Genomic DNA, 72,089 nt, shown 5'->3' on the forward strand with positions numbered 1-72,089 from the left:
ATAAAAGTAGAATAAACCTAATATATATATATATATATATATATATATATATATATATATATAACAACCTAAATAAAAATTATATATATATATATATATATATTCATTTTAATTTCGAATATATTTAAACTATAAAATTTTACATTAAAATTGGTAAAATTAAATGTAATTTAATATTTTTTTATTTAAATCATTTTATAGGGTGGAAATATTTTACTTAATAAGTAGTTAATAGAGTTAATATTTCATTTAATGTCACATTATATTTATATTAAAGTACAATAATTTAATTATAAATTTTTTTAATTGAGTATGAAACGGATACGGTTTACATATATTTATCTTAATACATAAATCCGTTTTCATTATATCCCATTTACTAAAGTATTTATAATTTATTAAGTAACTTAAAAAATTCATATATATATATATATATATATATATATATATATATATATATATATATATATATTATCTTAGTTTTTAGTTTTGTAATTTTTTTTGGCTACACACTTGTTTATCTACTCTTGTAATTGTTTGCATCGTCTTATATTCACAAACTTCATGTATTTCTTGAAGATATTTTTTCTTCTTATCATAATATTATTCATTTTTCCTTTTGTGTGGTTATATCTAAATAGTGTGTTATCAATTTCAGTGAAAAATAGTTTTTAGTTCTTACATTCGCATATCTTTTCTCCTTTTAATATTTTTTATTGTTATTTTTTTACATGAGAATGTTTAGCTCTTAATTTCAAGTTTAATCAAATAAATCTTTCATTTACCATGTAATGTAAAGAAACGTAATTCTACAATTTTTTCCTTTGTGCGCTATAGTTCCATAGTTATATCTAATCATTTATAGAATATACATTTTCTCATTTTTTTTAATATTTTTATTTTTTTTCATTGTTATCATGTAGGATATAATTATATAGAGACATTTAACTTGTTATAATATAATAATTTAATGTCATTGTAATAAAAAAATTTTATCACCATCCAACATAGATTATAAAAAAATACATTTCATTAGAATTTATAGAAAAAAAAAGTAAAGAAACCTTTAAAATAAAATAAAATTTGAATATTTATTTACTTTCTATAATTAGTTAAAAATATCTTAACTTGTTTCATTAAATATTGAAAAATTAATAGATGTTTTGATTTTCATAAAAAAGATTTGTGTAATTTTGTAACATTTTATATAGTTTTCATTTTATTTAATTGTTATATGATTTTAAATTTATATAATCATATTTTCTCTTTAAATATTTAATATCGAATGACATAGAATACATATTTTGATAGTCAATATTTGATGCTATCATATTTTTTTTATGAATTATATTTATTCTTTTTTAAAAATTAAAAATTAAAATATATCAAAAGTTGGAGAGAAAATGAATTTCAATTTCGCATATAAATTTAAGAACTAAAAATGTATTTATTAGATTTAATTTATTTTCCGTTCATATCTGTGCATTTATCTTCATATATTTATATTCTATTTTTATATTTATATTCCGTTTATATATTGTTTCAAACAATTATATATATGTAAAATTGTACTCTCTTCTGATGGAATAAGAAATACAATTCCTATCCTTTCTTTTCTCATAACATGGTATCAGAAGAAAATTAATTTTTTATCACGTTCTTCCGCAACCAATTCTTTTCCTGTCCAGATCTTCATTTTCTACCTTTCGTTCTTGATTTTTCTGCCTTTTTCTTCTCCTTTTATGGCTACTCCCTCTGTTACTCTCGCATCGTTGCAAGATACAACACATGACTATTACATTCATCCTAATGACAATCCTTCATTGGTGCTTGTTTCCCCGATTCTTGAAGGTCACAATTATCATGGATGGGCTCGCTCGATGTCTATGGCACTACAAATGAAGAATAAATTTGGCTTTGTTGATGGTTCCATTCCTTGTCCAGCTGGTACAGATCCAATGGTTCAAGCATGGAAGCGTTGCAATAATCTAGTTTTATCTTGGATCAATCATTCTGTTTCTCATGAGATTGCTACAAGTATTATTTGGATTGACTCTGCTGCTACGGCATGGAAGGATCTCAAAGATCGTTTCTCCCAAGGTGATTCTGTTCGAATTTCACAATTGCATCAAGATCTTTATTCAATGCATCAATCTGATCTAAGTGTTACTGCATATTACACTAAAATGAAGATTCTCTGGGATGAACTTTGCAATTTTCGCCCTATTCCTGAATGCCAATCTTCTGCTTCTTGTTGTGTTGTTTCTAAGACAATGAAGGAATATCGTGAAAATGATTGTGTTCTTTGTTTTCTTAGAGGCTTGAATGATAATTACTCTGTTGTTCGTTCTCAGATCCTTCTCATGGATCCCTTGCCTTCTTTACCCAAAATTTTTTCGATGATAATTCAACATGAGCGACAATTACAATCAGGAATTCTTTCTCAACCTCCAGTCATGGCGTCACAAGTTTCTCAATCTAAACCTTCTTTTTCTACCTTCAATGGCAGAGGTAAACCCTCTCCTGCCAATGATTATGGTCGGGGAAGATCTTCATATCAAGGTTCTCAGGCTCGTTATCAAGGTTCTCAGGCTCGTTCCTCAGGGGGAAGGTTTGGTACACCTCGACAATGCACTCACTGTGGCAGGACAAACCACACCATTGATACTTGCTTTCTAATACATGGATTACCACCTGATCTCAAATCCAAAAGAGTCCACAATGTTACAACAGATTCTTCTACAGTAGTTCCTTCTTATAATAATTCTCCGGCACAGTCACATTCCGCAATTTTGGGACTTTCTCAAGAGCAAATTCATGGTTTATTGGCACTTCTTCCTCAATCTAATCCCACAATCCCACATTCTACTAATCTAGTGAGCTCTCATAATGCTTCCACTTCTTCCCAGGCTCAAGGTAATATCTATTCCAAATGGATTCTAGACACAGGTGCTACTGATCATATATCTAATTCTTTGTCTCATTTTATTTCTTATCATAGAATCTCACCAATTACAGTATCACTACCCAACAAGAACTCTTCATTTGCTCATTTTTCTGGCACTGTTTCACTTAGCCCACACCTTACTTTACATAATGTCTTGTTTATTCCTAATTTTTCTGTCAATCTTATTTCGGTCACAAAGTTAACTAAATCTTTATCTTGTAAACTTAACATTTCTGAATTTTCCTGTGAAATACAGGACAAGTCAACCCTGCAGATGATTGGCAAAGCTGAAGAAAGAGATGGCTTGTATGTCATGATAGTTCCTGCACCCACACCCCTTGGTTCACCAGCTGCTATTACTTCTGAGAATTCTATTGCTTGTTCTACAATAAGACATAACTCTATAGATATTTGGCACTATAGACTAGGGCATCCTTCTTTTTCTTGTTATACCAAATTACGCAACATGTATGCCACTTTACCCAATACAAAATACACGCATTGTGATACTTGTCATTATTCTAAGCAAAGAAAATTACCTTTTCAATTAAGTACTACTGTTTCAAAAGCTCCTTTTGATTTAATTCATGTTGATATTTGGGGGCCCTATAGTACTTCTTCTGTTGATGGTTTCAAATATTTCTTAACTATAGTGGATGATATGTCTAGATACACATGGATTAAATTAATGACAAGTAAATCAGATACAAGATCACAACTTATTGGCTTTGTTTCTTATATAAAAACACAATTTGGCATTGATGTAAAAGCTGTTAGATCAGATAATGGTAATGAGTTTGCAATGACAGATTTTTATAGACAAAAAGGGATACAACATCAATTATCATGTGTTGAAACACCTCAACAAAATGGAGTCGTTGAGAGAAAACATCAACACATTCTCAATGTTGCTAGATCTTTAATGTTTCAATCCCATTTGCCCATAATTTTCTGGTCTTTTGCTGTTCGTTATGCTGTGCAACTCATTAATATTTTACCTTCCAAAGTTTTGACATATTTTTCTCCATCTCAGCTGTTACACAATGTTAAACCTGACATTACTTACTTACGAGTTTTTGGCTCACTTTGCTATGCTTCAACTCTTCAAACTCATAGAACAAAATTTCAACCTCGTGCAAGAAAATGTGTTTTACTGGGTTTTAAAACAGGAGTGAAAGGCTACCTTTTGTTAGATTTCAATTCTAGGGAAATTTTTCTATCAAGGAATGTAGTATTTTATGAAAATATATTTCCTTTTCTTACTAGTGACAAGCACTCACCTATTAATACACAAAATTCCTTGGATTTTGTCACCAAAATTATTTCACCTCCATCACCTCTTTTCTCAGAAGTTACTGATCAACCCTCTTTACCACTTACATCTCCTCCTTCTATTGTTTCCGACCCTGTTATTTTCTCTTCTCAGCCTGTTTCTGTTGAACCTGTCACTGCTACTCCACAAAGGAAATCAATTAGGCCAAAACATACACCATCTTATCTGCAGGACTATCATTGCAACATGTCATCTACTTCTTCCGCCACTCAGTCATCCACAGGTACCTTATATCCTATCTCTTCATATCTATCATATGATGCATTATCATCTCTTCATAAATCATATGTCCTTAATCTTTCCCAAGTTAGTGAACCTAAAACCTATAACCAAGCCATCAAACATGATTGTTGGAGAAATGCCATGGATCAAGAAATTGCAGCTTTAGAAAATACCAAAACTTGGGTTTTGACTGATCTACCTAATGGAAAGCAACCTATCGGATGTAAATGGGTATACAAAATAAAGAGGCATGCTGATGGGAGTATTGAACGATACAAGGCAAGGCTTGTAGCCAAAGGCTACACACAACAACAAGGTTTAGATTACTTTGAGACTTTTTCACCTGTTGTCAAACTCACAACAGTAAGATTGGTTCTAGCTTTAGCAGCTTCCAAACATTGGTATTTACATCAACTAGATGTAACTAATGCCTTTTTACATGGGGATCTAGATGAAGAAGTATACATGTCTCTTCCTCTTGGTTATAAATCTGAAAAACCAGGACAAGTTTGCAAGTTGTTGAAGTCTTTATATGGACTCAAACAAGCCTCTAGACAATGGAATTACAAGTTGACAACTACTTTACTTTCTTTGGGCTACACACAATCAAAATCAGATTATTCACTTTTTGTCAAAAGTGATTCTGCTCATATTACCATCTTACTTGTTTATGTAGATGATATAGTTTTGGCAGGTGATGACATCCAGGAAATCCAAACTGTGAAGGCTCTATTGAATGCAAAGTTCAAGATTAAAGACTTAGGCCAACTCAAGTATTTTCTGGGCTTAGAAATTGCAAGATCTCAACAGGGCATTAATTTGTCACAAAGGAAGTATGCTCTAGAGTTACTAGAAGATGCAGGATTGTTGGGGTGTCAACCTGTTTCTACTCCTATACAGCCAGGCACAAAATTTTCCAAGACAGAAGGGAAACCCTATTCAGATGTGCAGGCCTATAGAAGACTTCTTGGCAGGTTACTATATCTAACCAACACAAGACCAGATTTATGTTTCGCTGTTAGTACTCTCAGTCAATTTCTTTCCAATCCTTTGGAAGATCACTATGCAGCAGCAATAAGAATCCTGAGATATATCAAGAACAATCCAGGACAAGGATTATTCTTTCCCTCCAACACAGAACATGCTCTCAAGGCTTTTAGTGATTCTGATTGGGCTGCTTGCCCTAACACTAGAAGGTCTGTGACTGGTTTTAATGTGTTCTATGGTGCATCATTAATTAGCTAGAAATCCAAGAAGCAAGGTACTATATCTAGATCATCAACCGAAGCAGAATATAGAGCTTTAGCTTCCACAACATGTGAAATTCAATGGCTTCTGTATTTGCTCCATGATTTGAAACAACCTCTACCACAACCAGTTTCTCTGTTTTGTGACAATCAATCTGCTATACAAATTGCACAAAATCCAGCCATGCATGAAAGAACAAAGCATATTGAAATTGATTGTCATCTCATAAGAGATAAAGTTCAAGCTGGTGTAATTAAGCTCCTGTCCATTCCTACTTCAGCACAACTTGCAGACATTCATACTAAAGCTTTGCATCCAGCACAATTTCAATCTTTGTTGTCCAAGCTGAGCATTAAGGATATATATGCTGCAGCTTGAGGGGGGATATTAGATTTAATTTATTTTCCGTTCATATCTGTGCATTTATCTTCATATATTTATATTCTATTTTTATATTTATATTCCGTTTATATATTGTTTCAAACAATTATATATATGTAAAATTGTACTCTCTTCTGATGGAATAAGAAATACAATTCCTATCCTTTCTTTTCTCATAACAGTATTTAATCTGTAAAATGTTTGCTAATGAAAATGTTAACATTTTCCAATTTAATTTAAGTATATGTTGACCTTTTATTAAAGGTTTTTATTTCAATATGATAACTTCCTTTCATATTTAAATTAGGTTTAAGTATTTATACATTTTGATATTTTCAATTTAATATTGAGATTTTAAAATTTTTGTATCCTAATATAAGTATTTTATTATTTGATAGTTTTTCAATAAAATTGTTATTCATATGTTCTCATTTTCATTTCACCCACCAATTCGTTTTTTTTTTCTCTTTGAAATTCCTTCAAACTTTTTATAAACTCAAAATTTAGAAGAAGAAAAAGGAATTAATCGGCGAGTTAAAGAAAAAAGAAAAGAAAATTAATCAATAAGTCAAAAACGACAAGATAAAAATAATAATTATGTTATCTCAATTGATAGAAATATTAAATATTAGAATATTTGTGTTGAATATACTTAAAAACATAATCGTTTTATGTTAAATCAAATAGAAAAAATATGTACTAAGTACAAAATACAAATAAGAAATAATAACAAATAAACTATAAATAAAAGATAAAAGTAGGATAAATCTAATATATCTAACAACTTAAATAAAAATAATATATATATATATATTAAACTTCTTTGATAAATATTATTAATAAACATAATTAAAAATATCAAAATTTAAAAGATAAAAAAAATTAATTAAATTTCATTTTTTTTTCTATTTTCATAATTAAATTTAGAAAATGACTAAATTAAAAAGTGTAATAAAACAATTTTTTATCCATTTCATATGAAATATAAATTGCAATTTTATATTTTAGGAAATATAAAGCAAATTGAAAAACACAAGGTTCAAAAATATTATTTTGTTCATTTTAAATTACAAATATATTTAAACTATAAAATTTTACATTAAAATTGGTAAAATTAAATGTAATTTAATATTTTTTTTATTTAAAGGGGTGGAAATATTTTAATTAATGAGTAGTTAATAGAGTTAATATTTCATTCAATGTCACATTATATTTATATTAAAGTTTAGTAATTTAATTATAAATACAATATATCTAATACTCCTTCTCAAGTTTGTGCATACTAATAATGTATCAAGTTTTCTACTAATATAATCAATACACTTAGTGAAAATATGGTTTTGCACTGAAGTGAAACCAAATGATTAATGATTTGCGAATACGACATAAAAGAAGAAATATCAACCCAGAAGACTCCTTTGAGCAACAAATATACTACAAGTCTCTTCTTGCAAATCGTCATTTAAGGAATGGAGTGTTGGACATCATTTTACTTAATGAGTACTTAATAGAGTTAATATTTCATTCAATGTGACATTATATCTATATTAAATTTCAATAATTTAATTATAAATTTCTTTAATTGAGTATGAAACGGTTTACAAATATTTATCTCAATACATTAATCTGTTCTCATTATATCCTCGTTTTAATTACTAAAGTGATTATAATTTAGTAACTAACCTAGAATATATATATATATATATATATGGGTTTGCTAACGTGCGTACACCTGTTTTTCAGTTGGTACATTTTAGCAATGTGTATCGGATTTTAGTAGACAAAAATACCTTTATATATATGATGGATTCTAAGTTTTAAGGTTAAGGGTATTTTAATAATTTTCATTCTTAAACCTTTAAAAAAAAAATCCCAAACCCTTCCTCATCTCTCTCATTCCTCTGAATCCTTTCTCTTTCATCTCTCTCACTCCAACATTTTCTCTGTCATCCCTACTGTAGCTTTAATTCAAAAAAATCAGAAACATTTGCCTTTAAACAATTTGCCTTTGTAAAGAGTTGAGTCATTGACATATTCACCTTCAAGCAAAGGTTCATTCGAGATCTCTTCAATTTCACCATCTTCACTAACCTCTCTAATTTCATCATCTGCATATGTTGAATCATCATCTCTAAAAAAACCCTACAGGCCAATTACCAATTCTTTTGGATGTCATTATGCTTGTGAAAATTAGATAAAATATATACGACAAAAATTATAAAATGAAAACTCATTATAAAGTCATTTTTTGTAAGAAATTGTTTAACGAGTGTTTTTGATTTTTTCCAGGCCAATTACCAATTCCTTTGATGTCATTATGCTTGTGAAAATTAGATAAGACAAAAATTATAAAATAAAAATTCATTATAAAATCATTTTTTGTAAGAAATTGTTTAACATCGAGTATTTCTGATTTTTTCCAAGTCAATTACCAATTCCTTTATGCTTGTGAAAATTGGATAAAATTAGATATGACAAAAATTATAAGATGAAAACTCATTATAAAATCATTTTTTTGTAAGATTGTTTAACGACAAGTGTTTTTGATTTTTTCAATTGGGGCTAAAGTAAGGATAATAGAGAAAAGATTGGAGTGAGAAAGATGAAAGAGAAAGGTTCAGAGGAATTTTTGAATTTTTCAATTGGGACTACAGTAGGATGATAGAGAAAAGATTGGAGTGAGAAAGATGAAAGAGAAAGGGTTGAGAGGAATGAGAGAGGTGAGTAAGGGTTTGGGGTTTTTTTTTTTTTTTTTAGTTTTGAGAATGAAAATTATTAAAATACCCTTAACCTTAAAACTTAGAATCCATGATATATAAGGATATTTTTGTCTACTAAAACCCGGTACACATTGATAAAACGTACCAACTGAAAAATAGGCGTACGCGCGTTAGCAAACCCCATATATATATATATATATATATATATATATATATATATATATATATATATATATATATATATATATATATATATATATATATATATATATATATATATATAGGATTTGCTAACTTGCGTACGCGTGATTGACATATTTTAGTAATGTGTATTGGGTTTTAGTATACAAAAATACCCTAATATATCATGGATTCTAAGTTATAAGATTAAGAGTATTTTAATAATTTTCATTCTAAAAATAAAAAGAAACCCCTAAACCCTTGCTCACCTCTCTCATTCCTCTCAACCCTTTTTCTTTCATTTCTCTCACTACAACATTTTCTGTCTTCCCTATGCTAGTCCCAATTGAAAAAAAATCAGAAACACTCGCGTAACTCTAATATACCTTCCTCACTTATCCAATTTGTTTTTGTGATTTGTGAAGTTAAAGATTTTATTTATCATTACATTCTTCTAACTTTATTTTTAATTGGCTAAACTGGTTTGATTTTGATCTTGGTTTATTGACGATGGTGTACCTGCAGGGGGAGTTTGTAACACAACAAAATTCTAAAATTTAAAAACGAAATTTAATAATAATCAGAAGGTAAAATATATAACACATCCCTCGAATCAAAAATCAACATCAACATCATCAATTATTTTGTTATTAAACTAGAAAACAAATGAACAAATAGAGAAGGAGCAACAAATTGTAGTGTCACGAGTTGTTGTGTGTGGGTGAGGAAAAATATGAAGATGAGAGAGAAACAAAGTAGTGGGTAAGTGAAGAAGGTAGATTAGGATTAGGCGAGTGTTTCTGATTTTTTTCAATTGGGACCGGTGTAGAGATGACCGAGAAAATGTTGGAGTGAGAGAGATGAAAGAGAAAAAGTTGAGAGGAATGAGAGAGGCGAGCATTGGTTTTTTTTTTAGTTTTGAGAATGAAAATAATTAAAATACCCTTAACCTTATAACTTAGAATCCGTGATATATTAAAGTATTTTTTGTCTACTAAAATCCGATACACATTGTTGCTAAAATGTACCAACTAAAAAAACAGGCATATGCAAGTTAACAAGCCCTTATATATATATATATATATATATATATATATATATATATATATATATATATATATATATATATATATATATATATTATTCTCTTAGCTTTTTGTTTGGTAATTATTTTTTCGCTTACACACTTTTTTATCTACTCGTCTAATTGTTTGGATTGTTTTATATTCACAAAGTTCATTTACTTCTTGAAGATATTTTTTTTCTTATCATAACATTTTAGTGTGCATTTTTCTTTTTTGCGGTTATATTTAAATGGTGTGTTATCAATTTGAGTAAATCAAATAGTTTTTAGTTCTTACATTTGTTTATCTCTTCTCCTTTTAATGTTCTTTTATTGTTATTTTTTTACATGAGAATGTTTATCTCTTAATTTCAAGTTTAATCAAATATATCTTTAATTTACTATGTGTTTCGGTATAATAGTTGAGGCCGAGATGTAAATCTGATGAGTCACTTCTTCTCCTTCTAACAGTGTAACTATCTTCACGTCTTCCTCCTATGTAGAACTCTTTTGGGAATGTGAAAGACGTTCCAGAATCTGATCATAAATGACTTTTTCATCATCATCAAGAAGAAAATGGAAGGTTTCCCAGATAGCAAGGAATGCTAATCCTACAGGTTGGATTAGTGATGAAGACATTCGACGGAAGCTTTTTAGTCTAAGGAAGATTAAAACTGTGGTTTCTCATAGATATCTGAAACTGGTGAGGGTGTTCTACTCTAACTTAAAGATGAGTGATGAAACATTTTGTTCCATAGTCAAGCGGGTTGATATAATGGTTTATGTCAGAATCGGCTGCAGCGAAATTGTTAGCGTGGAATAACAAACCAAGAGGGTTTTTAATACGAACGTGTGCCTTTTAATTTCTACTCAATTAAACTTACCAAGCAAATAATAAAGACAAATAAAGAGAGTAAGGTTGAGAGAAATTTGCACAGATGATTTTATCCTGGTTCGGATCTTACCAATCCTGTGTCCAGTCGCTTATCTCAAACAAGATAAACCTTTTTCACTAACACAAAACAATTACAAATTACAATCACAAAGAAACACAATTTGTAAAAGTTTAGAAACCACCTCTCTTGATACCACAAGAGATGAACCTACACCTCCTTTGAGTCTTCACAAAGGATGAACACCTCCTCCGAATACTTCACGAAGGATGATTCTCTTCCGAACACCTCCTTAGACACACCAAGGATGAACCGGCTATTTCCTCTGTCACCGTAGCAGCACTTCACCAGCTCCACAGACAAGAGTTTCACAAGCCGAATAAGAGCACACAAGTCTCAATGATTTCTGAGTACTAGAGCACAAGGGAAGAGTTTCTCTAGTTATTCTTGAGAGAAAATGAGAGTCTATTTATAGACTCATCCAAAGGCTCTTCCATTTTTCGTTTTCAGCCTTTCTGATTGTGTTAATCGATTAACTTAAGTGGTTAATCGATTAACTCACCAACGGATAGTCCAACGGCTCTAAAAACGGCTAGTTTTTCAAACGCTCACTTTGTTAATCGATTAACAGCCTCTGCTAATGGATTAACGCTAATCGATTAACCACCCTGGGTAATCGATTAGCCCGTTTTGTTGTGTTTTTCCATTCTTCTCTGGAACAATCGATTTTTGTACTTTGCTAATCGATTAACGCTACAGTAATTTTACAAAACACTTTTCTTTTTCTAATCTAAGTCCTATGCATATTTCTAAGAGTATTACAAAAGCTTTCCATCACAATACAAGTCTTCATAACATCTTGAATCTTGATTTCTCTTGACTTGATTTGGACATCATCAAAACTTCATCTTCATCATTTTGCTAACATTCTCCCCCTTTTTGATGATGATCAAAAACCCCTTTGATTTAAAGCTTTTAGTAATAATCTGGATAAAACACAACTTATGGAAGAAAAAGTGCATTAGTGAATAAACACAAATAAGCAAATAAGCTTTAAACATTTTCTCCCCCTTTTTGATCATAATTAAAAAGTTGTATTTGATGTTCTCCCCCTAAGATAATACTCCCCCTTAATAAAGGCATGTATGCATATGAGCTAAAAATATTTCAAATTTAAAGATTCATTCAAACATACATAATAGGATATTTAAAGCAAATAATTTTAGGATAAAGAGCTTATAAAACATTGTTTAGATCTTCATCTTGAGGATTGTCATCATTCTTCGCTTCATTTGTTGTCTTCTACAAATCTTCATCATTGCCTGCATGTAATTCAACTAACTCAAGAGGTTTTGCCTCAAGGTCTACAATTTCATCAAAAACAACATGCACACATTCTTCTATTTCAAATGTTTTCCGATTGAAAATTATATATGCTTTGTATGTTAGAAGATACCCAAAGAAATAGTTTTATCGGCCTTGGAATAAAATTTTCTTAAATTTTGTTTTAAAGAAATTCTAAATATTAAACAATAGGTACCCAACTACTTGTATGGGTCCTTTGGGTTAGATTTAGAAAAAAGAAATCATTTTACAACCCAAACATATCTACCACTTGGAACACCATAATGCTTAATTTTACATTTATTTGAAGTATGACCCTTTTTCATACAATAAAAGCATGATACAAAGTTTGTGTTCCTATAAGTTGTTCCTTTTTCTACCCATGTTCTACGGGTTCTATTATTATGTTTATTTTTAATTTTAGGAACGTACTTATTTTTAACAACCTTATTTTCATTATTTTTACTACATTCTCCTAAGGTTGTGTGTTCTAGTAGTTTCTTAAAATTTTCACAAGAAGCACATTCATCACTACTAGTAAATTTACCCTTTTCAAAAAATAAAACTTTATTTTTCAAATCTTTATTTTCTTCAAAAATATTTTCAAAATTTAATTTTAAATTTTTATTTTCTTCAGAAATATTTTCAAAATTTAATTTTAAATTTTTGAAATCCTTTTTCAATTTTTTATGAGCTTTATCTAATTTTTCAGATTCTACTATTAAAGCAGCATAAGTTCCATGCAATTCATCTTCACTAATTTGACTATAATTATCAGAATCGCTAGATGTACTTACTTGGCTTCCAGCGTCGTCGTTCACCACTAAACAGATATTTGCTTCTTCATCAGATTCGCTCAAATCGGAAATTGTTTCGTTGTCATCGTCCCATGCGATGTAGGCTTTCTTTTTCTTGAAGTTTTTCTTTTCCTTTAATTCTTCACCTTTCTTTTGATTTGGGCAGTCTGCTTTTAGATGTCCCTTTTCTCCACAGCCGTAGCATCGGTAATTTGAGGAAGATACTGGATTATCATTCTTTTCGTGTTTTAATCTTCCTTTGTCTTTTGATTTCATGAACCTGTTGAGCCTTTTTATCATGAGTCTCAAATTTTCTTCATCTTCTGAATCTTCATCTTCCATTTTGCTTTTGGTCTTTTCTACCTCAGATTTCAAGACTAGACTCTTTTTCTTAGTTTTTGCTTTTGCTTCTTCTTCATCTAGTCTTCCGAGGTCAAGTTCATGCTCTCTCAACTTTCCAAATAATGCCGCCATAGTCATTGTGTTGAGATTTTGTGACTCCGAGATTGCAGTCACCTTTGGTTGCCACGACCTGTCTAAAGACTTCAAGATTTTAATGTTAAGTTCATCGGTATCAAATGACTTACCCAGTCCAATGAGATGATTGACAATGTTGGTGAAGCGTTTTTGAACGTCTGAAATTGTTTCTCCTTGCTTCATCCGAAACATTTCATACTCTTGGATTAAGGAGTTCTTCCTTGCCCTCTTTACATCATCTGTTCCTTCATGCGTCACTCTGAGTACGTCCCACATTTCTTGAGTAGTTTTGCAGACAGAGACCCTGTAGAACTCATCAACAGTCAACGCTGATGCAATGATATTCCGGGCTTTTACGTCATTTTGAGATCTTCTATTTTCTTCAATGGTCGATTGATCACGGGGCTTTGGTTCCTCTGTATTGTCAGTAGGAACAGAAAAGCCAGACGCAATAACATCCCAAATATCACAATTAATAGATTCAATAAATATTTGCATTCTTACCTTCCAAAATGCATAGTTCTCACCTGTGAATAGTGGGGGTCTATTGATTGATGCACCCTCTGCAAAGGTTTGATGTGATCCTGCCATTTGAATGACTATCAAAGCAAGCTCTGATGCCAATTGTTAGAATTGGCTGCAGCGAAATTGTTAGCGTGGAATAACAAACCAAGAGGGTTTTTAATACCAACGTGTGCCTTTTAATTTCTACTCAATTAAACTTACCAAGCAAATAATAAAGACAAATAAAGAGAGTAAGGTTGAGAGAAATTTGCACAGATGATTTTATCCTGGTTCGGATCTTACCAATCCTACGTCCAGTCGCTTATCTCAAACAAGATAAACCTTTTTCACTAACACAAAACAATTACAAATTACAATCACAAAGAAACACAATTTGTAAAAGTTTAGAAACCACCTCTCTTGATACCACAAGAGATGAAGCTACACCTCCTTTGAGTCTTCACAAAGGATGAACACCTCCTCCGAATACTTCACGAAGGATGATTCTCTTCCGAACACCTCCTTAGACACACCAAGGATGAACCGGCTATTTCCTCTGTCACCGTAGCAGCACTTCACTAGCTCCACAGACAAGAGTTTCACAAGCCGAATAAGAGCACACAAGTCTCAATGATTTCTGAGTACGAGAGCACAAGGGAAGAGTTTCTCTAGTTATTCTTGAGAGGAAATGAGAGTCTATTTATAGACTCATCCAAAGGCTCTTCCATTTTTCGTTTTCAGCCTTTCTGACTGTGTTAATCGATTAACTTAAGTGGTTAATCGATTAACTCACCAACGGATAGTCCAACGGCTTTAAAAACGGCTAGTTTTTCAAACGGTCACTTTGTTAATCGATTAACAGCCTCTGCTAATGGATTAACGCTAATCAATTAACCACCCTGGGTAATCGATTAGCCCGTTTTGCTGTGTTTTTCCATTCTTCTCTGGAACAATCGATTTTTGTACTTTGCTAATCGATTAACGCTACAGTAATTTTACAAAACACTTCATCTTCATCATTTTGCTAACAGTTTAGATTGGTCATCAACAAGTCTATCCCATTTTTGAATCTTGGAGTGCAAACAAAACAAATTTGAGAAAAACTAAAGACGATGAGTGGGGTAAATGGTATGCGGTGAAAATAGATTGTATGTCAGAATCGCTAAAAAGATTCTTGGGGCTCAAGTAAATTGAAAGCTGACTGCAACAGAAGAATATGGATTTTCGTTCTTTGATTTTAATTTTGAAATCAGTGGCTTCTTAAGCCATCTTTTGTTTTGCTGGTTGTAATCATCTTTTGTATGTCAGAATCGCTAAAAAGATTCTTGGGGCTCAAGTAAATTGAAAGCTGACTGCAACATAAGAATATGGATTTTCGTTGTTTGATTTTAATTTTGTAATCAGTGGCTTCTTAAGCTATCTTTTGTTTTGCTGGTTGTAATAATCTTTTGTATGTCAGAATCGTTAAAAGGATTCTTGGGGCTCAAGTAAATTGAAAGTTGACACAGTCATTGACAAAAGACTCTAAGAATTGAAAAATCACTGACAAAATGGAAAGGAAGGTGATGTGAACAACCAGAAAGGGATCAACAATAATTCTGCAACACAAGAATATGGATTTTTGTTGTTTGATTTTAATTTTGTAATCAGTGGCTTGTTAGTATTAATAAAATTCTCTTTTGGCAATAACATTAGTGAATGATGATTGAATTGTTTAAATTGATTAAATCACTTGTATCATTGTAATTGAAATTTTTAATGTTACATCATTACATTGAATATAACATTGCACTTTTTTTGTTTTTTTTCTTTTAGAACACCAAGAGTACGTCGATTAGTAAAGCTACTCGACGTAATATTAATAGAAAAGTTATGAAACGAAGAGGTTAACATCATTCTTTAGACTTCGACATATTATTGTTAGCCATATTACTCCCTTTTTATTTCTTTTTCCTTTAAACCAACAATAAACGTCAAATTTTTTGGGCATGTGACGTATTATTCGTTAACCAAACCCAAAGGTCGCTTCCTTTTTTTATTTATCCTTTTTAAATTCAAATAGAACATTCAACTTTATATGGGAAAATGCAGTTGGTTGGGCTTGATAAATGTTGTGTTAGAAACGAAGAGATCGGCGTCAAATACTGATACCACTCGACGTCCAGGTATATGGGAAAGGACTGTTTGCAGGGCATGATAAATGCTACATTAAAACGAAGAGCTACACGTCCAATATTAACACCACTCGATGTTCACGTTATTTGGGAAATACATAGGGACGTCATTTTTCCTTCCGTAATTGACGTAAAATTATTTGAAGGATTTCTAAAAGAAATTCATTATTACATAGGTTATAAATGGAAACGAAACAAAGGAAAAACATAATAACATTAAACATAGGAAAAAAATGAAAATCAAACCACGAAAAGATCCGAAGGATTGTTAAAATGTAGAAGGATTTTTTTGAATGGAGGTTGTAGCATTTTGAAAGGATGCAAACTCCAAATCTTTCAACCTTTTTCTTTGTTAAAATGTAGAAGGATTTTTTTTGAATATAATTTGTTTTAAATTTGTTACCATTGTGGAGCATTGGTGTCTTGAAGTTAATGATTTTGATGATGCTACAAAGTGAAGAATATATGAACTGCTTGTCCATTAAATCTTCAATCTGACTCTTGAGCTCGTCCAACTCAGTTGGGGACATTCGGTATGGTGCAATAGAGACTGGACCGGCTCGTGACACTAGGTCAATAGAGAATTCCACTTCTCTTGGAGGGGGTAATCCTGGGACTTCATCAGGAAACACATCCATAAATTCATTGATGACCGAACGGTTATCAGTCCACTAGCCTTGCACCGAACGTACAAAACGTTCGTCTTCAACGGTTTCCAGATGCGACAATATCAAAAAGCAACTAGCACCCTCCATGATATCTTCCCTCAACTAACTAACCGTTACAGACAACGCTTCCTCTCCATTAGGGAATACTAGCTTCTTCTCACCACAATCTATGAGAATGTGATTGGCAGCCAACCAATCCATTCCTAAAATTACCTCTAAACCTTGAAGAGGTAAGCAAATAAAGTTCACATTAAATCTACGCCCCTCAACCTCAATAGGACATCTAATGCCAACAGTAGACGTCCTAACCTCCCTAGATACTGGGGTAGACACCACCAAATCAAACTGCATCTCACGCTCGGTTAACCCCAATCTCTTAACGCACGCCTTCGAGATGAAGGAATGTGTTGCTCCCGAATCATACAACACGCAACAAGAAACACCACACAATAAGCAAGTAATAATAATGAGGTTACCTGTACTTGCTGCTTCTGCGCCCGTTATAGCATACATGCGACCAATCGCTTGCACTCGACCACCCCTTCCTTGTTGAAATCTTTCAGCGTTCGGTGGCCTCATCAACGCTCGTCTTCCCATATTACATTCACTCTCCAGATGGCCGTTCCTTTTACACCGAACACAAAACTTCCCTCCTACCAACTAAGGACATGACGACTTGTAGTGAGGTCCTCCACAATGAAAACATGCCACTGGGCCTTGTTGTCCAGACTAACTGACAACGCCCGGTGACTGGGAAAGGGACGCACTAGAGTTAGAGGGTAGTGCTGGACGAGCGTAAGGGATTCTCCTCAGATTCACATTGTTCTAAGAAGAGATCGGTCCTCTAGCCGTCTGCTGTTGCTACTTCTTCTGTTGTTCCACCTCCAAAACGTTCTTCTCCATTACCTTGGCTCTCTCCACCATGGCAGGAAAAGACATGATGCACAGACTTGAGATTAGAAGTTTAAGATCACTCCTCAGTCCATTCTCAAACTTTCTGCACTACCACTCCTCGCTCGTAGCCATAGTGTTAAACCGAACCAAGTGTTTAAACTTGCTGGTATATTCCGATACCGACATACCTCCTTGCGTCAACTGAAGAAATTCAACTTCCTTAGCAAAGCGAACGCTACCCGGGAAGTACTCCTCATAGAACTTACTTCTAAAAACTTCCCAAGAAATGGGAGTTTGGTTGTCTGCTAATATCATCTTCATGCTGGTCCACCAATGATTAGCTTCTCCAGTCATCAGATACTTTGTAAACACCAATCAATTGTCGTCCGGAAACCTCTTGGCATTGTAGATCCTCTCCATATCTCTCAGCCACTGGTCGACCTCATCCGGTAGACACTTCCCATTAAACTTTGCAGGATGATGTTGGAGAACACTCTCTAAACTCCACTCGGTATCATGAGTCGCGGTGGAAGTGGACATCCCAGCGATGTTCCTCGTAGTGGATATGATCTCCATCAGTTGCCTTTGGGTCGCTTCTGAGTTTGCTCGTGCAGCTTACAAACTCTGTAAAGCGGCCGTATTCTGTTGTACTAAGGCAGCGTTCTACTGCTAAAGAGCCTCTATCATTGATTCCATCAGTCTAGTGTTGTCGGATGGATTACGCTCAACAGAAATAGGAGGAGGAGGTCTAGGAGCCATCTTCTCTGATTAATAGAGAAAAAGAATCATCAGTTTAATTCAACGAGTCTAACACTCACTTAACGAACACTGAGTATATAGCAAAAGTAGAGTATACTCATAACCTACAGTATGATAAAGGAATAAAACTGCTCTGATACCATTAAATGTAACATCCCAAAAATACAGTATAAAACCATATAAGAGAATCATCACATGTTAACAATACTATAGACCAGTTCTACACAGAACGAGATACGATTATGGCCGAATGACCTTATACAATAACGGGGAATTTAAAACTAACGCTAGCTACTAGTAGACTGAACGGTGTACAAATAAGTTATACCGAATGGTTTTACAAAAGGTAATGCTAACACCAGACCGAACACTCTTCTATAAAGGTTCGGCCTTCACTTCCGCTGCGTCTTCCAGCACTTCTTCAAGCAGCTCTTCTCCTTCTGCTCACATCCACACAGATGATCATTGCAACAGGACAACGACCGGATGCACAATACAAACAAAGATGATAAACAGGGTAAGCTTATGTAATTTAATTTATCCAATCACATCATACAATATTCATAACAAAACCAACAATGACCCCATCATAAATTCATACGTCCATGCATGCAATTAACGACCACATGACTCTGACTGTCCGGACTGTATGAATCCTGTGTAGCTATGACATTCGTGCACCCAGGTGATGTAGTAACTGGGATACCCTCAACAGTTGCCACTCGAGGTTAGTCCGTTCCATCCAAATTAACCATAAGGACTAGGACCTCCTGCCATTCCCACATGTGACTTACTCCTCTCTACATGAGAACGAGTAATCATGGAACATCAGGATGAACGCCAGCTAAGCTTTGCCCACATTCATACTTTACCAATCAATAACCACTTTCTGAGATATTCCTCCTTGAAATACTCGTTCGTAACCAAATATTTTATTCACATCACATTTCCAATTCTCTCATACTTTATCATCCATATATTCAAAGGAAATAATATCATACATTCTTATCATAGCCTAAGTACGACTGGTATAACAAGACCGAGCATTTCTCACCTATTTCAATAACAAGACTCCTAAGAGTTCAAACCGGACGCCACCAAGCCTAGGCCGAGTACTAAGACTCTAGGCCGAACACCTTTTAAAGACCAACACTAACTTATACTAAGTAATAATACTGATGAGAAACTATGAATTAACGAACGCTATCTAGTTTGAATAAAGACTCTGGTTTTAGGCACAATAATACTATATTACAGAAAACAAGACCCAACGCTTGGTTTAAGACCGAGCCCTGTAGAAACCAATAACTATTGAATGAGCGTTGGTCCAAGACCAAATGTTTATCAGGACGAGTGCTACTCAGACTGAACGCTTGATCCAAGACCGATATCTAATAAACTCACATAAACTTGTTTAGGAAGTCTAAAGAAGGACTACACTTAAACCGAACACTCATTATACATATCTATTATTATAACACGAACTCCACTAACGAAATTCCTTGTAGAAGAAGAACTTAATGTAGACGGACGCTTAAAGAGTAACAGAATGGTTAATATGAACTCTAGGTCAAAGTTTAACTAATCCTATATAGTATTACAGGAAGACTCTTATACTCTATCCTCAAAACATGAGAACTAAGGTAAGACCAGGTACTCCCAAGAAAAACTAAACGCTCGCTAATGACGCTCGACCATGCTAATTACCTTTGCTTAGAATACTACGGTTCAAATATTAAACTCTATCCCAACTCAGTTCACAGCTTATATCATACGTTCATCCACACATCCAAACCAGCAGTACAATCATATTTCATACTCATCAAATAATCACACGTATCATGAAAGCATACAAACATTCCACACAACAAGCTAAATTAAATTATATAAGCTTCCCTTACCTCGACACGTAACCGAACGCTTAAACGAATCAGAATAGAGCTTCCCTCTACCAAAGAATTAACATTCGACGACCACGTTTTTAGGAATACTGAACTATAGAGAAAACCATAAACACAGAATACTACCACTCACTCAGGCAACCAAAACTAGAGAGTTACATGCGAGTCTAACCGAACGTGCTAAAAGAAAAGAACTCACCAGCTCAGAATTACAAACTGATCAGTTTAACTGGAAGCTCTTGATGTCGGGAGTGCTCCAACGGTGCCTGAGAGATGATCGGAAGAAGAAATGGTAAGGTTTTCATAGAGAGAAGGAGGAGATTTTAGAGAGAAGAAGGAGAAAATGGTTTCAGCAAGGCGGCGAAGAAGAAAGGCATGCAGAGAAGTGGCACGACATTTGAAATTTGGCCTTAAATACTGTCGTCGCCCAAAACGAACGGCCACTCCCATGCAGCCACCTGTTCTCCACTAACTGAGACGCTCACTCACTTCTTAGCACCTGGATCCCACTAGTTGGGGTTTTGGGTGCGTTTTAATGGAGTCTGACAATTATCGTAAGATATTTTATTTGATATTATTAAATAATTATCTTATTTAACTATATCAATAAATATCAAAAGATAATATTAGTCAAATCTTTTTTTATCTAGCAAATATCTTCTCATATATTTTTAGATATCCATAAAAAATCAAATATATCTTGAAGATATTGGATTATTTAAAAGATAAATAGAAAATATTAAATTATCATAAAGAATATTACAACAACAAATAGCCTAAAACAAAGTCCAATCTAATTTCTATATAAAGAGATTTAGGGAAACACATTAGGTAAGGTGAGGAACCCTTTGGGGTTCAAATTTCGTCCTCTCTCTTTTCTCTCATGTTATCCACCATCTCTTCTTATTCTTTCATTTGATTTCCACATTCCATGGAGTGCTAAGCCCCTTGGGTTGATTCTGCTGTAATTTCTTAATTGGATTCTAAGGTTAGATGAATAAATTTGTTTGTTTTTTTATTCTTGTTGTAATTTATTTTTATCTGTCTTTTGCTTCTTAATCAAGTAAAAATAATGATTTTTACATTATAATAAGTAAGCATGATGTTAAATCTACATAACATATCAATCATATGAGTCCAAGGATTTTTAATTTTAATTGAGAATTTAGTTTGATTCAATTTAGAAATTTTCATGTGATATGGGTCTTGCTATAAATTAAGAATGTACTTTGATTAGTGGTGAAAACTTTAACAATTAATCAAGAATGTACTTTTGTTAATTAGCTTTTTACTTGATATAAAAGATAAAATATAGACATGATTAGACATATTAATATTTAATTGAGAATACACTTTGATTAAATTTAATATGCCTAATCTACAAAGTTCTTACTTTTAATTGAGAATGTACTATAGTTAATAATCAGAATGCCAACAAATTAATTGAGAATTACCTTGATTAATTTGAAAATCTAAGACAATATATAATTGAACAATAATCTTTAGATAAGCAATGATGAATCCTATTTTGAAAAAACAGTGTAATCAACATATTTTCTTTATAGTTGCTTTTGTCTTTTTAAATCTTTTTACCAATTTATTTCTTTTGATCTTTTTTTATTTATTTTTTAATATTTTATTGATCTTCATCATCTTTATCATTTTTATTTTACTAACCCTTTTGTATAGTTTATAAGAACTAATTTGTTAAGAATCAATTCCATGTTCGTTGGGAGATGACTTAAGGTTGACTTTATCCTTTCTATTTAGTTGACTACTATCTTAGCAATACTAAAGTTGCTATAGTTTAATAATATTAATTTTATCGCATCAACGACAACATTATCATCCACCCACTTGTAGCCTTTGCACTCTACCATCATTCTTCATTTTTCCTACTACTTCGGCCTTCTCTATTAGAGCAAGGAAATCTCTAATAGATAAAGGCACCACTAGCTCCTTTTGTTAAGACAATATCGTCTAGAGAGACTAGTCTATCTAGCAACTCATAATCACAAGATATGTATCTTGTTGTGTGCTTGATTGTGGTTGATATAATCAGTATGTATGTATCTTATTGATTATGATTGTTTTATCGGTAACTTATCCCATACACGTTTGTGTTTATGTGTTTGTGAATGAAATTATCACCGATGATCATATAATGTGTTATATGTGAACATATAATGTTACATATGTTTCAGAGGCGTGATTGACTCGAGAGATAAGGAATAACCTTGGGATTCATTTAAAGCTATTTTGTTTTACAAGTTAAGACAATATAATTGGAGTATTTTTTTCATTATTTTATTACTCGAAATAATGTAATTGGTTAAAATTTTCTTTCAGAACACTTTCGCGCTATGATAAATTTAAAATTTTACCGATTTTTAATAATCGGTAATATCTTAGAGATCTGGGTGTTACGGTTTACCACTCCAAAAGTAGTGTATTAAAATTATGCACAAAGAATAATTCTCGTTATTAGATATTATATATATTAAAAGTAATAAATACAATATTTAATAAAGTCATAAATTTTTATTATACATTACTTTAAACTTATGGTGTATTTTTAATTTTTACACATAAAAATATAAAGAATGTTTTAATGATTTTAAATGATTTATCATAAAGATACAATAATCTCAGTCAATATATATACTATCCAATAAATAACATTAATGATTTAGAACACGTTAAACTTCTGAATTGAATATTTTATTTAATTTATAATGTCTTTACCTAAAAAAATTCATTTATTGCATTTATATAAAGTAATAAATATAGCCTTTGGGTCAAAGTTAGAGAATCGTAGATTCAGAAGTAAAAACATTTCATATATTCTTTCTAGCGTTTGTAAGTATCCAAATTATTTTTATATACCGCGTTAATCACACTATGAATGTTTGTGAATATATAATATATAACATTTAAGTTAATAAATTAGATGTTTAATAAATACATAACTCTTTATAACAGTAATTTATAAATGTTTTACAAAAATTAAGGAAATTATTAAATTTTTTCTTTCTAATATAATTACAAATGAGTAATTCGTTACATATTAATTTAGTTTTCTTATATTTCAATGTATCTTTATGCTTTATTACATTTTCTCCTTATTATAATAACTATATGTTTCTCTTTAATATTAATTAAATTAAGGAAACAATTGAAATTAAAATTATGATAGGATAACTTGTTTTTGGATAAAGAATTTTATAATTTTTAAAACATTCAAATAAATTGAATTTAAATTAATTTTATTTTAAACTTTTCATTTCTTAAATGTTTAGAATGGATAAGCCAATTTAAATTTAGTGAAATTTGTTTTTTTATTAATTCAACTATCACTAAATTTAAAAAATTATTTTTGTGAAATCCGAGAAAATGATATTTTAAAAGTGGTGGTAGTCTAAAAATAGTGAGACTTAATTATTTTAATATTAAACGGTTTTATTATAAATAGTTTTGTTATAAACGAGTTTCATTATTTTAAAATGTACCATATCTCTAGAAACTACTTTTCTAGAGTTCTCTACCATCTCTCTAACCTATCTCACTCTTGGATCATCTATTCGACGATTAGAAAGTGCCTAGACGATCCTTGCGTCAAGAGAAACAATCTCTACCGATCAATTTCTTGTTTTGAGCTGGTAAGTCGTTTCCCTTTCTCCTTCGTGCATTCTTGGACTGTGATCATGCAATGATTCTTGTTTGCATGTATCTGGTTGTTTTCTCTTCAATTTCTAGCTAAATTTAGGTTCTAAGGTTGGTTTCCTATCACCAATCGGTGAATTGTAGGTTTTTGTAGAGTTTCCTTTCGACGCAAGCTTCTATTGAAGTTTCTATGAGTTGTGTTGTTGATCAAAGGTAAGGGGAGCTAGATTATTGCTTAATTAGTAGTTTGACATGTAAGTGTGATGAATTCTATGTGGTGGTGTTGATTTAACTGATTTTAGGTTTTTGAGTGTATTAAGTTGCATGAAAATTTGACTGCTTGATTGTGACATTGTGAAATGGTGTTTATGAACTATATTGAATGATGTATAATCTGTAATTGATCATACTAGATACGAGTAATCGATTATGAGAGTGATTAGATAGAGATTTAAGTGAATTATCTTGTTTTAAGTTAACTTGGAGGAAGTGAGGTAGTGAAAATGAGAACTAGGAGTTTAGGGCTCAATTTGTCTGTTAGGATAGTTTGGGTAGGTCAAATGTCACCTCTTTGAGTCACCAAAATGGTCAAAAACATGTTCAAAGTGGTAGATTGTGATTTGAGTCCCTAAGTTGATGAATTTGATGTTCTAGAGTAGGAATTGATCCATAAACACTTTAGAATGATAGTAGGAAGGTTTAGAATCACTGAGTCAAGTCTAATTAAGTGTATAATACAATCTAGGAGTGTTAGAAGTTGAAAAAAATAATTAGAATTGGTAAAGGGTGTCTAAGTTGCATAATTATGCAGAATTACGTTATGCAGATTATGCAGACTCGCTGAGCGAATGGTTCGCATAGCAAATCTGGGAATTGTGCGACTGTTGGTGGTTTGGGATCACTACTAGTTTAATTCGAATAGCGAAAGGTGGCGCATAATGAGTGTCTACGGGGTCTGGGCCACTACCTAGACTTTCGCATAGCGATTTGGCGCGCTATGCGATGGGGTTGAGGTCTGGTACTACTGGAAGTTTATTCGCACATCGAGATTGGGTCGTTGTGCTAGAAACCTCTAGTTTCGCTATGCTAGAGGGTGCGCTGAGCGAATGGTTCAGGTTTTAGTTTATTCTTTAATTCTTTGTTCTAGTTTGATTTAAATGAAATTTTGAGATCCATTGGGAAGCATGTATGAATGTGTATTAAGTTATATGATTGATCATGATCTGAGTTATGTTACAAATGAAAGTACGTGGTTTCAAAGTATGGCTGATGGACGTAATTCCATGATCCTCACGGAGATGTTACATGGTGGTGTCCTGTGTAAGTTTAGAATGATTGCAGGAAGCTCAGTCTTGTGGGTTATTCTGAAACTCCAATCGCGTTTCACTCTCACTAGAGAAGATTGATCCATGTCATGAGGAGTAGCAGGAGGTCCTAGTCTTGGGTGCTTCCAGTATGATCCAAGGTGAGTGATAACGAACTAACCTCCACTACAAGAAAAATCGCAGTTACATACGGTCAAAATCCGTATATAACCTCCAAAATCCGTATATAAAATGATATTACATACGGATTATATACGGACAAAAATCTGTATATAAAAGAAGCGTAGCTAAGTTATATACGGATATATCCGTATATAATTTACATACGAAAAAATCCGTATATAATTTATATACGGAAAATCCGTATATAAAATCTGTATATAATTATATACGGAAAAATCCGTATATAAAATCCGTATATAATTATATACGGAAAAATCCGTATATAATTTATGATTTTATAAAAAAAAAATAGTTCATTCTGCATCTGTATTGGATGTGAAAGTAGTTGATTCTCCATCCACTACTCACGGTTTGCTTGGCAAAAATGCATAGCCACATTGATGAAATGAACTCACGGCATATGAGAGAATCAAATTCTGAATTTTATCAAGGAAAGATGCTTCATGGCCCACATAGGAGAGAAGTACATTTTAATTATTTTTTGAAGCTCACCACTCACGGTTTTCTCATTTGGTTTTGGCATCACCCACGAAAGAAAAAAAAACAAATACAAGGGGCCACCACTTTCACGGTTTTGGCTTGCTAACAACTCACGTCCACATGGATCTCCAAAATGCAACCAAACATCATTTTTAAATGGAAAGAAGGGCCACCTAAATGAAGCAAACACGGCAACCACCACACAAATGGGAATTCTTCTTTCTTTAAACAAAGAGCATGGAGATGTTGCAGCCATTTGCTCACGGGATGGAAAAAAAAGCACCAAAAAAAAACACCACGGCCCCATACAAAAGAAATGGATTCAGATTGGTTTGAAGTGGTGTCACGGTGGCTTTGGTTTTGATTCTTCCATTCATAAAAAACACACACGGCCTTAGTCTTTGAGAAAGAAACCCACGGTTGGAAGGAATTAACCATGTGAAAGGAGAAGAGTGGAAAGCTGAAATATTTTGTTGAAGAAAAGCTGAAGCAGCTGGAAAATTCACGTGCATCACCTTGGTCCATCTTGGAGCATCCAAACACAGCAAGCTTACGTCCAAGTGCAGCTCACGGCTTATGGTTCCATTTGGAGCAACAACCAAGGGGGAAGAAAGGAGAGAAAATTCACGTTCCCAAAAGCAGCAAGCTTACGTCCAGCAGCCACGTTGAGAAGGGAGAAGAGTGCTTGGCTGGAATGTCCACGGTCTTGGTCCAGTTGAAGCTGCAACGTGTAAAGTGGAGATGAGGAGAAGAAGGTGTTGTAACGTCCAGCAAAGTGGAGAAGAGGAAGAAGAGTGCAAACGGATTGAAGAAAAGACAGAGGGGTCCACCCTATTCCTTTCTTCTTAAACTTCCAATACCCGTTACTCTGCTTTCTACCCTCCGACTTTCACCAGCACAATCAAGCATAGCCAAAAAGATATGGAATTCAAATTACAAAAACGATACATCTTGGTTGGACTTATCGTGAAAACAAAATAAACATCTACCTTATACGAAACTTCCTGCTGCAATCTTTCATAATGGTGGAAATTGACCAAAGGTGCACTGTTTACGTCATAAACTACAGAACCACTTCTAATGTGATTGCAATCAAAGCAAGAAAAGCTAACCTCTGCATATACAGCTTCAATGGTTTATTTCAAAACTTACAACGATCACAACATCAATTTTCAAGAATCAATTTTGTATTTTCTTCTTCCTCAAAAACTTATTTAGGGAGAGAGTTTTTTTTATGTCAAATTTTCAATGATCAAAGCAACGAAAGTAACAATTTTCAAAGAATCAAATATTGTTTATTTTCTTCTTTCTCAAAACTGGATGGGTGGTTGAAATACAAACATAAATCTCTGTTAATAACAACATTCTATGAAAATATCCAAAAATGCCACACAACTGAAGTGGTGGTAGTACAACTGACGGCACATGAAGAAAGGATGATGTAAAGAATAAAGAATGAAGAAATAAAAAGCTTCAAGTGGAGAAGTGGGGCATGGAGAATGCATGTTCGAATTTTAATTTGGAGATGGAATGCAGCTGCCACATTTTCTAACACACACGGCCACCACCAAAAAGAGCACTAGCATTAAAAATGAATTTGGAAGCTCACATGGGTTGTACGGAAAGTGAGAAAGAATATGGATTGTGCAGCAAGCACACGACACTTCATATGACTCAATAAAAAATATATATAGAAGTGGAGGTGCATCACGTGAATGATGGGCATTCATTTATTTTTTTAATTCAAAAGTGCACATGGGAGGAGACAAAAACACACGGCTGAAAACAATAAGTGGATGACCCTTTGTGACATGGAAAGCACTATATTATTGGAGAAATGAGAGACTTGATACGTGAAAGAAGAAGGGGGCAGTGTGGAATTAATGGAAAGGAAATGACCTATTTTCTTGGCTGAAATAAAATACATGATGACAAGGAAGCCATCCATATATAGGACATACCAAGGAAGAAAGTGGAGAGCACATATAGAACATCTTCTTTTAAGCATGTAAGTTTCTTTGTTTTGCTCCACCCCACATATTACTCATGCGTAACTTGGATAGAGATGCAGGAGCAATGAAAAATCTTATTCTCTGGTTTTTATTTCATTTCATTACAGGTATATTACAAGATATGAACTAAAATTAGTCATGAAAGAATATCAGATGCAAACATTAATGCAATCATAACTAATAAGTGGTTATAATAAAAAACTGAACAGGACCATTAAGCATTGATGCAAACAGAGCAACCCAATTATCAGACCATTAACCATTGATGCAAACAGAGCAACCCAATTTTCACTACTTACAAGAGAATATGGTCTTAGAAATCCTCTGACAGCACCAATCACCAATTGCTTGAAATACCCATAATCTCCACTAAGTTGTACATGATCAAGTTGTAGGAGTCTTAGTCTCTTCATTTTCTTGAAAGAACGAGCTTCCAAGCAATCTCTAATGCTGGAATGCAGTTTCAGGGACAATCCTTCGATAGCTCTTATCCCCTGTGATGAATATAGGAAAGATAAATAATTGTTGATTATTGATGCTTAACGTTTAGTTTAACAAGTTAACACAGTATTCTCTTTCACAACCTTAACTTATGCTTCATTCACTCTCAAACCAAAGAAAGTACAAAGGACCCAACCAGTGATACCTGCAGTTACGGCGAAAGCATGGCTCCAGCTGGACAACGCATCTTTCAGTTGTTCTCCTGAATAGCATTTGTGTGCAATTTCTTCCAAACCATGAGAATCCAGGAATACTCCAAAAACGGAGAGGATTCGACGCGAAGAACCCTAAAACCCTAGGTTGACGAAGGAAACCTAAATCGAAGAATCAATCGATGGAAAGGCTTTTAATCGATAGAAAAGAGGATTTAATCGGTTGAAAATGAAGAAAATGGTGAAAAGAGGTTGGAGCCCTAACTAGAGATGTAGATCGACTGAATCGGTAGGACAAACGTTCGATGGTTGCAAAAGCCACACGCACGCACTGATGAAAACGAAGAAAAAGCTCGAAGGAGGGCCCAAGAAGTTCACGTCTTATTGAAGGAGAAGCATGAAGAGGAGTAAAGATGGGGAAGAAGCTTAGAGAATAGAGAAAAGTGAAGAAGGTTAAGGAAAGACGGTTCGAGGAAAGAGTCTGAAACTTTGATTTTTTTTAAATAATGATTTTCTAAAATCCGTATATAAAATCCGTATGTAATATTTGAATTATATACAGATTACAATCCGTATATAAATATTTGTATGTAAATGTAATATTTCTTGTAGTGCTCGTGAGTGTGGTAAGGTGAAACCCATTGACAATGACTTTGCAAAGCATTAGAGGCCACCACGAGTGCACGACCCGCCATACCTCGACAATCAGTCTAAGTCCGGACAATCGGTTTAGGTCTTTGCATGTTAAGATGTTTGGATTGGATTAAATTAGACATGATTATTATATGAAATCCTTTAAACTTATTATGATGTATTGTTTTCTATCTAGCTTACCCTTGTTTTTCTATGTCTTTCTTTGTATGTTGTTTCTCTATTGTGATGATCACCTAATGGTGTGAGCTTAGGGATTCACCTTTTCATTTGTTCCAACTAGAGATGAGGGAAGAAACAAATGAGTTCTTAGATAGATCTACAAAAGTAGATCTCTTCTTTGAGCGAGGTTTGTTTTATCTAGTGGTTCTTTTAGCATTTATGTAACATTCCATTTTTGGTAGTTTTATACTATTACAATGGGGATGTTACAATTTTAATCAGTATTAATAACTTTTATAATGAATCTTGATTTCTCTAATTGTTTTGTTAAAGTTATTTCATTTTTTTATTTTTTATATTTGAAAAACTTTTTCTCAATATATGTAAACAAGAATATTGTCAACTTATGAAATATGATGAAACATGTAAACAATATATCACTAGTTAGGGATAACGTCCAGCCAAATAAGCCAATCCAAGTTTAGGTTGAGTTGAATCACTTTAGGATTAGTTTGATCCATGTGGGTTAAGGTCTAAGTTAAATGGAGCTGACCGAGTCTAGGTCGAGCTAACTTAGCCTAGGTCAGGGTCAAGTCACGCTAAGTTCGCCTAGGCCAAGGTCAAGTCGAGTGAGTTCAGGTTTATGTTGAGTTGAGTCAATTCGATTATAGGATAAACCAAGTCTCGATCTGAGCTCTATTAAGGCAAAATCGTCTATACAAACAAACGATATCATGTTTTGAAGTTTAACCAAATAACATTAAAACGAGTTAATAATAAGAAAACATCCTTGGGCGAAAACACAAGACTTAAAGCCTAAACTCCAAACAAACAAAAAGTAGAACCTAGACCCCAAACATAGAAAACACTTAGGTCCTAGGAAATAGAAAAACACTTAGTCTATACTAGCCAGACGCATGACTAGAAGATGTCTTATCTAAAGGCATCCAAGAAAGATATGAGCTAAACGTTCACCGCTTAAAATACCTAAAGTAGGTATTTGGCTTCTAGCGAAAACAAAAACATGTAAAGACAATGTCTTTGACTAAAACATTAAAAGACATAATTGTTAAAAATAAAAGAAAGCCTAAACAAGCTAAACGCTATCTATCTACAAAGAGACAAAAGCCAAAGAAGTGTTTACTTGGATCAAAACGATACCATGAGCTAAACAAACACCCCACCTCTGATGAAGGATTAAATATATGTTTGGTATATCTAATTAAGAAGCTTAAATGAAAAATACTACCTAATGGTAGGAAATAAAAAAACACTTTGTTGTTCTGAGAAAGCATTAAATGACATTAAATGCTCAAGTTCAAAAGCAACAAAAGTGATAAGAAAAGTTATATTTGTTGCATTCACAATTTACTCTAAATTTCAAGATAAGTTATTCTACACGCATCCATAGTGCTACAAATCTAATATCAAATGTGGACGTTATAGACAAAAGAGATAATGATAGAATGTTCCTCTCTTGAAGCAAAGTCTAAAAAGATGTACAACCTACTTCAAGCAAAGGACTGAAAAAGTATGTTTGCTTTGACAAAGTTGACTTACACAATGACTGCTGTGAAAATAAGTGTAGAAAAAGATAGGCCAATACTTTCAACCAAGAGAGGGGGTAAATTGGTTTGACTTTAAAAATATGTTCTTTCAAAATCTTTTCGAAATCTTTTATGTTTCTTGGAATGCAATATGACAAATATAGTAAATCAACAAATAAAAGAGATAAGGAAAAGAAAGATTAACACACAGATTTATACTAGTTTGGCCAAGCCTACATCCAGTCTTCCTTCAACAACCTTAGTTGAAAGGATTCCACTATATTGATAGAGTTCTTACAAGCAACACATACAAAGAACAATCCTCTTAATGTACTCTCCGTCCTAACTTAATACCAACTATAGCAACCCAGAAAGATCACCCACTTTTTGTCACCTTAGAGCAATCCCAACTCTAATAATACATTGAGAGCAATCCGATCTCTCAATGAGAACAATCACCATTCTCTCCCCCTGGCACAACAACACAGGAACTCAATCTATAGATTGAAAAAGATAAATTTGATCTTCACAGCAAGCACTCCAATAGTGCATATATGATGAACAACCTTTAAGCACACTTCTTGATAGAATCTTGATGTATAAACCCAAATATGATCATTGATTCTTCACGATGATTCTTGGATGCTCTTGTAATCAAAACTCAAACAAAATGTTAGTTATGATAGACAACTATTTATAGTATTTTCAAAATCCTGACAAATTTTAATCGATTACGCTATTAATGTAATTGACTATGTTTTCCTGCTAGTTTAGCAGTTTTTGACATCATTTCAAAATTTGATTTTTAACCGATTATATAATGCATGCAGTTGATTAAACACTTCTTAACAGCCAAAAATAAATGCAATATGACCGTTATAAAAATATTGATTTGATAGAAATTGAATTCATCATTTCAAAATGACTTAACCAATTATACAACTCATGTAATTGGTTGTGTCCAACACTTAAGCAAAATTCAATTTCAAACTTCTTTCAAAACAAATTTTCACTCTTTTGAAAACATTTAATCAGATTTTCACTCTTTTTAAAACATATATTGGCTAACTTTCTTACTTAATCAGTTATACACATTTTATACCAGATTATGTTAGAACAATTTGCCTCCAATAAAGCATACAAGGAATCTGAAACAATTTAACATATTACATGGATTGCTTAATAGATTAAATCATACCACAAATACATTTTCAATCTGTTTAAACATGTAAACTTTTTTCGAATCATTAATACATGTATCAAGCACACACACACATCAATAATATCAAACATTTGTTATGCCATTTTGTGCAAGATAACAATAGAATAGATTCTCAATGTCCATTAACAAAAATGTCCATTATACAATATTCATCATTATGCACATCATCAAAACAAGATATTCAAAGATTCATTCTTAAACAATGAATGTGCATATCACAGATATAATCACATATATAATCACAATGAATATGCATAACATATAGTTCAAGCACAAAAAAATATATAAACAACAATGTTTCTTAATGTGTGCAAGAAACTATAAAAACATTTTTGTTCACATATGGAATATATGAGTTTAGCTTTCACATAACTTCCCCTATCAATAAGAAGAAAGAGAAAACACAAGCATCGAGGATACGAACTACAAACGTAGTCTAAATAAGAAATATTCATGAAGCTTATATATATATAATCTCTCAAGAAAAAATAAAAAAGACAGAATAAAGGATAGCCAAAGAGAACAAAGCTTACAACGACAAATTCATCCTAAAGAGAAAAAACAAAGAAAAGAGAAGAGAAAGAGAAAAGAATACATCTTAGTTGAAAAAGAGAAAAGAAAAGAGAAAGAGATACTCTCAAGCTTAAGCGTCAAATCTCTTACTACTAAAAGATCATAGAGAAAACACATGCGAGTGTTTAGACTACATTGTATTGTAATCAAATCCTCTCGTAGAGAGATTTAGTATAAACTACTCGTAAGTAATCATTGATTTCAATTATGTGGAGAATTAAAACACTTACAACTAAACTCTTTTGAGTTGAGGAATCTAGGCGCGGTAGTCTAGTACTAAGAGTGGTTCAAATACTCAAGGAAATCTTGGCAGGGTGTTGAGTACCAGGAGTGGTGCAAATACTCAAGGAAATCTTGATGGGGTGTTGATACCAAGAGTGGTGTGAATACTGAAATAAAATCACAGTGAGATAGTTGAGTACCAAGAGTGGTGCTAATACACTTTTCTAATCATATGAAGATTATAGTGGAACCCTCTGTGGAGGAGACTGGACGTAGCTCAGTTGGAGCAAACCAGTATAAAATCTCTTGTGTTATTCTCTCTTCTCTTTACTAAATGGTCCTCTTCGAAAACTTGCAATTGAGCTTTATATTTGAAAATATAAGAACTTCAAAGGTAAACAAATCTTTACTTTTAAAGGGAGTTCTTACAAACACTATAGTAGAAATATTATGAATAACACGTCAATCCTATCAATGCATACACTTAGGGTCGGGCGTCTAAACTTTCAAAAGAATATTGCATACGTTAGACAACGTGCTATATTAGAAGAGTTATGAAAAATGTTTTCCCAAAACGCTATTCAAGCCCCCTTCTAGTGTTTTTTAGGTATTTCAAGCTCAAGTTGAGCAGAGTTGGGGCATCCCATATTCAGCTGAGTTAAGGTATGTCCACATTTATTTGGAATCAGAAAACCTCATTTTATACTCAAGATAATTGATTATCAACTTATAATAATTGATTATCAATAATCAATTTTGACTTGCCATAATTGATTATCACGAGAATTTATGAGAATTTTTAAGCAATTATTTTACCGTTGTGCATTCATTAAATGCATAATCAATTACCATAATTGGATAATTGATTATCACACGTTAATTAGTTGACAACGGATTTTTGGAGGTATCCTTGAATGAGATCTCTATAAATTAGATTGAGACTCTCATTCTAAAATACAGAATACAAAGTACGAAATAAGTGTATTTCGGAAAATCTTATCTACAGTGTGCGGTGATAAGTGTTCTAGGGTTTGTTGAACCCTTGTGTTATGGCTTTGAGAACTTGGCGTGTTGGCATAGAGTGAGAACTTTCACAGAGAGTGTGATTGAGTCCTATTGTTGTTGGCATAGAGCGAGAACTTTCACAGGGAGTGTGATTGAGTGTTGTTGTTGTTGCTGAGTTAAAAGTCTATCATCCTTCGTGAAGCATTCAAAGGAGGTGTTCATCCTTTGTGACGATTCAGAGGAGGTGTTCATCCCTTGTGGGTCACAGGGGAAGTAAGTTTCATATCTTAGGGGAACAAGAGAGGTTTTCTACCTTAAACTGTTTTATTTTCTTTGTGATTGTAACAATTTGTTGGTTTGTGCTAGTGAAGCGTTAATTCTTAGTTGAGATTAACAACTAGATGTAGGATCTCTATGATCCGAACCACGATAAAAATTACTTGTGCAATTTTATCTCTTCCTTACTCTTTTAAGTTGTTTAAATTGTTCTAAAGAATTTTTATATTTATTTGAAAAAGTTATTAAAAGAACGATTTGAGATAAGAAACCAATTCACCTCTCTTGGTTTGTTGAATGCGTTAATCATTCTGTTGCGCCACTCTAACATCCATGTGAGGTGAGGTCGAGTCTACTCAAACCTAGATCGAGTTAAATCGATCCAAACCTAGGTCGACCCAAGCTATAAAGACCAAAATATAAATTTAAATATATGAAAATTTTAAAATTCTTAAGTTTTAGGTGAAATTTTAAATTCTTCAATTTTAAAGTTCAATTGTAGAATTTCATTTTTTTTTTCAAAATTCCTTATCCAAATAAGATATTTGAAGCATTTCATATTCTTTAAAAGAAAAAGGTTTAATCATTCATTTGGTGCTTGTTTTTGTCGAAGTGTAAAGTTGGTCCTCCAATTTTTTCATCTCAATTTGGTCTTGACTTGTTTAAAAATGATTGAATTTGATACTTTCCATTAGTATTGTACAAACGGTGTCAAATTCAATGTTGTGTGTCAATTTGTATCTTTTTAATTTTTTATAAATTTTTAATATTTTTAATTATTTATTTATGTTTTTGGAATTTTTTTTACATTTCAATTCAAAGTTGTGTTACGTGGCTATAGCGGTGTGACGTGACAGTGCCATGATATAAAGTCTCAATTTAATTCCTATATTTGTTATTTTATTCAATTTAATCTCAATATTTTCAATATGTCCTTCTTCAAATTAGGACAAATTTTTTTTTGTATAAATTTTCTGTTGCTATTTTTATTAAAATTGACATTTTTATTAAATATTTTTGGAAATACTTTTAAACTAACTTTACAATCTATATAAATTTATTTAAACAAGTTAGATAAAGTTTGATTGTGACTATTAATTCTCAAGTAGGTCTTCATATTTTGATTGGTCTTAATTGGATATACCACATGGCAATATCCTTAATTGGCATGTGACAATTTTTAAAAAGGAAATTAAAAAATATATAAAAAGAAAATTTAAAATTGAAAAACAATTAAAAAAAAGGTTAAAAAAATCACAACACTTGACACATGCCAAGAATGCTAACCTAAACGTAAGATATGAGAAAATATGGCTTTTAAAAATAAAGTAGTTTTGAGACTTTGGATTTTTATTTGGAAATTAGTGTTCTTGAGTGTATATTTTTGTTAGAATATAATTGTTATGTTATTTCTTTATTTTTATATTTTTTCCTAGAGGCAAAAGGGTCTTTTACCTTTATTTAGTTGGTGTAGAAATTAATTAAGGGATGGTTTGGTGTTTAGAAACCCTAGAAACTCTAAATCAAAGTAGATAAAGCCTTCTGATTGCCCAAAGTACGAGGAGACTTACTTTTCTTTGTTTATGGTTGTATGTTATATGTGTTCTTGATTATCCTGATTAGTAATCCTTGTTACCAATAAGAAACATTGATGCTTTGAAGAGATTTTGATGATGATATACTTGAAGACTTGGAGAAACAAATACAATAATTGTTAAAAGCATTCTTTGTAGAAATCATTTGTATAGAATTATTTTTCAAATGTAAGCACTTAGAAGTTTTATAACTTATTTCGTACGGTAATAATCGATTATCATAAAGGATAATCGATTATAACTAGCCAAAGTTAACCTAAACTCTTGAGAGCACAAAATTGGTTCTAAGGAAGTTCTTAAGTTTAAGTCTTAGCTTAATCAAGTGTTAAACTGAATTTTGGTCGAACAAAACCAGAACAAACTAAGTTTCCCCACTAATGAAGTATAGCGACAACCTAGGTATCAATCCTTGGACTCGGTACAATTAAGTTTAAAGTGTAAAGTTAATTCCTGTTATTTTATTTACTACTAACTAAAATACAAGGTAGAGAAATTAAAAATGAAAGAATGAAATTAAACACAATATAAAATCTATAAGAATTTCTAATCTATGAAATAGAGTTGCAGTTTCAAAAATAGAAAACAAGTAATTAGACCAACAAGTTGCAGATAAAAGCTCAAACTAAAATGAAGAACAATTTAGGAAGTAACACCTAAACTACACTACAATTACCAATACCTACATGCATCACTGGTGAACCTATGCTAAACTTTGAAGAAACCAGACATGAAACCAAATTGAACAGAACTTAAAACTCAAGATTGAAAAGCATCATATCAACAAGAATGTAAAGGCTGAAATAGAAGTAAAGCAGATTATAAATTCTAAAATACTCAAAGTAAACAACCAGAACATCAAAACTCAAACTGAACTTCAAGTATCACTATCAAAAGCAAAGAACAAAGGCAAATGTACAATAGATTGAAAGAAAGAGTCTTAATTACTCTTCAAAAAGACATTATGTGAAAGTTAAGCCCTCTTTGGGGTCTTTTTAGTTCATATTTCAGAACTTCAAATTGCAACTCTCATTCAATTATTCAACCAATGCACACTTTCACAAGAACAAAAATACAACACTGAAATTGAACTTAGTTTGACAATTATGAAGCTTAACATCTCTCAAGAAGACCTCTTGAAAATATAGGCCCACCTCGGGGTCCTATTAATTAGGATGTTTTCCTTCAAAATTCTCAAACATAGTCCAATTACAAAATTGAATTCACACATACTAGAAATAATAGAAAGAAAAGAATAAAAACACAACTTTGAATGAATCTTTATGCATTGGACTCATCTCTGAATCGAGAAGACATCTCGAAAACGAATGCTCAATGTGGAGTCATTTAATTCCAAAAAGGAATCACAAAATGTAGAGTTCTAGAGTCCAAATCAATTTATCAAAACAAAACAATTACAAAAATCATAAGCAAAGAACAAAATCAAAACGCAAACAAGAATACGAAATTGAACTTTATTAATACGAAGAAGAAAATTACACACTACCGGAAGTCACCAAGATTCTCGCGGCCTGTTACTCTCGCGATCGTCTCAACAAAATCCAAAAGCCAAGAAATCTACCTCTACTAAAGAGTAAAAATCCTAAACTAAAGAATGTAAAATTGCAGAGTCTGAAAGTGTAAAGCGTGTCATTTTTATTTACAAAAACCCCTTTTATAGGGTCAGAGACAGAAGGAAAGGGGAAACGGGAAACCTTGACAGCTCTTGAAGCTTCTCTTCGACGCTTCCTTCACTTCAATCAGACGGCTAACCTTCTTTGTCCATGTTGATCACCAACCCTCTGATTAACTTAAGCTTCGGTGAGCTTCTTCTTCGGGCAAGATCGCCCTCTAGTCACGTCTTCAGCTACACCGGTCAGGGTCGCGAGCTTCTTCTTCCTTTCTCGTCTCACTTCGCGCTCTCTCTTACTTCTCTTCTCAAGCAAGACCTAACTTTTGGGTGTTTTATGTCCTTCCCCCAAATGCTCGAGAGTTAGCTTTTCTCCCAAAAGAGTTGCACGAGCAAGGACCACCTAGAAAGCTATAGCCAAGCCAAAATGGTATTGTTCCACTGATCACAGGTCCAATTTAACGACCCAAATCACTGTAGTAGACCAAACGGCGACGTCCTACTTAAATAGGCCCAAATCCAGCACTTGCAGCCAACTCTTCTTCAATTAACATTAGAGGCCCAAATAAGTCATTCCAATAGCAGCAACCCAATCTCCACATCCCGAAATCCTACAAAATAAAATGAATTAAAAAGTTAAAACAAAAATTACTAAAAAATATAACCTATTCTAAAAACTATTTTTACTTTGTTTTATAAAATATTTTTCTAAAGAGAATCTAATTATTTAAAAACCTATTTTATTCATCTAAAAAGAGAAAATTAACCAAATTTTTATTTAAAAGCTAGTTTTACCATTTTACACTAAACTATTATATTTCTATAAAATTAAATTCTAAAGAACCATAAGAAAAGACTTTTAACAAAGAAAAATATAAAAATTTAGAGTGTTATCATCCATTATTGAGAAAGGAGAAGCTTGTGTTTATTGTGTCTAAAGGTGCAAGTGATTCTCTACACGTTGATTGAGTTGGTATTCATTTCATCGTGTGTCAAAGGAAGGTGTCTTCTTCTCTTATTGTTTCATCATTTTTATTGTAATCTTAAACTGATTTTTAGTGAAAAGTTAATCATTTTTTATAGTAATTAACGGCTAAACGTAAAATCTTTTGATTCAAACTAGGATAAAATCATTTATGTGATTTTCTCTATCCCTTCATCTCTTTACTTTATTATGCTCAAAGAAAATTTAAAAAGGGAAAACAAAGTTTTTAAAAGAACCAATTCACTCCTCCCCTCTTGGTTATTGTCCATTATCATGCTCCTTAAACATTCCGCTATGTGACACCAATTTCTATAACTTGGATTAGAGCTTCCTTTGATAGTTTTTCAAATTTTACGAAAATTGCCAAACATAATCAAGTTTATGCTAAAGGTGCTTCTATCACTTTTTCAGAAGTGATAGAAGCTTGGTGTGTTTTCCTCATTCACTTTTTTCTTTAGGTCACTAGTGCACAAACATCGTATAACGTCAGCGTTCAACGTCGAACCACTCAATAGCCAACGTTAAAAATCATTAGTGGCATTGTAAATAAATGCAATTATTAAACGTCGTTTAGAATTGTAATTCGACGTAAAACGATATAAAACGTCGAATGCCCGAGCGTTAGATGTCAAAAGGTTAGTGAGTTCAATAAAAATTTGAGTGGGAGATTGAAAATTCATTCACTTTATCTTGGCGCGCGAGACCGTCTTCTTTGCTCAAACTTTTCTCAAACGAAGTTTGACGACCATCACATGTAATATTTCTTTCATTTGAAACAAATGCATGTTAATTTACTACTTTAGGTATGGTTTTCGTTTGTTTTGACCGATTATTTTCGTGTTCTTGTCCTTCATAGGCGTGTTCTACTTTCTCACTCACTTGTGGCAACACTTTATTCCGATGAACCAAGGTTAGTTTTCGTTTTCGTTTTTGTTTTTGTTTTAAAGAACGTATTTGTTGAACTTGTTTATTGTTATTTTTTGTTAAACTTGTTTGTTGTTGTTGTTTGGTTGAACTTGTTTGTTGTTGTTGTTTGATTGAACTTGTTTATTGTTTGTCATTGTTGTTTGTTGTTCATACTATATTACACATTCATAGTTCATGCTTTACAAAATACCAAAAACTGAAATTTGTGGTTTTTCTGCTTTTCAGGTCTTGTAGAGTTGTAAAAAAGGATAACAATTAATTAAAAAAATTAAAAAACTTGATTAACGTCGTTTATTGATAAAATTCGACGTCAATTTAACGTCTCCCGATATGACGTCGTTCTCGAATTCGACGTGAAAGCCTCAAAATATTCGACGTTGTACGCTGTTTTTGTACTAGTGGGTCTTAGAAGCTTGGTGAGTTTTCCAGCCCCCCTCCCCATTTGGGGGTTTTAGGTTCTTTCTTTCTTTTTTTATTGTATTGAATCTAGTTTTTAAATGCAATTTCAATTTCTTTTTCACTTTCATTCTCTATTTCAATTTTATTTTTCCCCATTTCGATTTCACACTTGCAGTTCAATTCTAAATTTCGTTTTATAGTTCACTTTCATTTTCCCCCATTTACTTGTGCAATTTCGTTCTAGATTTAGTTGTTGTTTCGTGTTTAATGTTTGAAGTTTATTTTGCTATGTTGAATTTCGTAATAGTGGTAGGTTGAATTCGTTTAAGTTGGTAATTGGGGATATTGCATTGTTTACTTGAGATTTCTGAACTGTGATTGTATTTTTCTATCTTACTTTGCATTGTATGAAGTTTGTTCTGTGCTTGCAATTAGGTATATCCTTAGTTGTCTAATTGGTAATTAATCATCGCTTAGTTGATTAATTTGTGTGATGTAGAATTAATTGAATAGGTGTGTTGCGTTCGCTTAGTTCGCAATTTTGAAGACTGGAGTATCCTTCGCTTAGTTGGGTAACTCGTGTTGGATTAAGAGTAAGATGACCATTTTATTTGTTGTTAATCAAGGATAGGAAGCATTGCAATTGATCTAACTGCCGATCTGTTTTTAAATCTATGTTTAATTTGTGCTTCAATTAGTTTAATTCTGTTCACAAAACTGCCAAGTTTTGGAACTCATTTTCATGAAGCGTAGTCTAACGAACTACAAACAAACGAACTACAAACGCAGTCCAACGAACAAATTTTCATGAATCGTATATATAGAAGATCTCTCAAGAAGAAAATCAAGAGGATAAAATAGAGGATAGCCAAAGAGCACAAATATTACAAGGACATATCCATCATAAAGAGAAAAAGAGAGAAAAGCTCAAAGAAAAGAATATATCTAAGCTGAAGAAAAGAAAAGAAAAGAGAAAAAGAGAAAGAGATACTCTCGAGCTTAAGTGTCAAGTTTCTTACTATTGTAAGAGAGTAAAAAGAAACACCTTTGAGTGTTTGGAATGCATTATATTGTAATCAAATCCTCTCGTAGAGAGATTTAGTCTGAATTACTTGTAAGAAGTCGTTGATTGCAATTCTATAAAGAATTAAAATACTTACAATTGAACTCTTTTGAGTTTAGAAATCTAGGCGCGGTAGTCTAGTACTAGGAGTGGTTCAAATACTCAACGAAATCTCGACAGAGTGTTGAATACTAAGAATGGTGCAAATACTCAAGGAAGTCTCGGTAGAGTGCTGAGTACCAAGAGTGGTGCTAATACTTAGAGAAAATCGCGGCGAGGTAGCTAAGTACTAGAAGTGGGCTAATATTCATTTGTAATCGTGTGAAGATTATAGTGGAATCCTCTACGGAGGAGACTGGACGTAGCTCAAATAAAGTGAACCAATATAAAATCTCCTGTATTATTATATCTTCTCTTTACTAAATGATCCTCTTAGAAAACCTGTAGTTGAGTTTTATATGTCAAAATATAAGAACATACAAGTTGTACCTTCTAGTGTTTTTTAGGTACTTCAGATAAGTCTACGGATAAGTGTTTCTTTTTGCCTTGTGTGCATTTGAAGAAGATGATCTGTAGGAGCGACTACAGTTGGTGAGGTTGGGTACAAGAGTGAGATGAATTCTTTCCACTATTATATTATGGTTCGGTGATGCTCATGGTGTTGTTCATGACTAAGATAATCATGATGGTGGTGTATCTATGATGATGATAATGGTACCCGAGATGCTTCAGGTTATGTTATGTTGATAGTGGTGTTACTATAATCATTACAGTAAGTAGTTAACATAGGTGCTAATGAGTGGATAAACCAAAGGTCTATGTGTGAGATGCTAGTGATGACATCAAGGGTTAGAGATCAATGATCAATGATCGAAGTTCAAGGATCGAGGATCGAGTAATTCAGTATGATTGAATTGTTTATGTTAGAGGATTAGGAATCCTATTGTTATTACTATTGTGTGTGAGGTGTTTGATTATGGTTGATATAATAAGAAGGTATGCATCTTGTTGTTTGTTTCATTATGGTTGGTATAATAAAGAGATATGTATTTTGTTGTGTGTTTAAATGTGGTTGATATAATCAATATGTATGTGTCTTGTTGTTATGATTATTTTATCAATAGCTTAGCCCATACATGTTTGTGTTTGTGTGTTTATGAATGAATTTATCGGCGATGATTGTATAATGTGTTATACGTGAGCGGATAATGTGACAGATGCTCCAAAGGCATGAGTGATTCGAGAGAGGATGGAGAACAACCTCGAGATTCATTTAAAGCTATTTTTTTTACAAGTTAAGACAATATAATTGAAGTATATCCTTCGTTATTTTATTACTTGAATTAATGTAATTGGATAAGGTTTTCTTTAAGTACTTTTGTGCTATGATGAATTTTGAATTTTACCAATTTTTAATAACTCATGATATTTCAGAAATCAGGGTCTTATATTTAGTATGAGAGCCATGTTTTCAAAAAACTTTTAGGGCCTTCGGGGAGTCAGCTTGTCTAGCTTTAATTATGTTCCTCTGAAGTGTGAAATATTATGTGCCTTGTCTTTTAATTGTTGTGGTATTTGGTTTTGTGGTGTAACCTTATAACTTATTTTTTGTTGTTTGCAAGGTTTATCTTTAGCTTTCACAATAATTGTTTGGTCATTACCAAGTGGTAGGGTTGTATATTGGATACTAGAATTTCCTGAGTTTGGTCCTATATGATGGTTTGAATTATGGTGTATTTCACTAAAATAATTTAGAAAGTATAGGGTCTTCTTGATTATATGGAATGTGCGGAGCTAACCGTACTTGAGTTATCTACATTTGTTGCATGAGTGATATGAATTGGTAAATCTTGTTCGTGTTTGATGTTTGGAGGTTTGAATATGGTAATTATGAAAGAAATTGATGATATCATATTCACGACTAGATATGATGAATTAAATAAATTTTGTTGTGATGTTATGTTATTCATTCAATTAACAGTACTTTAAAAGTTACTTGGTGAAATGCTTATTTTAATGAATTATAACTTGATAAGTGATATGCTATTAAGGTGTTTATGTTATACTAACTGGAGTAATGATTGATTAGAGGCAATATAACTTTCAATGCTTTGAGGTTCATGAATTAGGTTGTACAGAATATTATGAACAAAGGTGAGTATTGGTAATACATAAAAAAGATGGGAATGGAATGACTGTTGAGTCCTTGTATGATAGGTATAAAATTTTAAGTATACTTATGATGTTATGTTTGGATATGTGCTTATGTGTGTTTGCTTAAGTGCGGCATCGAGATTGATTCTTTTGTTGTGTGGTTTTAGTATGAAATTAGATGTTTTGGTGCTCTATGCTACTAGATGAGTGAATATGGGTCTGGATACGGGTTCCAGATTCATATGGTGTGCTAATATGATTTTGTGACTTTTTGACTTTTTTTACAATGTAATAGAAGCTTATTACATGAATTTGAGTTATTTAGAAGTTGCCTAAACAATTTAATTATATATTTTACTGAGTAGTATTGAGTTTGAGCTTTGATAGAAATTATACAGCTTTGTGGGAGAGTTGTGAGTAGTGGGATGCTTAAAGAACTACTCTTGACTTGTTCAAGATAAGGAAGTGTCTAGTGTGATGGCGGTGATGGCCTCTCACTTGTTTGAAGTAGAGAAAAATATAAATGTAAGAATTAGATAAAATAAAAAAATTATTTTACTTTTATACTTGATATTAAATATTTAATTAATGTATTTTATTGGATGAAGAAGAAATTATTTGGACTGTTCATTCCAGGATTTGCGTTTGATTAATCTATATTATATATAAAATTTAAAAATATACAAATTTGAGTGAAGAAGAAAGATGGAATAATAAATTATGAGAAATGATAAATTTTGAAAAATTTGAGTGAATTTGAATGGAGAGGAGAGATAGAATAATAGATTTTGGAAAATTTAAGTGAAGAGAAAAGATAGAATAGTAAAAGGTTTATTTAGTTTATGGAGATTATAAATTTCTTAGAGAAGAATTAAAACTTTTACTATAATCATTATTTAAACAATTCCTTTTAATTATTTTAAATAATATTAATTTATGAAAAATCTTTCACAAAATAATTTTCACTAAGCAATTATTTTTTATTTCTTTTAATTATTTTAAAAACATTAATTTCTAAAGAATTTTATATTTTCCATAAAATAATTTCCACTACTAAATAAAAGTAGTAAAAACATTCCTTTATTTTCTCTATTAAATTTCATAAAAACAAAAAAACAAATAGTAAATGCTGAAAGATAAAATGTGTACCACAATCTTAACGACTACGGAGATTAAATTGAAACAATTAAAAGTTGTGACCAAAGTAGTTAGAAAATGTTCATTTTCATTTTTGTTTTTCATTTTAATTTTTCTTAATTAAATAAAGGCTTAATACCTCTTTTTGTCCCTCTTTATAAGGGAAATGTTCAAGTTCGTCCTACCTTTTTTAAAAAATTCAATGTGGTCCCAAATTGTGAAAAAAGTGTCCAATTAAATCCTTTTTGGTCACGGCGTTAAATATTTAACGATGAAACTGCTCCTCTGGACTAAACTTGATGAGTTGTTCATTTTTTCTCTTACGTGGCATGGTGACGTGTCAATTTTGAATTTTAAAAAAAAATTGCTTGACACATCATCTTCTTCTTCCACCTCTGCCACTCCCAATAATTGCAATGGGTAGTGTTTTCAAATTCCCCAAACAGCCGTTTGAGAACATCTCATCCCAGAGCTTCCTCATAGGACGCAGTAGATCCTCCTTACAACACGCTTCCATTATGTAATTATAAGACGAGACATTGGGTTGAAACCCTTTCTTCTTCATCTCCTGCAGAACAATATAGCCTTCTCTCACTTTCCCAGCCCTGCACAAAAATGAAATCATTACATTGAAACCCTCCACATCTTTAAAGTAGTTTTGAGAATTCAAAACATGGAACGTCTCCAATAACTCATCAACCTTGCCATGCCTACACAGATTCCTACACAAATCATTAACAGTCAAAATAGTTGGGAACCTCTCTTTCTCAACCATGAAATTGAAAAACATTATAGCCACATTCCTCATTGATCGAAACCCTGCGACAATAACCCAATAAGCCATGAAATCGGGTTTCCAACCCCTACTCCTGAGATCACCCAACATCCACAAAGCCTCCGATACCTTAGAAGCTCGACACAATCCATAAACAGTCAAATTGCGATTTCGAAACCCAGAAGCCCCAAATTGATATTTCAAAGACCTAACCCTAACTCAGAAATTTTAATCACTGCCACGTTCTCAGTTAATGAAAAATACTGTCACTGCCACGTTACCAAGGTAAATAGCCACGTTGCACACATCAGTCCACGCTGTCAGCTGGATCGTTAAATATTTAATGCCGTGACAAAAAAGGATTTAATTGAACACTTTTTACACAACTTGGGACCACATTGAACTTTTTTAAAAAGTAGGATGAAATTGAACATTTCCCTTATAAAGAGGGACAAAAAGAGGTATTAAGCCTTAAATAAAATATAATACATAATATAAATAGTTAGTTTTTGTTTTTCATTTTTATTTTTAATTAAATAAAATATAACACATGATATGTGTGTATTAAAAAAAGTGTACAATAATCTTTAAAAATATAATAATATATAATTATTATTAAACATATCTAATTAAAAGTGTCAAAATATTTTAAAATAACATATAATAATAAATTATTATTATATATATCTAAATTAAAATATATATTAAAGTAGTCAAAATATCTAAAAAGATTGTTATTATAAAAATTCAAATTATTAAAAATATTACCAAAGTATTTTAACTATAAAAACATTATTATTTTATAAACTAAACATTTCATCTACTAATATCATCAAAGTATTCTAACTCTATAAAAATACTTCTATAAATTAAATATCATCAAAGTATTCTAAATTCTAAAATATCGGATACTTATAAATTATTAACAAATAAAGTATTCTAACATTATTAATAAATAAAATATTCTAAAACTTCACTATATTTTAAAATAATTATTTTATTTATTAATAATTTTTAAATACTTTATTTTTAAAATATTTTAATAAAAAATATTTAAAAATATAGAACATATTAGATATTTTATTAATAAATAAAGTATTTTAAAATTATTAATAATTAAAGTATTTAAAAATATCGATCGCGTAGCCTTTTAAGAAGATCCTTAAAATGTCTATATATTTTTCTGGTAAAGAATATATATTTTCCTCCGGTTTTCTTCCTAAGGATACCATTATATATGAAGATGTGTTTGTATATTTAAAATATTCTGTGCAGTTTTATAGAATTGGGTACAACACCTAACACTATTCTTAGCTTAGGGTGTTTTTAAATCTAAATTATTTAAATTTTTAAATGTGTAATAGAATTTTTAATTTGAAGGTGTCAGAAATGTCATAACGAAAGTTTCAATTTTCAAGTCTAGAAAAAATAGTTATCTTGTAACAGAACTTGAGATGAAGCTGAAAAATATTAAACATAGGAAGTTTATCTCGCTAACGTCACATTTCAAAATGGTACACATATTAGCTAAAGACAGTTCACCCACAAATTACATATTAGAATATAGCCATCAAAGTTGCTTCTCCCAGAACATGTCCTTGTATGGCATCTTCCAATAGCTTCTCCTTCGTCACCTGCAAGAAATTATGCAAAAATATTCACATATAAGAAAAACAAGATAACCTAAAACCTTAAATAAGAAGAAGCTTCTTTATTCATTATAAGAAAATCTCTTAAAGGTTACAAAATATGAAAGTGCATCACAAAAATTAAAATGATATTTATTTAAAACAATTTCTCAATAGTAAAAACTATTGTATTAAGAAAAAAGAGCATCAAAATGAACTACTCTAAACAAATTTTAATGAATTCTAAAGTAAGTTTAAATAAACGAACTTAAATAAGCTTTTATTACACATTCTATTTTAAATATTTCAAGATTTAAGAGTTTAAAAAACAAACTTTTTAGTTCAGCATGTTAATAGAAAATAAAATTATTGTTAGAATAATAGAAAAGAATAATAATAATTCCATATACTATTATTAGAGTAAAATACAACTGTGTTAGAACTTGAAAAAGTCATTAGAAAAATAAAATTGCACGAAATCAAAATTGGATTTAACCCAAAGAAATTGTTAAATAAGTCTTTACTTTTTTCTAGAATTTCTAAGAACATGATAGTACCTTGTTACCAAGGTGAAGCTGTGTATCCAAAGCGTAAAGCTTAAACTGGGTTCTGTGACCATGCGTGGGCAACTTAGGGCAACACCAACCTGGCACCTTCAAGTCATTGTTCCCTTCTTTGATCCCTGCGTACTCCCCACCCATCTCCTTCCCGGAGAACCCTTCCGGCAGCCCCTTCACCGTCGCCGGAATGTTGGCCACTACCCAGTGAGTCCACGGCACAATGGGTCCCTCGGGGTCAGGCGCGTCAATGTCCTCCACGACCAGCGCCAGGGTCTGCGTTCCCGGCGGCAGGTTGTACCACTCCAACGGTGGGGATATATTCTTCTTTGCCCCTTGCCCCTCCTCCGTGTAGTTCCGTGGTAGCTTCCCCTCGTTGCTGAAGGCCGGTGATACTAGCCTGAACTCCTCGCTCCCGTCGCTAGCCATAGTCGTCACAATCTTAAAGAAAACAAATAGAAACCTGTCTTTTTCTTTTCTTCGTTTGTGTTCTTGGTTGTTTATGGAACATGTTACTTAGGTTATTTATAGATGGATGAGTTTCCGGAAGCGGTGGGTGTGTAAGATGAACGTGTTGCGACGTCGAGAGAAAATGGAGAAGAATCGCTGGGAACACGACGCGTGGTTGAATTCGTGGAAGGTGCTCCAGCGTTCTTCAAGGATCTAACTCGTCATGAAGAATAGAATCCCAGAGTATTTTGTTTCGTCTTTATCTGTCCATAATTAATTTTCAATAATTTGAAGATAAATATTTGTTTATAATCGTCTCAACACGAAAATACAATCAGAATAGAAAAAAAAAACCAAAAACAAAAATAAAAATGAAGTTGCCGTCGTGTGGGCTAGAAATAGAAGTATTTAACATCTTTGTAAGGGCTATAATACAGAACACTATGTAGTACACCAAGAACGTTTGTTTAGGAAATACTCACAGTTTAACAGAACAAAGTGATACATTTTTTTTCTTTAAAAGAATTATTTTACATATTATGCATCGATTATTTTACAAATTTTATTAATATAGAATGTGGGACTTTGATATTAATTAATGACTAATGTAAAAAGTGTCACGTATATATATTTTTATCAAAATTATCAAGTTAGTTTTGTGCTACAATCATGAAATGTGAAGCAATCTGAAGCATATTGTAACAATTAATGTGGAAGGTCAGGCCTCTTTAAGGATGTTTTGGAGTCAAAATACATTTAATGTATAAAGTTGAATAACATAGGAGAGTTATGGCGATGAAAATATTTACGTAAGTGAAGATAGAAAAGAAGGGAGTTGGTTTGACGAGGAAGTGGTATATGAAGAATAGGAAATGGTAGTAGAATAGTTCTTTTTTGGAGGATAACTGGTTGGAAGAACTACAGCATGCATAAATATCCGACACTCTATTGCAATGTAATTAAGAAGGAAGTATGAGCTGGTAATACCTCGGAGTGGTGCAAAGAGTGGAGATGAGGCTGATTTGAATGTGAAAAAATAAGCATAGTATCATATGGAGAAATTACTGCAACAATGACATTTTAGAAGTTTTTTTTTAATATATAGGTTAAAAAATGGATTTTAAGCCTAAGTTAATTTTACAAAATTAGTTTGTAAGAAGTGATTTTGTACTTATATATTGTTAATTAGTCTTATTTTTAGTTAATGTTTTTCAATATACATATCTCACACTTGTGAAAATTATATATTTTATAGTGATTTTTTATACCTGTCAAAATTTAGCAGTTATAGAAAGTGACGTAATGGCAGTTTTGTAAATATGAGAAACTTTTTTATATCGGTTATAATAAAAATAGGTATAAAATGTATAAATTATTGATCTACACCGATTAAATATTATAACACGTATAGATTATTTTAGGTTTAATATCTATTTTGGTTCCTCGGTTTGTAGGGTGTGTTCAGAGTTTTTTTCCTTTTTTTCAAAAGTTCACAACCGTCTTATTTTGTAAAAACAGTTTAAGTGGATCCTTCTTGCTTACAGCGTTAAAAAACTAACGGCAGGTTGTAACATCCCAAATTCTCACATTAATGTAACATCCCAACTTTTCACATTAATGTAACATCCCAACTTTTCACACTTGATAACTAACATTACATTTACGGTAACATCCCGTAATCTCACCCTTTAAAATTTCCTAGTTGATATAAGTCTATACATGTAAAAAGGTTCTAATTATAATTCTTCTACTCCTCCCTTTCCTTGACACTATGTGAGGCGACATTCCTTCATCTGCTCCCGTATAACGAATTATACGATCATCGCACATACCCAAACACAAACAAGTAGGGTGAGCTAACATGCAACCAATCATTTATAAAACATGCATGCAAACCTCATATAATAATTATGTCAGACATACTCATACCATCATACAACAAACACAACATACATATTCATCTATTACTTTGATACACATGATAAAATGACATCACAAGACTTGTTACTTTATACCCCGACTCGTCCGGACTAGAATGATTACCGAGCTATGGCGGGTCTTGCACTCGTGGTGGCTTTTTGAAACTTGGCACTACCGCCCGGCACTACCGCCTTATGAAACTTGGGCACTACTGCCCGGCCACAGTCACGAGGTTAATCCGTCATCACTCACCTTGGATCATATGGAAGCACCCAAGACTAGGACCTCCTGCTACTCCTCACCACATGGTTCAATCCTCTTTACATGAGAAGAAAGACCATTGGAGTTTCAGGATGACCCCCAAAACTGAGCTACCATGCAATCATTCTATACACCCCCAAATCACCACCATGTATCATCTCCTTGAGGATCATGGAATTACGTATATGAACCATACTCTTACTTTGAAACTTAACCCAAGACATGAATAACCAGATACTATCATATTATCACAGTGAATCCAACATATCTCATGCAGTCACATACTTCCCACATAAATCACCTCATTATAGTTCACAACCATGTTCAGATACATAAATTCAAATGCAAAAAAATCCAATCATTTCAGAAATCATACAAACTGAATATATCACAAAATAAATTAACAGTACATAATCTGTTCAATAGGATTTAAGTTAAAAACATATCGAGTAAACTTCTAGGAAAGAGTGGTGCGTCACAATGGACAACTTAAGTACCAAGTCTTTCCTTAGCCAAAGTGTTCCTCAACTAGTTTTTAACAAATTTCTTATTTACAGATTCAAAATAGCAACATATAATATTAACACCGAAATTCCACATAGATAGATATACAGTAAGCATTAACACTATTCACACAGAATTTCAAGACATGAATAGTAATAAAAACAATACTAAATCATATTATAAAAGCATAGAAAGGTTAACTCCCCTACCTCTATTCCAAACTTAATCTCCTGCTCCGAATTTGTTTCCCCGAAAACTCTTCAGAACCTCTACTCTTCTTGCAATTAAAATTTTTTCCCTAACTCTTTCTTCTCTATTTCTCAAGCTCTCACTTGATTCCTCTTCTCTTGGTGCAAAATGCCCTTCCCTCCCATGGCTATTTATAGGTAAAAAATTTACTATTCATTAATTTTTTTAATATTATTTTATTATATTAATTTCTTAATCACTACTTTACTTAATGGATTCATAATGGATTCCTTAATAATGTTTTCAAATCTGATCTTAATTCCTTCCATGCTAAGAAATTCTTATCTCCTTTTTTTTCACTTTTTTTTTACTATTCACTATTCACTTTTTACTATTCACTATTCACTTTTTACTATTCAATTTTCTTAAAAGAATTTCCTAAATAAGTTATCAAAATTTGAACCTCTCCTTCTAAATTACTATAATTTTATATCCAAAATTTTCATTTTTCTATCCATTAAAATTATTATTACTAATAAAATGCTAAAATTTAGTACTATAAATATATTTTTTTTTTATGGGTCTTACATAGGTTGCTCTCCTGGCAAAAATTAAATGACATGTCCAATTAGTTGGCAAGCTCAGCCAATAAGACACTGGCATATGGCAGTCCCCTTTTCACTCAAAAGTTTTATCACACTTCTTCATCTTCTTCAATCGCACGCTGCTTCCCAAACCCTAATCCCCTTTTCCCCTTTATGTGTTCAATGTTGAGGTTCTGAGATCAGAGAAATGAACTTCGTTTTTTAACTTTTATATGTAACTTCAGTTTAGAAATAATTTAACCGATTTTTATTTATTTACTCAATTTTGTTTTACTGGTATAAAAAACCTCACTATATTCCAATCCCAGTGTATCACCCTTGCCGTAAACCAACATTGTCGCCGCCCCGTGCGCCTCCGCTCTCTCCACTACTACACTGCGCCCCATCTCCCTACCCTTCCGCATGATCACCACGCACTCGCTCACGTTCACTCCCATAGCACCCAGGGCACGGTAGAGGAGTGTGGTGTAGGTAGCCATGTTGGTGAGGGCATCAAAACAATTTCAATCAATACAATCTTTACTCATATACGAGAAAGAGAAGAGTATTATAAGATCTGGAAGTATATAGTGGCACAAGATCTGAGGAAATACAATATTACAAGATATGAAAATATACAGTGACACAAGTTTCCTTTTCCAAATTTAAATTCAATCTCAACCTCGCTTTAATTGTGTGCCATTGAGATGAACTAAAAATATATCAGATTAACAAAAAAGGAAAGTAGGGGAGGACCGCTTCCACTCTGGCAATTGCAGCTCTGCATGCGTTCATGTCTCTCTCCTCCCTCAACCCTGCCTTGTGCCTCTTCTCTTTCACATGTTTGTCTCCTAATACCTCTTAACTAAATTTGAAAATTAAGTAAATAATTTCCTTTTAAAAGGCAGTTTTGTTCTAACAAGGTGAGGTGCAGGGTGAGGGCGCAGAGGTAGGAAGATATGGTGGAGTTTGAGGAAGTCGAGAGAGAAAGTTTTTCCACTAGATAAAGGTTTTCAGAGGAGGAGAAGGAGGAAGCTGCAGAAGAGTACGGGAAATGCAAAGCAATGCCACATAATAAGAAATTGTACAGCTCATTCAGGTTTCGCCAGGTAGACAACTCTATCGTTAATTTTTTTAACGTCGTAAGCAAAAAGACTAATGTGAACCATTTTTTTAAAATATAAGACGGTTGTAAACTTTTGAAAAAAGGAAGGACAATTTTGAACACACCCTATAACCGAAGGACCAAAATAGGTATTAAAGCATTATTTTACTTGTTCATTTTGTTTTTCCCGCTATACTTTCTTTTTTGTGCAAAACTTCATTTCGATTACCATTGTTGAGGTGGTTGGGTAAAGCTCTTGTTCCCGTTTGAAGTTGTTCGCGTTTTTCATTCACTGTGCGTTTCTCATCTTCTTTTTCGCGTTTGAAGTTGTATACGTTTGGGTAAAGCAGCATTTCGCAACGTCGTCTTTTTCTCTTTCGCACATCAGAGAGCATTTCTCAGCATCGTCTTCCTCACTTTCAATGGCTCGAGAGCTCATCCTTCACCATCAGAGAGCATCTTCCTCACTTTCAGGTTAGGGTTTCTCCAGCATTTCCTCATTTGCTCATCTTCCACCGATTATAATCACATTCTACCAATTATAATCCCTTTCCACCGTTTAAAACCTCTTTTCCACCGGTCAATCGGTCCATTCTAGGGTTCCTTGGTTCATTCACGGTTTTGCATCAATTAAAAGTTCTCTTGAGGGTCTAAGGCAAACATTTTGTATTTTAGTTTCTTTTTGCCGTTTCAATTTACGATTAGAAGGTGGTCGTGAGCGTGTGCTACCAGGGAACAACTCTTACAACTCAGAGAGGTATATTTTATGTTATTGCTACTTTAATGGAGGAAATTTGTTTATTGCATCTGCTGCCTAGATGTTATTCTTTTCCTTTTAATTTGAAAATTGTGGCTAATTAAAATTTTTTGATGTTTAGTGATTGGATTCTTCTTTGTAATATCCTGTGCGTATTGCTTTTCCTTGATTACCCTGTAAACATGATTACAGATATATTTAGGAAACTTCTAGATTTATCCTCACTATATCATCTCGCTATATCCTCACTCCCCTATGGATATTTCATAGAATTCATATTTCAATGTATAATACTTCCACCTTCTTTCTTTCGAAACAACAACTTTCTTTTCGAAACAGAATAGCACTAAACATACAGCACCGGGTACAATGGCAATGATTATCGAAACAACAACTTTCTTTTCTCCATTTCAGTAAGTTCTAGAATTTGTTCAAAGAATAAGGTATCACACAGATATTTTACTCAAAACTACCCATCATATTCATAACATCACTTCGAAAAACAGAATGTCATCCCACTCATAAGATTGCTGTCAATACTACATGGTTTTAATTTTTATTGTATATTATGCTATATCGTTTTGTATAAAAATAATGAGTATCATACTAGTTTATACTTTCCTTGTCCATTTTCGCATTTTTAGAAAAAGTTCAAGTCACTTACTATAATTTTTAATTCAATGTCTTCAAAAATATTAATTTTGTAGCATTAGATTTTGGGAATTTATTTATCTTTTATATAGGGTATAATTGTAATTTTCTGCTTTAAATAATAATTTTAGGTAATTAAAGAGACACATTGAATTCCAAATTAATAGATGATGAAGGAAAGATTAATTTAAGGCCGAATGACACATTAACGTTAGAAGACAAAAGTTAGATTCTGAACTAAAAAACAAGCCAAAACACACGTTACTTGTCACTTTTTAAAACATGAATTCATATCGAAAAACTCTCTAATCCTTCGAATTATGAATAATTATTGAATAACACTAGTAAAGAAGTTCATACAAACTTGCTTCTGAGATAATTTGTAAGTGTTAAATCAGCTCTCATTATTATGTTTGCATAACAACAATTTACATAATCATCTCCTCATAAATATGTATACGTTAATTACTTTAAACTGTATCTTCATGAAACATGATCTTTGTCTTACATTAGCTCCTACTCGATTCTTCTCTGATAAAACTGGGGTTGTTAGTGACAACCTTCGACTTAGTTCCACCATGGTATTTACCTTTTTTGTCTGATAAAGCTATTTTGAACAGTGAAACTCATTGATTCCGGCTGAATAATATAAATGAAAGCGTGGAATCTGTGACTCCATAACATGGGAACTTGAATTAAATGCTTTACTGTGTTCTATTGGCTTGTTATAAGCTGTACTTCAACACCAAGGCCATTTCCAATATCTGTGTGTAAGTCCATCATCTACATGCCATATGAGCCATGACAAATTCATTCAAGAGTTCGGGTGTAAGATGTGTGGCAGCAGATTCAGATTTATAGGTGATTCACAATATTTTTCTGATGAAAATCTGATTGCAAATTCAGCTGAGATGCATCTGATTTGATTAAGCCAGTATCATGTACACACCAAATAAGCGATGATTTGCTTAGGCAAAGCTTGGTGGAACTGAGAAAACTTCAGCAGAGCTCTCTTTGACAGTTGGCCGATCTGTTTTTTCTAGATTTGTGTGAAGCTACTGCAATGTCAATTCTGGTTCAACACTTAGTTCATTGTTGGACATCTTAAAATGCAGTTTGAGTGCTTCACTCAAGTTTAATTTGTTGAATCTGACTGTTATTGATTGTTTAAAACTCATTTGTACCATTACAACTCAAAATTGGTGTTGGAGTTGCTTGAATTGGTGATAAAAGGGGAACTCCACTAGTGAAAATTCGAATTACTGTTATATAGCCTCAATTGGCAGCACTTACACACTTAAACCAATAATTTGGACTTGCTTGTGCTGCAAAACTGAGTGTTAAGCAATCTGGTACAAATTGATTTTTCAAACACCAATTTCAGCACTTATTTTTCTGAAACAAGTTGCTTTTCTCTGCATAAATGTTTGTTGGTTTGGTACATCAATAATTGTGTGAGAATTGGTAGCAAAAGTTTCTTTTCTACTGTTCGACACAATGACAGTAGTGCATTATGATTTCTGCACAGCAGCAGCGTTGCAATTCTGAATAATAATTGACTTCTTGGTGGTTTGTGTGAGCTATCTTGTGGGTACATCTATTAATATCTATACATTTCTTTGCATTGCATTTGAATTTTATTAATATCTATACATTACACCAATATTTGATGCGCGTATGTAAAGAAATAATTAGCCCCGGTGTAGAATATAATAATTTGAAAAGGTTCAATCATCGGCCAAAAGGTTGGTTATTATGCTGTAGATTTAAACATAATCTTCTTCAATTGAATTATCTATTTAGGCGATTTAGTGATGCTAGTGGAGTGGGATTTTAGAGTGGCTCAGATAAGATGGATGATGTTAACCTTTTTTTATGTTTACTTTTTGTTTCAGTGCTTTGAACTAGATGTTGTTTGCATACTGACAGAGCTTAGCATCTAACCAAATTCTGTTTGTTGCTTTTTGGGATGTAAGGTGGCATTAATTCTCTTCAGCTCTTTAACTGAAACAATTGGGAATGCTTTTCAGCCGTATTTTGCAGATCTGCAAGCTCTTCTACTCAAGTGCTTGCAGGACGAGACTAGCAACCGTGTTAGAGTTGCCGTCCTCAAGTGAGTTGATCTCTTTTATCTATCTAATTTTGTCCATATGAAGATCCTTTTGTTGTTTGTTGAGAATTATGACTGTTCTGTCAGGGCGGTTGGATCATTCCTGGAATTCACTCATGATGGGGATGAAGTGGTGAGTTACTGCTGTTTCTGTAGTAAAATAAAAGGAAAAAATTATGTTGTTAATGGTTTTTATCTTGAGTGCTAGAAAATTGTTCTAATTTCATTTTTAGTTAGTGAATGATTTCCATATTGGCCGTAGTAAGTTCATAGTTCAAATTATAATATGTTTCCTATCAATGAGAATTAATTTACTGCAACCAGCTCCCAGATTATGAATGATGTATGGGACAATCTGCAATTTTTGAAGTGAGTTACTGTATTGGTATAAAGACTTGACCTTAGTGACTGAATGTTCTGCATAGCAGTATTTTGCACTTGTGATCTTTGCTCTAAATACTTAATTTATGTCTTAGCTCTAAATACTTGTTTTTTTTATGAAGTTATTTAAAATTTATGATAGGAAGTAATCATGTCTGTGTGATGTGCGTTACATTAATTTGGTATCTATAAGGAAGCCAATAGCTTATATTTTAGTTTTTGGTTTTGATAAGCTTCTTCTAAAATTGTTACCTATTCAACTAGATCTGCATATTATATATTTTGTCCTTTTTTTCTCTCTCTCAACTCATAAATTAGCATCTGTGATTGAATGTAGGACATCATTTGTTTATTACATAAATCAAACGTTATTTGTCTGTTATGCTTTTTTTGGTTATGTACATTGAGCTTGATTGTGCCGATTTTTCGTTTTGACAGTTGCATTTAGATTGTTTGACCTTACACAGAGTGGATACATTGAGCATCACGAGGTGAGTTACTACTCTAGCATTCTGTGGTCTTTTATTCGTTTACATTTTCACCTATAACCACTTTTATAGTTTATGCTTCGTTCTTATTATTCATGAATTGCCTTCTGTGCTTAATGGTGCACTCAAGTTGAAGGAAATGGTGTTGGCTGCTCTCACTGAATCAGATGTTACAGTTCCAATGATGTTGTTGAAGCAATTCAGAAGAGCAAATAAAGCACAAAGAATAAAATAAATCGTATTCATAAGAGATTACTTATTAGAAAGCATAATGTCAAGAAAGTCAAGCCACCCAAGTACAGATTTCACCCAGTCCAGGGCCATCAGGTTACATGGGAATGAAAAAAGAGATAATACAACTAAGTCAAATCTAAAGCCAAGCCAAGTGGCATAGAAAAGAAAAGGTCTAGGCCTAGCATTACTGTTAAGTTTAATATATGAACAGAACCCAATGCAAGTTGGTTAATAAAAATGCTCATACACTTACAGTTGTCAAAATTATCATTAATCCCATCTTAAACAAATAAAAAATAATCAATTATCACATTTTAGCTGCAGACAAGAATAACAACATAATTAAACTGATGAAAGGACACTAATAGATTGCAGAAATAAAATAGTCGATGTAGAAAACTATAATTTTATTCTATAATAAACACATGTAAGAAGTTGTTGGCAGTCTTGTGGCATTCATGAAGCATTCATTTTCTGTTTGCTTTTTATAATGCTTTTGGTACATACCTATTGGTTAGTTATACTAGAAATCTTATGGCATTCACGAATCATTTACTTTTCAATTGTTCTTTTATATTGCCAATGTAGTCCATATAATAAGTCAGTTTTGCCAATCTACTTAGCACCTTATTTGCAACATTAAATATATAATTTTATTAATAAAATTCCATTTATGTAAATGTTATTTAACACTATTATTGTTTGAATCTGTAGGGATCACTAGCAATTGTTACTAATTCTTCCTCAACAGTTTCTTGTAGTTCTCTTATGTTCATTGCACAAAAAATCTCGCATTTTGACAATTAAAAGTACACTAATATTATAAGTTTTTTAATAATTTATTTGTTGTGTACATTTTATAACTATGATATTAAACCATTATTATTATAACTTGACTCAAACTATTCATTGTGTAGATATTTGATGACACATCTCCAATGGAGCAATATGTCAGAAAGGATGTTCGGAAGCAGTGGGCTGCATTTTTTTAATCATTTGTAAATGATTAAATGTTTCAATATTACATTTTGAGTTTAGGAATTATTTTATGTGTAACTATGTTAAGTAACTATGTTATGTAAATATATTTAGGAACTTTGTTAGGTAAATATATTTAGAAACTTTATTAGGTAAATATTACATTTTGATATGTTAATAGAAACAACATTGATTATTTTACTTGTTATTGATTATTTAAACTGTATTCTGGGATTCAATTTTATGTAGGTCTGGATATGCATAGTAGCACATACAAATCAATTATTTTAAAAAAAGTTACTTTTTACACCGGTTAAATCAATATCAAGTATAAAAAGTATTGTTTTTTCACATCGGTTATAGTACCAGCAAACATAAAAGTGAGATTATTTATACCTATCCTATCACCAACAGGTATACAAAAAATTTCTCTACCGTAAGAGGCTTTTTATACTTGTTCCAAGAGTATCAGGGGTAAATATCAGACTTTTATACCTATTATAAAAAACAGGTATAAAAGTAAAACTGTTTACACCAGTTCAAGAGCAAGTATAAAAATCGAAAATTTTCTATACCTCCTGCTTCTATACCTGCTTGAAAATAGGTATAAAAAACCTTTTTTAGGAGGTATAAAAAACCTTTTTTGCGCTAGTGTCATGTTGAGGTATATACACACCGTGAAGGACTAAATTTTAATGAGTAGTTAGATAGTGGTCTAGTAGTGTATGGAACAATAGATCTAATAAATAACAAATTTTCCTAAGATCACTAGTGAAAAATTGTGATACTAAAACATAATATAAGATCATAACGAAACCAATTTAATTCAAAACACAGATTCAATTTTATAAATACTAAGAAGTATTTTAACTCGGTTATAGGGGACGTATCTAATATGTCTTTTCCATTGTGTCTCCATTGTTTCTTCTTCTCTTCCAATCCACTTACCACTATCGTTGTCGTGTCGTACTACTACCACTCGCGCTTCAACAAACTTCTTCTTCTCTTCCAGGTCACTCCAAATCGTCGTTGCGATGCCTCTATCAAACATGTTATGTTCTCTCCTTTTCCCAATTTCCAATTCCAATTTCTCAATCTTCCTCTCTACGCTCATCAATTTCCACCACCTCGATTTCGATTTGATAGTCATATGAAGGTAGGATTTCGATTCACAATTTCTTATCCCTAATTTTCTCAAATATGGTCGATTCCATGCATTTCCTTATTCACTTAAACTTCTTGTTATTTAATTAGGGTTTTTGTTTTGTTTTTAGAATGTTAGGGTATGATTTGTTAGGGTTTTTCCTATTGTGAGATATTGGATTTTGCAGATCTTTTGCTGAATAAGCATATGTGTCTGAGTGTGATTTTTGGTTTTTGACTTAAATGTATTAAATTAGTTGTTTTAGAATCGATCTAATGTATTTTCAACATATTACATTAGTGCTCTAGAACCGATCTAATATACTTATTTTGAACTAGTGTGTAGGCCTAACTAATGAATCTAATACTATGTTAAGAAGTGAATTTTAAGCCTAAATCACCCCTATAAAATCGACTTGTAAGGTGAGGTTTACACCCAATTATGTATTCTGAATTGGCTTTATATATAATCGATGTGAGACTTTTAACAATACCGATTGTAATCCACCCATTATAATAAGTGATGCAGTGACAACATCGTAAACATCTTGTGTGTTTTAGTCTGTTGATAAACGATATAGAGTTTTGTTAACATCTCATATGTTTTCTCTCTCTAACAATACATGTCACTCCGCCTAAGGTCACCGCTATATTCAAATTTGGACACGAACCTCAACAACATACTAATTAGGTTCAACAACCTTACAAAGTGTTATCTACATCATGATTTGTTTGCAAGTTGCGAAAGACTTATGAAAACACTATTCAACCCTCCTTCTAGTGCTTTCCCGTACCTTTAGAAGACTCTAGACAACATGGATAGATTTAAAAATTAAAATGATTCAACTTAACATGTGTGATCAAATGAAAATACGAATAAAGAATTACAAAAATATAAAAGAACACAAACTACACTCTAAATATGGAACTTGAGGCAAGTTGAATGGATCAAAGATAACAAGAACTAGAACCATGAAAATGTAAAAGATGAAATTGTGGAAAAGCAACACAAGTAAGGAACAACATATAACAACACGAAAATTCAATAAAATAATTAAGGACCAAGAACTTGTAGAACCAAAGCTCTTGATAATGATAGGCTCCCCTCCAAGGTATATGACTTAAGCAAGGCGAGTGAGCCCAATGTGAGATGATGTGCGCATGCTATGGGTATGGTTGAGTATTGTCTCGGTTTTGGTGAGCTTATGGTGTAGATGGTGTGGTGTTTGGGTGCTCTCAAGAGAGGTTGGGTCAACTCTCTAGGAAGGGTGTCTAGAGGAAGGAGTAATCTAACTTTAGTGACCTAAGTAGGTAGTATGACACAAAGTTAACAGTATAACTTTACTCAAATCAAAGGTGAATTTACATAGGGGAGATACATCTATTTGTAAGCTTAGGTAACCTTAAAGGTGTCTCAAATTGTAGAACCAAAACCCTAATATTCTAACTTGGAGACCAAGGTAAAAATCTTTTCCATTACGAGAAGGACACATGGTCGCTACTAAGGTAAAGTCCTCTTCATTAATAGAGTGACACATGACCATTAATCATCTTCATTAGGAGCATGCCAAGTGGCCACTACTCTCCCAAGGATTAAAGACCAAGGAAGTCCTCAACCTTGGAGAGCAAGCCTTCTCTCTTAGGCGTATCTTTACTTGGTAGTCAACCACGAAATGTGCCCCACCTCTAGGTCCTCTCCAAGCCCAAAAATCCTACACTACTTGGCCCAAATGAAAACCTAAAGTATGTAGCCCTTTATACAAGGCCAAAATGAAAACCCTATACTACTAGGCCTAAAAAGAAACCTAATCTACTAAGAACTCATTGATAACCCATGAGGATAAGAGCTTGGGCCCACCTTCTACATATGAAGCCAACTCTCTTATATGTTCTTGACCATGGTTAGGGGGTATGTTGTCAAACACTACATTGCACCTTGGGCATAATCCTATGTCTTCATCTTTTTCTTTCTTCCGAGTCAAGTATTCTACCAATGACTCTCCACATTTCGAGTAAATATCATTCTCAAGTTCAAATTCCTTTAACTTGAATTTGAAATTATTTTCAAATTCAAATACCGTTACATTTCTTGGGTTAACATCTTTAGTAATGTCAACCATCCTCATAATCACTCCACATTCATCCTAAAACCATCAGTAGTGTTGAGTATTGGCTCCACATAACCCATTTGGTTTTGAAAGGGGTCAGTATCCACTTTCGTGAATTTTTCTTCAAATTTCAACCAACTTTATTCGATAGCATCTTGTATCACATCCTTGAAAAGTACACAACTATTAGTCATATTCCTATAATCATTATTAAATTTACAATATTTATTTCCTCATGTTTCTTCAAGCAAATGAAATTTATGACAATTGTTGAATTTAAGTTTTTAATCTTTTAACAAAACATCTAATATTTGATCAACTTTTTAACATATAAGTTCTCTTTATTTTTATTTATTTTATCATCTACCTCACCTTTTCCCAATAACTTGCATATATATAGTCGTGCTACTTTAAGTTTGGCTAAGTGAACTTCCTCACTATGACTCATATTCTCTTCATCTGGATTATTTAGAAAAGTATCCATATAAAATATTTGTTCTTTTCTTATTGTTTTGTCAGTTTTTTTATGTTTCTCTTTTTCATATTTAATTTGCCCAATTCTCCTTACTCGATCTGCTAAGTGAACTATTTATCTCAAAGGTGTATTTACCAATCTTTTCCTTATCGAGAATTCTAGGCTTGATGTAGTCATTCTTACTAACTCAAATGTTGGAATCGATTCAAATAATAGTCTATAACTTCATTATTATACCTTTTAAAATTCATTAAATCAATTAGGCTCACTTGGGTTTCTCCCATGAAAATTTGTTCATGGAAATTCCTTTCCAACTAATACTAACTATGAATTGAATTTGGGGGAAAAATTGTGAACCAAGTGAACACATTCTTTATTAGGGAACTAGGAAAGTATTTCATTTTCAAACTCCCGCTCATGGTCGAATCACCACACTTGATTTGGTACCTAGTAACATGTTCTATAATTGATTCACCTATCTCCCTAGTGAATTTAAAGAATTTAGGTACTTTATATCGCCTTGCTAACTCAGTCTCAAGAATAAAATTTTGGAATAGGGATACAAAGTAGGGTTGATTATAAATCTTAAGATTTATTATTCTTGATGCCAATATTGATTTCCAATCACTAATGCAATCAAGGGAAACGACGGTGGTTATTTTCGCACACAGGCAGTGATTCCGAAACCGAGGCATATACAGGCAAGGCAAAAAGTCTACCCCTTTTTGCCTCGGTTGTGGACCGAGGCAAAAGGGATGGACTTTTTGCCTTAGTTCAAAGGTAACTAAAGCAGTAGGATTTTCTTTTTTTTTTTTAAAGGACTTTTCGCCTTGGTTATCTTTAAACTAAGGCAGCATGTTGGCCTTTTCCAGTTTGGCAATTATGATTTGTACCCTCTTATCTTTTTTTGCAAAAAATGAAATAATTTTAGTTTTCTTTTAAATTAAGTGATATTTTTCACTCAATTTTATCTCTCTTCTGTTTTCCTTGTTTCCTTCACTTTCTTTGATTTTCTTGTCTTATAATCCAGCAAGATTATGTCTCCAAAATTATAGTTAATAGGGGATAAAAAACAAAATGCTAACTTTTGTGGTAAACTCGCAGCAAATGAAATATATGCAAATGTTTGCAAATTTCACGGTTCCACATCATTTAGACATCTTTCGGTGACCAGAAATGATAAAAGACATGAATAGATATCACTCACCGAAAGGAGTAGAAAGTTTTGGGAGATTTATCATTTATCATATTCAGTGGGTTCACTTAAAGTATGAATCAATGATTCTACATAAACAAAACAAATCTAGTAAATATATATATACCTGAGCTGAAAACTCCATAGGTGCTTTAACAGTTGGATAGATGCCCACCTACAAAATAATCAAGCCACCATCACTCCCACTGCCAAATGTTCATCTTCAACCCTTCCAAACACACTATAACAAAACCATTACATCAATTTATTAATGGAAGCTATTTTCATCCCCAAACCAGCTTCTCTTTCTCACTTCAAAACTAAATTCTCTTCAAACCCTAAACACTTCTTTAAACAACAACCATTTCTCCCAATCCGCCAAAACCCCTCGCGCTTTCGCCTTGTCACCGCCGCACTCCAAAACCAACAACAAGCAGCTTCCAAAGACACCAAAGAGGAGTCCTATGGTGAAGTCAAAGGAAACATCGATAGTAGAGCCCTTGACGCTGTCGCCGGAATGAAGTACCTCATTGAGTGGAAAGACGGCCACAAGCCGTCTTGGGTTCCGACAGACTTCATAGCCAAAGATGTCATCGTCGAGTATGAAACCCTATGGTGGACCCCCACAAAGAAGGTCGACAAGCCCACGCTGAGGAACCTCATCGAATCTAGCGACGACTGTGATGTCGATGCTGTGGACGTTGAAGGTCGCACCACGCTCCTCTTCGTTGCCGGACTTGGTTCGGAACCGTGCGTGAAGCTGCTGGTGGAAGCTAGCGCGAAGCTGACCACCCCGACCATAGTGGCGGTCTCGCTGCGCTACACATGGCGACGGGGTATGTACGGCTCAATGTTGTGAAGGTGGTGCTGGATCTGAGCGCGGATCCTAAGGTGGCGGATGACCGTTGAAGAACGACGTTGGATCTGGCGTGGGAGATTCTAAAGGCTACGTCGAAGGGGAATCCGTTACAGTTCGGACGCAAGATTGGGGCTTGAGGGAGTGGTTAGGTTTTTGGAAGGGGCTGTGTTCGAGTACGCCAAGTTTGAGTGGGTGAAGAATCTTGTAAGAGAACCAAGTTTGCAATAAACACGAAGTTTGTAGAGGTTTCTGCCTCGGTTCGTCAAAGCAGGTCAAAAGCTTAATTTGCAGTGCGTCAGCAGGGTTTTCTGCCTCAGTCCCCTGAGTAACCGAGAAAGTATATTCCCTTAGGCAATGATTGTCTTAGAATCGAGGCATATAGTGTCTCAAAAATTACAGCTTTGCCACCGCGTTTTAATATGCTTCGGACGATTTAAAATTCAGATTTTGCATTATTGAACATTATTCTGATTATAGTTATAACCAAAGTTATACCTTATATTATCGACACTCCTCCTTCAAAGTCTCAAGTTGTTTAATAAATTATCGGCATTCTGACCTTGCCTAAGCAATTGAAAATTCTTACCTGGATTTTGATGAAAATTATTTTGATGGAAATTGTCAATATTATTATTGTTTGGCTATTGTATGCTTCAGTTAGCAATCTATTATCGATTTATATAATTTTGATTAACATTATGCTTCTCAACATTATTTTCTCATGGGATTTCCAAGTCATCCTCTATTCAAGCCATTTGATCGACCAACCTTTGAAAACTATCGACTATTATTTGAACCAAAAGGATTTAGGATAATAGTCATCTGGCTTGAGAACACATTGACCATATCATAATTGCTATTGTTTATCTACTTCCTCAATAATTCCAACGATGCATTGGATATTCTTATTCCTATAGTATAAAAATCATTGTTTCCACCTAGATTAAGCATCTTACTGGATCCTAACACTAGTGATGATGTCGACATACCCTGAAGATACCTTTCATTAGGTACACGCATAATAATTCTTACTCCATTAAAATTTCCCCCTAAGGGTACATGTTCTCCTCTTGTACTCATACGTGGATCGACTTAAGTAATGAGAGGACAACTTTGCATTGGCATTGAAGATACATTCTAGCAAACTGTTTGACTAGCCAGAACAATTGTGGCCTGTCCTTTAGTATTCGAGTTCGTAATGTTAGCAACAAGGAAGAATTGAAGTCAAAATTAGTGGAAAAAGAGGATTCCATGACAGGCTATTATGATAGGTGAAATCCATCTATCATAATACATTGACTAGTGACAATTTTGTAATAAAACTAAGATATATTATGACGTATTTTAAGAAACCTATCATAATGGGAATAACAGTGACATTTTCGTAATAAAAGTTACATATATTATGACAGGTAAAAGACCGCCTATCATAATATGTTGGGCGCGGTGGCAAAATGAAAATTATGAGAAAAACATATTATGATAGATATTAAAACACCTATCATAACAGGTGCAAAACCCTTTGTCTTTCAATCTCGCCGTCCTAGAGCACACAACATTCCCCATTTCATTTCTTCCAATCTCATCCCACACAACTTTTCTTTCTCGTCCCCATTTCATTTCTTCCAATTTCGTCCCGCACAACATTTTTTTCTCTCATCCCAGAGCATAGAACATACGCACACATTTGGAAACCTTACATGTCTCGTAGCCTCCACGCTGCGCACGCTCGTTGGAGCCTCCACGCCGTCGATGGCACGCCTCCACGCCATTTCCTGGTGGCCACCGAGGAATGCGAGCTTCCGGTCATCGATCTCAGCCCTTAGAGGAGAGTGACAAGACTTTGAGAGAAGAGTGCAAGTCGCATATTGCTAGGGCTTCACAGAGTAGGGTTTCTTCCAGGTGGTTTCTCTCAGGTACGTCTCTTCACTCACTACTCACTTCTATAAGCTTGTTCTATTTTGAGAATTTTCACTCTCTCATGTTTGTGGCCACTTGAAAGGTTTACGGTTGCTTCAAAGGTTCATGATTGTTAAGATATGTCAAATATTCTATTAAAGCATATTAGATAATCAAATATTGTGTTAGTTATAATTTAGATATTATTATAATTTGTGCAGATTTGTGCACATGTCATTCCTTTAATAGATGAAGAATTATAGGATCTTTGAATGTATATATATGGTACTCTACTATTTGAAATAATACATCAGAATTATTCTTTAAACCTTTTATTAACGATTGCTTCAATTCACAAGTGTGCCTTTCCCTTCTGGAATCACGGTTGGTCTCTATTTTTTCTGTCTTGTATAATTGTAGTTTTTTGGTTTGTTTTAGTAGAGTAGTAAAATGGGAATTTTGGAATGTGAGAACTAGGAATTGACGTTGTCTTTGTCACTGAATCCGGATTGTGGGTGAAACTAAACATTTTTGTTGATAGTCTCTTGGTCATTGAATTAGAACGCAACACTCAAGCCTTAATTGATTTGCAGCTACTGTTCTGGAAAAACACCTAATACTATTTTACGTTATAAAAAAAAATAACCCATTTCCATTTTTTGACAATATGTAGGATTAAATTCAGAGTTCCCTGTCACTTGTGGCTAGTTTAATATTTTAGTACCTATATTTTGGATTAAATTATGGAACCTCTAATTAATAGAAGCTGCAAGAGGTTTTAGTTTCATAGCAATAAGGGAAGGCAAAACTTTTAGAAGTATGTCCAGGTGTAGTAGGTTCAGATTGAACCTTCTCTGTACCCTCTTGCATTATTACTTGTGTTGTTGCTATTGGTGCTATAGAATTGCAGAGTAGGATGCATCCAATGAACTGTTTTAGGCATAATAACTGACAATTGATTTTATTGGGGTCAAATTGGGTTTAATGAACTGTTGTTAAGCTAGTCTTTTATGAACTTAAATATTATTGGATCCTATAGAAGGAAGTCCAAGAAATATATTATTCAATGGCTCATGTTATTCACACTGTTACATTTTTTTCTCTTTGTACTGGTTACTTTCTGTTTTAAGTTCTTTCAAAAAAAAATGTTTTTCTATAGCATCGATCACCTCTATTTCTTGCAACATTGTCAATGTCATTTCTTAGAAATCCATCAATTATGGTATGAACTGTTTCTGAAAAAAATAATTAGTTGTGGGATAGTACCATTCTAATAGATAGTATCCTGAACTTGGAATGCTTTCTTATTGTCTAGATAGTAAACGTCCCTGAGAAAGGAGCAAGGAAGCATCCATGGGGTGATAACATACAGGTATCTTGTCTTGGAAAGTTTAACATCTGTCATTTGTTTCTTGTTTGTTCTGTCATTGGTTTCCAATCTTAGCTAGCTTATGAGCTATAACTGAAGACCAACTCATGCATGTATTATAAGCATTGTTGAAATCTTAGTTACTGTCAGCATACATATAAGCACATGCGGTACACCACTTGAGCACTTTTTCAAACCCTAAAATAAAAAACTAGTTGCTCTGCCTCCTCATGATCACATAACAAAGTAAATTTTACTTGTTACAGTTCTGCGTTGGCACAACAAGTTGGCATATTAATGAAGTTGCGGAAAGCATGATGGCCTTCGATACTAATTATAGGGGATACAAGTTTCTTTGGTGTTTATGTTGTTGTTAAGGTGAGTCATTGTGCAGATTCTAAGATTAACAATACATATGTGTATTGTTTAGAAATAGATTTGAATACAAGCATCATCTATCTCCACATCAGATACTAACTTTTAGCCCTCGTGAATGTTTATAATCATCTTTGATTTTTCAACCTTTCTTTCTTATTTCCAATCGTGGTTATCCTAATTTTATTTTGTATCGTAAAATATAATGAAAAGATACTTTAAAGCTTGCTTCAATTATTGTTTTCTTTATCCAACTCACAATGCTTAGGATACCCAACCGAATGCTATTTTTTTTTTTATATTTATAGAATGAATCAAGACGTTATGGAGCTCAAATCTTGTAATTTTATAATTATAATTTTTTTAAAACTTAAATACCACTACATATTATCGTGTTGTGTGTTATTAATTATAACCTTTCTAGCTTAATTATTTATGAATGAATTAAAACGATCAATCATGTGAGAATTAATTATAAATTATATGGTAATATTAGAAAACAAAATAAAATGGTTTTATGTAACTAAACTTTACGAAACGTAATGCAAGAAAATCATAAGTCATTTGTATAAGTTTAAATAAATTATAATCTATGAATTAAGGTAGAATTATAGGTTAAGTCTTAAATGGGCATACTTTTGATTGATTTGACTCTGTATAGGAAATGTGAGTAATTCCGTGATTTGTATGAGTATGGACTTCTAAAAGTTTCTTTTAAATAAACATGAAAGATAAACAAAATGGTAAATATGGTGTTAAGCTGCTGGAATGTATAAAATAATGGACACATAATAAGAAGTATTGAATCTGGAAAAGGGTTTATTATATGGCAATTCTTTTGTTGTAAAATAAATTTGATGTTTATATCATAAGGACTTAGAAGGTACATAACATAATTGGTTGTCTTAATTGGTTAAGTTTATTTTGATAGCTAATGTATGATTAACAAGTAGAATGTTCCAAGTCTGAAACCTTATAATTTGTATGTGACATGAATATTATATTGTGAATGAATAAGTAAAGATCAACTTACTATTGGATTTACTATATAATATAAGGAATAACTGTATATCATATGACATGTGTAAGCTCTTCCTTTTTAAGGAAAGTACAACCAAATATCATATGCCAAACATGCATTTGCACTTGTACACATTTAGTTGTCCTAAATGCGTGTGATTCAATCTTTAAATACTATATAACCACTTTCTACATAATTATACATTTGAATATTATGTTGCTTATACATTTGAATATTATGTTGATGAGATAATTACCATACATATGCCACAATCTCACCTAGTCATATTATATCTCATTACCGAATTTGAGATATGAATTTGTCTACTTTCATGTGTAGGTAGTTTCGAAACAACATGGTTTTGACTGCTACCACCATTTTATTTGTATATTATAGGGATATTTGTGAAATTGTCGTTCGTAATGATTTTCTCTCTACAACAGTTCTACAAGTTTGGAATTTGTAAGTTCAACCTTCACAAACCATGAAAATACTCTCATATTGCATTCATGTATTGATTCTAACATTATTTGTTCATATTGAAGGTATTTGCATCACCTCTGCATCGAAAGAAAGAATTAACTAAATACTTATCTAACTGTTCATTACAAAATTATTCTAACTTAATTATTTTATTTGTAGATCTTTAATGATTCATCTCCAGTGGAAGCTCCAGACATTGAAGACATTAAAACCAAGTGACCTTCTTTTATTTTAAGTGTTAGTAAATTGTAGAAACTTGACTTCAATGTAGTGTAGGTTAATGTGATATTTGGATTTAATATATGGTTTGATGTACAAATTATGTATTAAATATTATTAGATATTTTAATGTTTGAAATGAATTTCATTATGTTAGTTTAATTGAATATGTTCATTTCATGTTATATTGATTATAAATTGATCGATAAGATGATAATACTGGAAATTGATTGTAAATTGATTGGATATGTCAAATGTAATAATGAATTTTTTTTAAACAAAACAAGTTTTTATGGTAGGTGAACAATGTATGTAATAAAAAGTTAATTATGAAAAACATATATTATGATAGGTGAACAATTACTTGTCATAATATATTCGACATATTATGACAGGTGAAAAGATCTACGTCATAAAACACTACATATTATGATAGGTAGATCCAGCTACATCATAAAATATTTGTTGTATTATGACTGATAAGTGAAAACCTATCATAATACACTGAACCTATTATGATAGGTGACAAAAAGTACTTCATAATATGCTGAAGCTATTATGACGTAATTTTCTACTACGTAATAAAATTCGCAGACATATTATGATGCCCAGAACTATGATGTAAGGCCACCAGTCATAATAGGTCAGTTTTACCAATCATAAAATGCAATTTTTCCACTAGTGTAAAGAAGTTTTGATGAAGTATTTGAAGATTAGAAGAAACTATTCCTCAATATATTGATCAAATTAAAGCTTTTGTAATAAGCCAATTGTAGAAGTTTACTAGACTTAGCATAGAACGATGCACTACAACTTTAAGAGACCTTAAAGAAAAGGCATATTTCAAAAATGCATCAGAATAATCGATTATCACATGGGATACTCAATTATCTAAAGAAAATAACTTTTGAAAAGGCTAGCAGATAATCGATTATCACTTGGAATAATCAATTATCTTAGGAAAAATTACTTTTGAAAAGGTTCATAAATAATTGATTATTACTTGGAATAATCGATTATCAGCTGTAGTTATGAAAAAACTCTTCAACTTCTTACCTAATTTCAAACTTAAGACCTATAAATACCTCGTTTATGAGCACTTTCGAAGTTACTTAATATTTCTGAGAAGTTTAGTGTTTATCTTAAGAAACTATTTGTGCTTCAAGTATGAGCTTGTAAATCTTTGTGTTGGTAGAAATAAGTGCTTCCATTAGTCTGTTTAAGTGAGTGCACATCTATTGTTGCATGCTTAAGCTTTTCACCCTTTTGTGTGTCAAAACGAACTGTTGGCCCTCTCTTGTACTTTCAAGAGAGGTGAACTCTAACCTTTACTTTACTCAGTCATTTGTAAGTTATGGTTATTTATTAGTTATTAGTTAATCACTCTTTTAGAGAGATGAACAACTTGACATAGGATCTTTTTATCTAAACTAGTATAAAATCACTTATGGAAGTTTTTCTATCCCTACTTTTTTTAACTTGTTGTTCTTGTTTGAAGTAAACTATTTTGCTTATAAAATCAGTTTATAAAAAAAAAGGGACAACTTTTAAAAGGCATAACTTTTATTAAAGAAACTAATTCATCCCCTCTTTGTTTGTATCTACCCACGAACATTCTACTGCGTATTTCTACACTCTAGTGGTAGGATGTCTTGTATTAGTGGACATATTGGAACTTTGTGTGTTTTGCAACATTTTTTTCGTCTGGTTCTCAACTTGATACACTACTCAATTTCGAACTAACCCTCTTTTGATACAAAAGTATGTCCCATCGGGCATGCCAATTTGTTTCTTAAGGATTTAGTCTTGATCAATTTCCTATTATTGTTCAAAACTAAATCAACTTGATATGAGTTATTTTTCACAGTGGAAGCATATACTCATTTTTAAATCTAAATGAAGTGTTTTCACATCTCAATGTCAATGAAAAGGATTGTTGATTTTTGTGAACCTATTTCACCCAAACACTTAATAAATTTGATATCTTTCTTACTTGGATTTCAATGAGAATCTTGTACATAAATAGTTTACATTTTTGTTTCTTTTTATTTTTTTGATAAATATGAAAATGGAAGTACAACAACAATGGATGAAGTGTAATGTAAAAGTGGTGAAACTCAAAGTGGTAAGTGTGGGGATAGAAGAAGTTGCAATAAAATGGCAAGAACGATAAAGTAAATTGCAAAAAGTAAATTATCATGGAAAGTAAAGGAACTTATTGTAACATAAATCAATAAAAGTGGTGACCCAAATTACAATAATCAACACTAGATTAACCATTTTTTTTCATTTGCAATGTTTTAGAATGTATGTATTGTTCCACAATTTGACACCATTTTAAAATGCAAAATAACCCTATTTATATTTTTTAAGTCTCCTTGGACAGTTACAAGATTTGAATTCAAAATTTGAACAAGTTACATTATAAACCTATAACTGCCCTAAAACTACTCTTAGCAGTTTCATGGTCCACGTGGCTTAAATAGTTCATATCCACTTTCCATAATATTTATGGCTTTCTTCTTTATTTGCTTCTTGGTTTCCATCAATAGTTGTTCTTGATTTACTTTCTCCCTCAATTGACATTCTAATAACAAGGAATAAATAGCTAACTTCTAACGAGTTATATATTCGTCTTATGACATCCATCTCATAAAGAAACACTGAATTTGCTCACTCCATCTCTATAGAATATAATTAATTATCTTTGGTTTACAGCTAGTGAAGTTCGGGAAGCACAAAACAAATCCCTGATAATTCTTCAAGGGACTATTGTCCTTCCCTCACACCATCCATGTAAGATTTTATGTGCTATGACCCTTCATTCCTCATTCTTCGTAGAGCTTGATTCTCAATCGATTGAGCCACATAAGCTTTTACCTTTGATCAATTAAATGTAACTAATTTCACTAGTATAGTAAAGGAAAATGACACCGGTTATTTTCGCTTATAGGTAGTGATTTCATAGTTGAGGCATATACAGGCGAGACAAAAAGGGGTAGGCT

At 32.6% G+C, this 72,089-nt stretch overlaps 1 protein-coding gene, 1 long non-coding RNA gene and 1 pseudogene across 2 annotated transcripts; 1 reads left to right on the plus strand and 2 right to left on the minus strand.

Moving 5' to 3' along the window:
- Positions 1 to 28,233: 28,233 nt before the first annotated feature.
- LOC108347243 (uncharacterized) lies at positions 28,234 to 28,968 on the minus strand. Its single transcript, XR_001833852.2, has 2 exons — positions 28,815 to 28,968; positions 28,234 to 28,662 (listed from the first exon to the last, which is right to left on the minus strand). It is a non-coding gene; the product is annotated as an uncharacterized LOC108347243 (long non-coding RNA).
- Positions 28,969 to 46,596: 17,628 nt separating this feature from the next.
- LOC108347258 (uncharacterized) lies at positions 46,597 to 47,969 on the minus strand. Its single transcript, XM_017586423.2, has 2 exons — positions 47,327 to 47,969; positions 46,597 to 46,775 (listed from the first exon to the last, which is right to left on the minus strand). Exons 1-2 carry the CDS (start codon positions 47,753 to 47,755, stop codon positions 46,698 to 46,700), a joined length of 507 nt encoding a protein of 168 aa, XP_017441912.1. The 5' UTR covers positions 47,756 to 47,969; the 3' UTR covers positions 46,597 to 46,697.
- Positions 47,970 to 63,130: 15,161 nt separating this feature from the next.
- On the plus strand, positions 63,131 to 63,946 carry LOC108346629 (signal recognition particle 43 kDa protein, chloroplastic-like; annotated as a pseudogene).
- The last annotated feature ends 8,143 nt before the right edge of the window (positions 63,947 to 72,089 follow it).

The sequence above is a fragment of the Vigna angularis genome, chromosome 9 (genome assembly GCF_016808095.1).
Source record: "Vigna angularis cultivar LongXiaoDou No.4 chromosome 9, ASM1680809v1, whole genome shotgun sequence".
Lineage (NCBI taxonomy): Eukaryota > Viridiplantae > Streptophyta > Magnoliopsida > Fabales > Fabaceae > Vigna > Vigna angularis.

Bases quoted from the DNA above. Each gene is read 5' to 3' on its own strand.
- LOC108347258 (XM_017586423.2), bottom strand. From the start codon at position 47,755: ATGGCTAGCGACGGGAGCGAGGAGTTCAGGCTAGTATCACCGGCCTTC. The intron at 46,776-47,326 runs GTACTATCATGT...AATTTCTTGCAG, and splicing joins AGCTTCACCTTGGTAACAAG to GTGACGAAGGAGAAGCTATT.